Raw genomic sequence first — 72089 nt, 5'->3', positions numbered from 1 at the left:
TGAGAACATAAAATGGTACTATTACTTTGGAAAGCAGAATGGAAAACTACAGTAAAAGGGAAGAGGTATACACCTGAAAACCACACATTTCCACTTTTGGATATCATTCCTATTCTACATAGAGTCAGAGAGGCGAATACAAAAAGAATCCTTGCAATATTATTTATATTAATAGTAGACACACATAGTATTTATTTTGCCTAAGAACAATTGTTATATTTATTGGCCATATTATTCTCTACAACAATCCCTATAAGGGAGTTTCTATTAATATCTCCACTTTAAAAATGAAGAGGCACAAAGATTTATGTTTATAATAGCAAGATAGTTGAAACTACCTCAATGCTCATTAATAAGAAAGCAGAGTTTTAAAGCCTAATATATATATGTAAGGAAAGCTTTAATCCGCCATACAATGAATAGTCTATACCTAAATGTAAAAATCTAAAAATATAAACTTTCTAAAGCTTATTGATTCTAATATATTTTAAAAGCATGAAAACTTAAGATAAATATTTTACATGTACTTAGAAGATTCCCTTTAAGTTGAGAGGGAAAAAAATGGAGTGGAAATTGTTCACTAATGACTGCCAGTATCTATATTGATTCAAGTTTTAAACAATATAAGCTCTAAAGTTAATATGGACAAATATTAAATTTTTTTAAAGCTGAGTGGTGAGTATACTACTGTTTGTTATATAATTTTCTATATTTTACATATGATTATTATATTTTATACTAAAATGTGTGACAGTAAATTGAAATTGTTTTCGTCATGTATTAATCAACCTGACATTAACTTTATTAATTTCATTAATACTGACTTGCACAATTAGACAAGTTATCATGAAAAAATAGCTAATAATATTTATCATTTATTGGAAGTGTATTTTCTGAAGCCCTACAAGTTTTTATATTCTTTATTCATTTAACTATTTTTAAAATTGCTTTAAATAGATGTAAATGTTGCTGAAATTGCTTGCTAAAGACAAAACTATTAATGGATTGAGCTGGGACTAATACAAAAGTTAGTCTGTTACCTACTTCCATGGAGCTGTGCTACATCTGTAAGGACGTAGTTACCAGTACTAACTACAGAGCTCCCAGAGTCATTAAAAGGAGATGTGTCTGGCCTCAGTAACCTTCTTGTCTGGACATAAGCCCAATGCAACTAACTGAATCATCTGGATATGGGTCCAATGCCAAAAACTCTTTAATCACATAGTCCCCACGATTATTGTATCTTCACCTCTCTTTGTGAGATCTGGATTATGCCTAGAGGTTTAGAGTTGGCAGAAAGACAATGTGCACTGGAAATAGAAAAAGTTCAGGGTAGTTAATGAGAAGAAAGGAGTTCATATGAGTCAGTTTCAGCAGAACAAATTTCTGAAACAGTCCTTAAAAGTATGTAGAATTGTTGTAACAAACGACATCACCTATGAATAATATGTTACTTTTAATTATATTAAAGTTTATTTCAGCTTAGATAGTTGTTTTTTTATTCTGAATAGAATTACTCCTAATATTAATAAATTCAAAATCTCAATATTTTTCTTTTAATTCATTTTTACCAATACGAAGCTATAGCTTTTAAAACTGTTGCTAATAAATGATGTTTTACATATTATGTTCATAATTCTGATGACATTGAGAATGAAAAATCTAGTCCTACAATTCAACATCCAGTGTTCCACAAAACACAAGGAATGTGATAGGACTTTCACAGTGGCTTCATATTGCCGATTACATCTACATATTGACTTCAACAAACTGAGACCTTTAATTCTTACCTTCCTCTATGTTGAACATTTTCAAAAAATTATAAAGCCACCATTGTGATTAAATTTAACTTTGTGTCATGTTTAGTTTCTTTAACTCATCTGTCATCAATTTTCTCATAGACAAAATATAGTGTAGAATATCTTCAAAGCTAATTTAATATATAAATTTGTACCTTTTTAAAATTATATGTGATAATATAATATATATTTGCAATCCTTACATATACAACATTCCCATAAATTTTTTCTCATAATTTTCACTCCAAATCAATATCCTGATAACTATATTACTGTCCTTTGTTCTTGTGGTCTATTGATGTGTAACAAAAAGGGGTTTATAAGGAAAAAGGAACTTATATTTTGCATGTACAGATTAGTCAAATGAAGGATCAGAGAACATCTTTAGAAAAAAAAGATATGAAAGTTGTAGAAATTATCAAGGCAGGTTAGAAAATGGAAAGGCTGGAGCAACTAGAGATAAACATTGCTCATTTCATAAGTTTGCCTATATGCCTACATATCACTCATGGAAATTGAGCTCCTATAAATGAATCTACCAGTTATTTCTGAATTAACATATTAGAACCCAACACTAATTTCACTTTGAATCAGCTATACCCTAGAGTTGAAACCTGCTAGATCTAAAGTCCTTTCAAATGCTAAGAGAAATGCATCATTAAAAGGCTGTGGGAAAAAGAGATCAGCTTAGCTGTCATTTCCTGTGGCATTAACTTGGAAAACAGCTCATTTCCATATACCTTTTCAGGCCCTGTAGATATTTTAGATACTTAATTTTAATGCATGCTAAATCATTGCACCCTGCAATAAAATTTTCTCATTTTACATCGGCAAAGACTTTAAAAGAAAAAAAAAAACAGAGCATCAAACTGGCATTTTTCCCCCAGGAAAATATTTAAATTCAGTTTTCAATTAGGCAGATAATTGTACATTTGAATGAGGGAACGCTTTATCAGTAAACTTCTTTTAGACTGAGGCTGGATGGGCTCTGTGTATACCTATCCCACTACATCTCATTTTGTCTCTCTGGCACTGATGATAATGTAGTAAAGAACATGAACTGTTTACCTTCAGCTCAAATAATGAGTCAATGGGTCTGCCAGATGAATACCAATAGCATTATTCATTATCTTGTGACAGTTACATTTTTGAAATATCTCATAGCTTTGTTGGTCTATATCTACTAATTCTTCAAGGGCAATTTCCCAACCTTCAAGAAAGAGTGCACAGAGCAACACTGATTCTGGAAAAATAAGACAGATGTTATTTGCATAATTTAGCCATGAATTTCTGAGTACCTACTGGTTACTCAGATTTTTCCTAAGGGATATGTAAATTATATTTATCATACTCAAGAGTAGTCCTTTCTCTTTTGATTTGATAAGGGGAAGCAGACTCTGCCTCCCATAGGGAAGAGTAGCTTCTTTTAAGGAGCACTGCCATTTTCTCCCATATGGGTTCTCTTATTTTATCAGGTAGATTTGGTGAAGCAATGGTGGAGTATACATTCTATGATGGTACTTTTCAATTATCCCTATGGAAGATGGCTAGTCCAATAGTTGGATCTCTGAATTTAAAATATGAGGTACTTAGGAATTTCTATTCTTAGCTTTGGGTCTTAGCATCAATTGTAAAACAACAGAAAAATCTCACTCAGGACACAATATCTATTTACATGAGAATGAGTAAAGATATAGGTATGGAGAAGGAAGGAAGAGAAATCAAAAGAATTGGTATTTGATAGTTCTCGTGTCTGTGGGAAATAAAGATAAAGTTACACTGGGGAGAAGATAGCTGGTTTGACCTCCGAAATCATTGTTTGTATAACTATTGGGAAATGGAAAATGAATGACATGAAAAATTAATACTATGCACTTTAAAGATTTATCTGAGTTGGGAACTTATACTCAAGTGAATCAAATCAGTATATTTATATAATTTTCTTAAACAGCATTTGTTTATTGTACAGGCTTGATTCTTAATTGAAGAGCTGCATAAAAGCTATAGCTGAAGTCCATGGGGACCACGGGAATTGAAGAAACTTGGAGAGTATGTTTTAAATAATTTATCTCTTAGTTAATCTCCTTGAAGCAGGGTATTAGAAAACAAAATTTTGAAAACTAGTTGTTTTGAGAAACTGAACAGATCTCACAGTCAAGGAAAGATTTGTGTGTTAATCCAATGCCATTCAAATTGAAAGAGAAGAGCCGTAGTTGTGAGATAAGCATATGCAGAATTATGAAAAGGGAGTCAAAACCAAGACAAATAGGCTAGCAAATAATAGGGACTAAACGTAGGAAAGTTAGCTTTACTTCTCAGAAGCTACACAATGGTTTCATGAACTGTGTTCAGAAATAGGGAAGGATAAAAAAAAAAAACTGGCTAAAAAAATGGTGTATTGTTCACTATTAGAAATGTTGCCTTTGAGTCATCATGGATCTCCAGGTAGATATGTTCAATGGATATAGGAGTTGTAAGGTTAGGGAAAGATCAGGGTAAAATGTGATAATCTAAGTATTATAAACCAAACGTTTGTGTCCACCCAAAATTCATTTGTTGAAATTCTAATTCCCAAATATAATTATATCAGAAGGCGAGGTATTGGGAAATAATTAGGTAATGAGGGTGGAGCACTCATGAATGAAATTAGGGCCCTTACAAAAGAGACCCTAAGAACTCTTTTACTCTTTTTCTACCATGTGAGGATAAAAGTAGAAGTTGGCGGTCTACAATCCAGAAGAGAGTCCTCATCAGAACTTAACCATGCTGGCACCCGGATTTCAGACTTCCAGTCTCTAGAATTAGGAGAAATAAATTTCTGTTGTGTCTAAGCCACTCAAACCAAGGTACTTTGTTTTAGCAGCCCAAACTGACCAAGACACTGTGCATGTAGACAACAGTTAAACACGTGTGAATAGAGAGATTTTTCAAAGAGAACAAATAAGATGATCAGTGGGTGTGTGAAAGGTGGAATGGCGACTCATAAGGAGGTATAAAGGGGTGGAGGAGGAATAGGAGACCTGGTGGAGACTTGGAAAGGAAGAGTCGAAGAGAAAACAGGAGAATTAAGAGAATGAAGGTACAGATTGGTAATCACATCTAGAACCATTGTGGCATTTTTGAGAATAATTGTATGAGCAGTTTGATTCTAATTCAAATATTTAGCTTAATGTCTCCAGTAAAATTTTCAATTTTACAAATTAACTTTTTCTCTTGTTATATAAATCTTACAAGTAATCATAATTAATGACCAAATATTTAAAATTTTAAAGAAGTATGAACTATACTAGTTTTGTCAATCTAGAATGATCTTATTCAAAGTATTTTAAAAATTAATCATTTTGAATCTAAAATTAGAGATCTAGAGAAAGAGTGAGATAAACATAAAACAGAGAAATTATTCATGGTATAAACAATTTTTTTGACTACTATTGTGGGAACTAATTCCTTTTTCCAAATGAATGTTTGCCTCCAGGCAAGGTAAATAATTTGGAAAGGCAAAAATTCTTTTGTGACTCCATTTATAACCCACATAAAACACATTCTTCTAAAGGTTATATTTTATCTCAGTGACCTACTATCACTTTATAATATATTAAAATATTCTGGTCCTGCCTTTCCTGGTATCACTGTGCTCACTGTTTCCTGGTTCTGCACCTCACACTGATTCCCATGTGATTCCCATCCCTCTGAGACCTGGTGACTTCCTGTATTGGAGTGAATACAAAAACAAAGCAGTTTTGGTCTCTCTGCAGTTTTTCAGGTTCAGACTTTAAAGTGCTCTCTTCATGAGCTATATTTCTATCATTCTAGCTATTTGTTTGGATTTTCTTCTGGCCACGCAGATGTCTGTGATAACAGTACTTACCAATATTAACTCTCCTTCAGTATGTCCTCTGCCCAAATCCCTGCCACAGTTGTGTGAAACTGGCTTGTCCCTCTCCTCTGAGATAGCAGAATTGGGGTTATTTAGACTGTTCTGACCCTTGGAATAGGGAGGAGTAAAGAGATTTACTCTAAGATTAAGTATGGCCTTTAAAAAAATCTTTCTTCAAAGCATTAAGAAAATCCTCTCTGGCTATATTTTGTGTTGAGCTAAAAATTGCCTTAGTAATAAAATCAGCTCACTTAATTCTCCAGATCTTCATGAAGTAGTGCTTTCACTCTTATTATTCCCATTTTAGATGTAGGGACTGAGGCACAAAGACACCCAAGGTCATGGAGTTAGTGAGTAGGAGTCAGGGCACATGACCCGTTTGTTTCCCAGTATGTATGCTGTCTCCTGTACAGCAAGTCTCAACAAGGATTGGAAAGTAGAAAGACTGAGGTGAAGGACAGAGCTTTATGCCAACTTACATGTGGCTGCATAGTACTACACAATGTGCTCACCAGGTTTCTGACAACCTAGCAGAAAGCTAAACCCTTTCCCAGGTCTCTGAGTTCACTGGGCAGACAGAGAGGAATGGACTGTCTTCCTACCTTCTTTCAGATGGCCAACATTTGCTGATACATTTCTTAGAGTAAAGCATGGCAGGCCACCAATGTTTTTTTCCACCCCAAGTGCATTATCTTTAGAATAACTACAAATTTCTTTTAAAATACGACAATCTTTTGACCTTTAGTCTTGATCCTTTATATTGCAACTATTCTATTTTTCTGAGCCATTTTAGATATTTTAGTGCAAGGTTGAAAGAAGGCTGCTTCAAGGTCTCCCAGAGACAGGTTTTCTTTTAGCTGGGAATCTGCCATTAAATGCTCTTGGTGGGATGAGTGACAACATCAGAGCTGTGTTTCTGAGAGATTTATCTGGCAGCAGTTTGTAAGATACATTGCAATGGGGCAACGTGGATTTTACAACTATTATGTTCATTTATGCATGAAAAACACTGACATCGAATTTCCTCCTTCTGAGCTAATACTGGTTATAGGAACTTCCTGAAGTTTGCTCCAGTCGCTCCAAATAATATAGGGTTGTATGAGAAAAATCTGGCTGGTTAAATGTTGACTTATTTAACTAACATTAAGCAATCAGGAAGCTCACCAATAATGCCATGCTGCATTTTTTAAATGTTTGATAATTTTAGCATTACCTTTTTTTCTAGGCATAAAATCACTTTGGGATAATATTATTCAGAAAATTAATCTAGTCTTAAACCTCGATATCCCTTTAGATCCATGCATTTTCACTCTGACAGGTGAAATAAAAGATGTTATAAAGACTAGTAAAAGACTACGATAACTGAAGTCACTTCTTGGCAAAAGGAGACTGCCCTAGGTAGACATCAGAGCTGTAAATCAATAGTTAAATAAGATATATCATATTGGTTCTATATGATTAATAGTAATAATTTTTTTAGATATATAAACTAACTTAATAATACTAGGTCAACCTGGTAGTTTTTGGAGCTGACAATATTAAGCCTTTTATGTTTTAAAATTCATCTAATATGTCTCTCATAACTATAAAGTTGTAACATTTCTCTGAATTGTGGGTCTCTGAAAATAATAGGAGAGATATTTAACAAACATGCTTCTTTATGATTTATTTTGAAAATAACTTTTTATGATTGCAGTAGAAAAAAGCCTTTGTAAACCCTTTTTTCCCTCTTTTTCATAGGCTGCTGCCAAGAGGAAATGAATGGTGTCTTTGAGATATTCACAAACATCCGGTGCGGATGGGGAAGCTCACTTTGAGAGCCAGCGTTTATTCTATTTTCTGTATTTGATCCATTCTCAACAAAGGCCGTTCCCAACCCTATCTTTCACAGTGTCTTTCTGCTGCACCAGATGTTGGAATAAATCTGTATTTCTTTATCAAATACTCATTCTCCCTGTGTTGCTCTCACTTGTTCTCTTACTCTAGGACCTGGGGATATTGAGATCTGAAATGTGCCCTGAAACCTCAGTCACTCCTCCCAGACCCAGTACAAGGGGAGGTTCTGGGACAAATAAGCAGGTCAGGAATAAAGTATTTGTATGGCATGTGCTTCCTATGAAAGCCTTGTGTACTAGTATGTATGCAACCTCCCCAAGGGTGACCGCATTGGGTGAAACCAAGAGTGAGCTTCAGGAATATCCTCCTGCTAAGTGGAAACTTTCTCCTCCTTCAGGAAAAAAATCTATTACTTGAGGAAGTGTAAACATATTGTGTAACACCACTTCCCCCTCCAGTCATTCTTTTGCACATACAGAACAAAGAAGAGTGAATCTTTCTGCCTTTTCCCTACACCTCATGGATATGACATGTAGCCTATAGGAGTTTTCTACGCTATTTTAATGGCCCCAGTATAATTTTCAAGGAATACAGACATACAAATATTATTATAGTAATACTTTCCTTGTAACTTCTAATTAGTAGTAGCAATAACATATTCAGAATTAACCATGCCCATCAAGTTTCTATAATGTCAGCCATTCTATTTATCTCAAGGCCTGCCTGCAGCCCCTCATAAGAGAAATAATTATGTTTCCCATGCTTGCTCTGCAGTTCCAGTGGCATTCTCCTCTTACTCTTAGCCAACCTAACTCTTAAGATTTAGGTGAATTCCTTTTCTGGTCTTCCTTCCCCAGTGGGCTACTGGCCTAGTCCTTCATTGAGTTCTACCTCCTTTTCTCAAGTGGAAGCTCTCTCTTTAGTTAGTTCCGTCCTGCTCCAAAGAACCTAGTTCTTTTTTTTTTTTTTTTTTTTTTTTTTTTTTGAGACGGAGTCTCGCTCTGTCGCCCAGGCTGGAGTGCAGTGGCGGGATCTCGGCTCACTGCAAGCTCCGCCTCCCGGGTTCACGCCATTCTCCTGCCTCAGCCTCCCAAGTAGCTGGGACTACAGGCACCCGCCACTACGCCCGGCTAATTTTTTGTATTTTTAGTAGAGACGGGGTTTCACCATTTTAGCCGGGATGGTCTCGATCTCCTGACCTCGTGATCCGCCCGCCTCGGCCTCCCAAAGTGCTGGGATTACAGGCGTGAGCCACCGCGCCCGGCCAAGAACCTAGTTCTTACCTTGTTCTTCCACTCTGTAAAATTTTCAGTTCCCTGAGGAATACCCTTTTCAATATTTTTCAGCCTTTAGCCAGTTTTCAATGTCATAAAATATTATGTGAGCTGGCAGCTATGGCATGAATGGAGATTTCACAAGACTGGCTTGTGTATGATGGTCTAACTGGGGGTTAAGACAGGGAACACAACTAGAAGATAATGAGGATGGAAGAAAATAAGAAGGGCCAAGATTTGTCTTTTGGTCACATTTTTCTGATATGGGAAGCGGGCAGCGAAGTGCTGGTAGAGAAGTGTGGGGTCTTTGGTGAGGACTCCACCCTTGAGCCTATGCCCATAGAGCTAAGTGAGGACAGACATTTCTGTTTTCGTACCCAGAAGGTTGCCTTTTGGCCTACTACACCCCCGATCCTGTGCCCATTTAAACCAGAGACTTTAAGCAGGCACAGACACAAGCAGCTGAGCAATGAGAGGAGCAGAGGAACAGAGCAGTGGAGAGCAGTGAAGAGTGTGGCAGGGTGGCATGGCAGAGAAAGAGAAGAGAGGTATATACCCAGTAATGGGATTGCTAGGTCAAATGGTTATTTCTGGTTCTAGGTCCTTGAGGAATTGCCACACTGTCTTCCACAATGGTTGAACTAATTTACACTCCCACCAACAGTGTAAAAGAGTTCCTATTTCTCCAAATCCTCTCCAGCATCTGTTGTTTCTTGACTTTTTAATGATTGCCTTTCTATCTGGTGTGAGATGGTATCTCATTGTGGTTTTGATTTGCATTTCTCTAATGACCAGTGATGATGAGCTTTTTTCCTATGTTTGTTGGATGCATAAATGTCTTCTTTTGAGAAGTGTCTGTTCATATCCTTCACTCACTTTTTGATGGGGTTGCTTGTTTTTATCTTGTAAATTTAAGTTTCTCATAGATTCTGGATATTAGCCCTTTGTCAGACGGATAGATTGCAAAAATTTTCTACCATTCTGTATGTTGCTTGTTCACTCTGATGATAGTTTCTTTTGCTGTGCAGAAGTTCTTTAGTTTAATTAGACCCCATTTGTCAATTTTGGCTTTTGTTGCCATTGCTTTTGGTGTTTTAGTCATGAAGTCTTTGCCCATGCCTATGTCTTGAATGGTATTGCCTAGGTTTTCTTCTAGAGCTTTTATAGTTTTAGGTCTTAGGTTTAAGTCTTTAAAGTCTTTAATCCATCTTGAGTTAATTTTTGTATAAGGTGTGAGGAAGGGGTCCAGTTTCAGTTTTCTGCATATGGCTAGCCAGTTTAAGGATTATAAATCATGCTACTGTGAAGACACATGCACATGTATGTTTATTGCAGTACTATTCACAATAGCAAAGACTTGGAACCAACCCAAATGCCCATGAATGATAGACTGGATAAAGAAAATGTGGCACATATACACCATGGAATATTATGCAGCCATAAAAATGGATGAGTTCATGTCCTTTTCAGGGACATGGATGAAGCTAGAAACCATCATTCTTAGCAAACTAACACAGGAACAGAAAACCAAACACCACATGTTCTCACTCATAAATGGGAGTTAAACAGTGATAACATATGAACACAGGGAGGGGAACATCACACAATGGGGCCTGTTGGGGGGTGGGGGGCTAGAGGAGGGATAGCATTAGGAGAAATATCTAATGTAGATGATGGGTTGATAGGTGCAGCAAACCACCACGGCATATGTATACCTATGTAACAAATCTTCACATTGTGCCAATGTATCCCAGAACTTAAAGTGTAATTAAAACACACACAGAAAGAAAGAAAGAAAGAAAGAAAGAAAGAAAGAAAGAAAGAAAGAAAGAAAGAAAGAAAGAAAAGAAAAGAAAAGAAAAGAAAAGAAAAGAAAAGAAAAGAAAAGAAAAGAAAAGAAAAGAAAGAGGAGGAAGGACTTATGGACGCTGAGGAGAGTTCAGCCAAGGGTGGTCGGAGAAGACTTCGGTCGCTGGGCAGCCCTACTTCAGGGGAAGATCACCTTGTCACTCCATCCTCATCTTCAGCTCCCCATCCATCTCACTGAGAGCCACCTGCACCACTCAATAAACCTTGCACTCATCCTTGCAGCCCACATGTGCTCTGATTCTTCCAGTACACTGGGCAAGAACCCAGGTTGTCACACTTGGCCCCCTTTCTTCAGATAAGGCAGAGGGTCTAATTAAGTTGATTAACACAAGCCATCTGCAGACGGCAAAGCCGAAAGCACACTGTAACATATGCCCACTTGGGCTTTAAGAGTTGTAAACACTCACCCCTATAAGCTGCTGTGGGGCCAGAGCCCCAAAATGCTCCTCATGATCTATGCACCTGCCCGTCTGCATGCTCACCCTAGGGGTTTGAGCATCTGGGCATGGAAGAAGCCAGCCACACCCAGGTCACACGCCCTGCCAGGGGGATAAGGGAACTTCTCTCATTTCAATTTCACATTTCTCAAAATTTAGCCTATGCTACGCTTCCACCCTGTATTTGCCTTCCTTCTCAACACTTAATTTCTTTTTTCCCTGCCCCTTTGACTCCAATACTAATTTGCAGTGCACTTCAACCTGGAGCAATGACACAAGATTTTACATTTGGAGTAATATACTAATAGAGCAGCAGTGAAGATGTGGCAGAAGCCAAGGAGGCTTATCTTCATGTTAGGGACACAATATGTGGAGCCGTTATATCCAGATAAGTAAATTCACCCATTCCACATGAGTAGAGTCACTATCTTAGAAGAGTGGCTAATCTGGCTTCCTGCAACCCTCTAATATCTACTTTTTCTTCTATCAAAACAACTAGAAATGCAATGATATAGAAGTTTCCAAATTTACTATAGAAACAACCTCCTTGCCAGTTCCTAATGCTTTGGCTCTCCCTTCCATTTCCATTGTGCTAAACTAGAATCATGTTAAACAAACAAGAAAGCTTCTTTATCAGAGTACAAAGATTAAAAAAGTCAACAACTTAATAAGTGTAAATAAATTTTACCATGTTTTTCAGAAAGAAATGCTCAGGCATTAAAAAGTTTGAATCTTACAAAATTAGTTGTGAATCAGGTACTAATTAATATATGATTAGACATTTTGAGACCCAAAATCAAATGAGAGCTTGGCTATCTTACCCTGAGAGAGAAGAAATCACTGAAAGGCAAATCTAGATAAAAGTCTTTGAGCAAGAACAAATGTCTCTGAGTGAGAGGTCACTCTGAGGATCCCCTAAAAGCACAAGGAATACCTTATGGGAGTTCCTAAAGGGCCAGATATTGGTATAACTGCTTCACAAAGCTGTCATTGAACCTAGTTCAGATATGGCCTGACTGCAGATATTGTACAAATGCAGTCATGCAAAAGACTCACAAAACCTTTGGTTTTCTTCTCAAACAGTCATTTTTGAAATAAATCCCAAGAAGTCAACTCCAACATGATTTCTAGGGAAGAAACTAAGCAGCTTCAGTTTTCACACTTTGTTTTCAGTTTCCAGTTGCATATTCTAACCTGTTGAGGAGTTTCATTTCTACTAAACACTATGTATTATAGATATATGTATACAGATATAATACACATACTCTATATACCCATAGTGTGTAATATATGAGTGTGTCTATATATTATATATATGTGTGTGTGTATATATATATATATAAAATATATATTTTTTTCTTTCTCGGATACTTTGCAAAATACTGACTCTCTATATATAGTATATAAGGTATATATATATATATATGGGGTCAATATTTTGCAAAGTATCTGAGAAAGAAAAATTATTTCACAAATTTTCTTATTAGTATATTCCTGGAAATTTTAATGGACCCTCATTCTGTTTTTTATACTTGAAGTAATAGATCAACTCTCCTGAGTGACATCACAATGTGAACATGAGTACTTAACAGCTACACAAAAAGAAGAAACATAAATCTGTAATAACAAGCTACAAATGCCCTTTCTATATTAGTTGAGTATTTTAAGCTCCCTTTATAGATAAGATGAGCTTCCAGTTTCACATCTGATTCTTCATTCAGGTGAGTTTTTCACCTTTCTTACTGGTGTCAGAGTGAAAGCTTTTATTCATTGTGCATTTTTCCCCCTCCTTACACAGTTTCAAAAGAGTTAAAATTTTAGGAGCTATAGAAAATGTATGGGCACTTAAACAAGACAGTGCATAAGCTAAATCCAAGTTACACCAATTTCTGACATGCAGTATATGTTAATTTATTGAGCCGTAGGCTTATATCTATGTAAAGGAAAGAATAACATCTACCAAACAAGTTTAATGTAAGAACGTAATGAATAACATATGCAAAGAATATCATTGATACCTAATAAGTATTCAATACAAGCTGTTATTGTCACAGATTTACATGTATTAAATCATCTGAGTTTTTTCTACATAAAATTGTTGAGATTTTACTTGATGAATGGGTAAAGAAAGAAAAATGTTAAATTATATATTTATTTTTTAACCAAATATTAGTTGAGCATTATACCCAGTTGTGCCATATCCTAGATAAAATGAATAAACCATGTCATCTAACAGCTCAAAGCTAAGTAGGGAAGACAGAAACACAAACATAATTACAACAGACTCTGAAAAGTGTACAAATTAGTATATGCATGAAGTATACTTGTGACTGATATAAGGGGTTTCAGTTAAGTATTCACAGAAAGAATACTTGGCCAACTCTTAAAGAATGAGTAGAAGTTCTTTACATATAACTTAAATATAAAACTACCTCAACCTTAAGTACTACAGAATACATAAACGAGTGCTCTAACAGTGAACAGACTCAAAAAACTTGATATGACCTTGTTTATAAGACTAGATCACTTTATTGATGAACTTAATAGCTCCTTACATATATCCCTTTTTGCTGAACCTGCATTAGGAATATTGAAATGCATTCTCTCTCTTTGTTCAGCCTCCTTGAACTTATCCACTCTATATATGTATAGAATCAAGAAAACAGCTGGGAATTTTTCCCTGGAGTTGCTTTCTTTTCAGCATTTATTATTTTCCTTCCTTTAAATAATATCCCATCTGCTTTTGGGAAACTACTAGTTTCGCATTATTGGTTATGCAATTTTGATGGTACTGCCTAGGGTTTATTCGCACAGCTCACACTCTTGGCCACAGTGATTGGGGTCAAAGAAAGGTTCTAACACGTTGATTATTTATTGGATGAGTTCACTAATCAATGGATGTATGCAGGCTTCAGCCAATAGGCACATTATATTTTCCTGGCCATCAGGATTGCTACAGATATTGACCAGTAATTTAGTCCAGCCCCAGAGGTGTGATCCTTAGAACAATTGTTAGGCCTGTGAGACAACAGCCTCCCTGAAGTGGGTGGTAGAAGAATGTAAAGGTTGCTGCTTGCTGCTGCTCTTGTACATCCGTTGAGAGGCACTATTCAAAGGGCTGAGCTAGCCCAGAGGGCAAGGGGCAGTGTAAAGAGAAATTCTAATCATTAGAATTTTAGTTTCTAATTAAACTGAACTACTTGTTTACATTATAGCCAATAATACCTCAGTTTTATTAATCCAATTTAAGTTGAATTGTCAATCACTTAGAGCAGAAAGATCCCTGACTGATAGATACCATCACCTTTCTGGCCAACTTGTTGCAATTCTTCATTTGCATAAGTTGGGAAACTTTTCACTTCTTAACAGTTGGGATCTTATCAGTCTACAGAGAGGCAGTCTTTTTTTTATCCATTTTCCACTTGTTTCACAAAATCAGGATGATTCAGGAACCGCCATCTATGTAACTGAGAGCACTCAAGTGTAATACTTTATGATACCTTTTGTCATCTTGTTTCTTTCCTTTATGTTATCGCTTTACTTTTCTGGTTCAGAAAGTCAATTACCATTTTCATGGGTCTTCCAATGGCCTTCTTTTCCTAAAGCACCTTATTTTTATATAGATATTTTAGCTTTTAAGAAATTGATGTATACAGTTAACACGCCGAGCACATTCTTATATTCCATGCTGTTAGGTAGCTACTAAACCGATTTACAGCCTGTCAGAGCAACTATCTCTGCAAACCACTTTACCAAAGTTTAAAATTATTTGAAAATAGTAAATTAAAAATAATTACCTGGAAAGAACTATTCTAACTTACCAATGATCGGATTCACAGGATTGCCACAAATTGGGTATGAATAATATCTAAAAATATAAAATGTAATAAAATATACATAATATTATGTGTAAAACCATATTATGTATACGATAACTTCCAAATTTGTTTTTTTTTCTGAATCACAAAGTGCTTCAACGTTATCAACAAAGATCAATTACCATGTTTCCGTGAATTTGTACATGGGCTTCTTGTTTCTTAGAGATTTATGGTTGACTGCTTGATTGATACGTTTTATCTTATTTAAATTGACTATGGTGCCATCAGTTTTTTTCTCACTTAAGTTCTACACATATATATGCATAAAATGTTGGTTATTAGTTATTCCCCTTGCTTTTCCTGCGTCATTTATTTTCTTCAATAAGCGGCTTCAGGGAAAAAAATAAAACACTGGCTAAGGATTAAAAACAGTTACTGTTCTCATCCAAGTTACAAATTAGTGTTTATAATTAAACTCCAAACTTAACAATTTCTTTGTTTTGAATCCATCCTGTTGAGTGGTTACAGAATTGTCTATTTCTTCTAACCTAATGCTAATAATGTGCTGGCTTCTACATCTTTATAATTGTTCATTAGCTTCAAGCAGTATGCTTTGACTTCTATGTCCTTGAAACTATGAAATTATGTTTCTATAATTCAGTTTTTCTTAATGTTTCTACTTTACATAGAATGTATTATGAAACTGAGATCTGAGGCATTTTTAGAAATTCTGAACGGGGGATATCAGTTTAGTCAGAACAGTGTCAAATGTGGAACCCAAACAACATAATTGGTACTTTGAGGTTGAGGTTGATGTGACATTCTCTTGAACATATTTTAATACTAATGCATATTTAAATTAAGATTTTAACCTCCTGACGTTCAAACCAACAAGCCAATCACTATCCAACTAGAGAGACATGTCTTACAAATAAGATGACACGACAAAAATCACTTGTCTTGAATCTATGTTTATTGCACAAGAGATTTGAAAAAAGACTAGTTGTTTATTAATATTTTGACAGTGAATTTTTATATTAAAATAGCTTTTCCAATGGATTATACACCCAGAAACCATCCCAAATATATTTGTCTATATCCTGAAAGGCTGCTACCTAAAAATGATGGTATGGCATGTGTTCAAACATGACATCCATTTCATTTTACAATTTTATCTTTTTATATAGCAGGTAGATTTCTGGCTATCCTACACAATATAATTTTTTGTTTCCAAGAAGACCAGATGAGGTAGGCATCTGTATTAGAAATACGCTAGACCTCCCTATCAGAATCTACCTGTCCAGAAATAGTATTATTTATTGTATCCCTTTTTGATCCTTGTTACCAGCCTCAAAGTAGCAAGGCTTCTTCAAAGAAGCTTAGCTTTGATCGTGACCAGAGCCAGGTTGACAGGTGAGATGTTAAAGTTTGTTTTGCCCCAACATGATCTTGTCATGACCCATTTTGGTGCCATGCAGCTGAAGGTATGTTTTGGTTGAGGATTCTAACTATTCTAACTTCCAGTGAATTCATGCACAGCTGGATCTTGTTGGGAAAAAGAATCATCTTTCAACCCTTCAATGGTATTTCCTACTTACCATTTCATTTAACATTTATCAGAGTGCCACCTTTGTAGTAAAATGCTGAAGTGAAAATTCTTATGTTTAATAGCAGGGAAAAGTGAAAATGATTGTATCTGATTGAATCTGTACTTGCAGTGAACAGTTTAAATTTAAATTGGGAAGGTGCCAGAGGCCTATTGGCTTCCTTCCGTAATTGTCAAGTTCCATGGAATGGAGGAAGTTATTTTAATTCCAAGTAACAAGAATAATTTTGCATCCTGAGATCCAGTGCTGCTACTTAAAACCAAAATACACCAACATTTTATGGCACAGAAATACAGAAGATCCTTCTTGCCAAATGCCTCTGTGTTTATTTACTTCAAGTCCCAGAAGAACAACCCAGATCAATTTTGCCACTGACATTATAAATAGCATAGCAAATTCATAAGGAGTCTTTTCTTCAAAGAACGGAAACTAATCTGAAGTCTGATTAAACTCACAGGGTCCTTGTGAGGGAGATGGGAAGAGGCAGAGTATTTTGTCTAATTTCAAGTTCAAGAAAGCAAAGAACACAAAAGTTAAGTGGCTGGTGTCCATTTACTCAAGTAAATGTATTCAGGAGTTGAGCCAGAAATAAAGATCAAGTCTTCTGGCCCATGCACTAGGCCCCATGCTGCCTCACAGCTTTCAAAACCTTCATTTTCTTGGGAAATGCTAAAAAGCTTTCCCCTACCATACATACTAGATTCAGACACACTGCCATCTACTGACCCACCAAAGGATGTGCCAGCACAAGACATCCTGACCTTCAAGGGAGGGAGGAACACCTTGAGAGGAGTTGAGATCCTGCTTTCTCTTCAGAATGCCATCTCTAGGATGCCAATGGGCTGTGTCTACAGTACTATGTAGGAAAGTGCTGCAAGAGGTAAGTGAATTTAGAATATTTCCTCCCCGATGAAGGGATTAGTATTCTGGCACTATTAATATTTATATAACGATGTCACAATGCACCATGTTGTCTATATGTGGGATATCCTTGAAATAACCCCTTCCTCTCGTACTCTTATTTTGACATATTCGTCTAGGGATTTGAATAGTATAAGACAGCCTTTCTTTTTCACATAAAACAGTTTGAGGAATGCCATACGATTTTTGTGTTGTCTATTTTGTCTTTCACTGGTGTCCTATAAGATGTGCTAGTTATCCTACATGATGCCAAGAAAGGCATAATAGAAACCAAGCTAAATAGCCACAGTCCTGTGCTTGTAGAAAATATCATAAAATGTCCTAAAAGAGCTCTAACAATAGGAGAACTAGGCTCCTAACTATAATTTCAGCAATATTCTTTTTCGTTCAGAGCCAAGGTATTTTTTTCCCAGAAAAAATATCAGTGTCTTTCTTGCCACATCAACCCTTTAGAGGTTGCCTACATTCTTCCTAGAATAAAAGTAACATTTTAAAGACTTCATCAAGCGATGATGAATACAATTACTGTTTTTATTCCATTTTTACAGCCAAAAATTAAAGTTATGATGTTTGTCTATTGCTTGTGATTGTACTTAGTCCATTGCCTCTAAGAAAGAAGTTGAATTTAAGTATGTGGACCATATATTTCTTTTTTGATGAGTGTAAATGGATAAAATTAATATCTTAATATATAATCAGTGTCTATAAAAGAATCCACGTAGTAGCAGAGAAGCATTTGTGCCATGCTGGTTACTTGTCTTCATTTGCTTTGAGATCTCAAGAAAAGTTTATTTCCCAGGATGGTGGTTCACAGGCATTGTGGTTGAGGACTATACATAGAAAACTAATTGTGAAAATAGAACTTATTCCTATTCTTTCAGGATATGAAATCTTATGTTCATGACAATTTAATTGTTTTTATAAAATAATTGGTTTGGCATTACAGTTAGTAAAGCAGAACTTATCCTTTGAAGTTTACAGCTTGGAACTCAATCTGAAGAAGACCACTGATTTAATTTGGAATAAATGTCTATATGTGTCCAACCAAATCTTTACAGAAATATCTTAAGTCTTCTTAGGCAGAAATAAGAAACTGTTGTTTCCAAATTTTTTAAATGTCAAGAGGGTCTCTAAAATTATGACAGAGATGAGGGATACAAGGAGAGATACATAAAGAATGGAAACATCTGGGAGTTTTACTGACTCAGTGAAACTAGGGCATTGTGAAAACCTAATTGAAAAATCTACAGAGAGAAAAGTCCAGTTCACAAATCTGGCCCTCACATGTTCAGTCCTTAGTAAAGGCTTATTAGATATTGCAAGATGAGAGTGAGGTCCAGGAATGGTTAAATGAAAAATGAGAAAATAAAAGGTTATGAGGAGAGCAGGAAGGAATAATAATAGGAGGGTGCCAAGGCATTTGAACATCTTTGTTATGAGCTTGGACAAGATGCTAGACATTTAGAAAGCTTACCTGAGTTAAACTGAACTACCAAACTTATTGAGAAGCAGTAACAAGAACAAAATGTTCTTTAGCCTTGTTCTATTTAAAGCAGATGCATGCATATTAATCTTTTACAACATGATATTTATATTTGATTCTTCTTGTAAAACCATCACAAGACATCAACTCGTCAGAATACATAGATTTTTTAAATGTTTGCAGAAACTATCTTCCTGACACTGGAATGGTGAATTAATTCAAGTGTTATCCATATGTTTCCTCTGTTATTCTTTCTTTTAATTTTTCTGTCATTATATTTTTGATGATTTAAGACAGAGATACAACATCACATTTTCTTAAATAAAGAATATAAAAATAATTTCACACAGAATTAAAGGTATTTGTACAAATTAGTATGGTTTGTTTTAGATAAAAGATTAAGTAATCAGTTAAATCTCCTAGACCTAGGTGAGCCATAAGAAACACAGGCAGCGTCTGGCATTCTTGTAGAGTTGAGGAGACAGCTGAGAGTTCCCAGACAAAAGCAGCTAGGGTTCACAGAGCATGAGCGAGGGGAGAGCTGCATGGGGAGAAAACTCTGGCAATTTCTATCAGGTCTTTCTCAAGTGTTTCAGGAGAGAACTCATCTGCACACGTGTGGGTGAAATCTACTCGAAACTGAAGAATGAACCTCTGGAAGGACTAAGGGGAACAATTCTTGGAGCTCAGGTTAGGCCAAGAATATTTTATTTTTCTTCACCATCCAGAAGGGTCAGTTCATCAAGAGGATATAGCATTGTGAAGTATTTATGCAAGTAGTAACAGAGCTTCAAAATACATGAAACGAAAATAGATAAAGCTGCAAGGAGACACATATTCAAAAAATAGTTTAAGGTTTCAATATCCCACTCTCAATAATTGATAGAAAAAGTTATGCTAATTCTATACAAACTCTTCCAAAAATTGAAAAGTATGGAATACTTTCCTAATCAGTTAATGATGCTAGCATTACTCTGACACTAAAACAAACAAACAAAAAAAGCATTTTAAGAAAAGAAAACCGGCTGGACACGGTGGCTCACGCCTATAATCCCAGCACTTTGGGAGGCCGAGGCAGGTGGATCACAAGGTCAGGAGATCAAGAATATCTTGGCCAGCATGGTGAAATCCCATCTCTACTAAAAATACAAAAATTAGCCAGGTATGGTGGCACGCGCTTTTAATCCCTGCTACTCCGGAGGCTGAGGCAGAAGAATCACTTGAACCCAGGAGGCGGAGATTGAAGTGAGCTGAGATCGCACTATTGCACTCCAGCCTGGGTAACAAGAGTGAAATTCGTCTCAAAAATAAATAAAATAAAATAAAATCAGAGACCGATATTTTGCATGAACATAAGATATAATAATTCTTAACTAAATGTAAAAAAAAAAACAGAATCCAACAATATGGAAAAAGCATAACGCATCATTACCAAATATGTATTATCCCATAAAATGCAAAAGTGGTTTAACATTTGAAATTTATCAATATAATTTACCATGTTAACAGATTAAAAAGAAAAAATATACAGTAATCTAAATAGATGCAGAAAAAAACTAAGACAATCGGATTTAACATCTATTTCTGATAAAAACTCTCAGCACATTAGAAAAAGACAGGAACTTATAAAAACCTACATACAATATCATATTTGTGTTATGGGTTAAATGCTTTTCTCCTAAGGTAAGGAACAAGAAAACTTCATTTGCTCTTTTCAACATTGTACAGGAGGATCTAGTTAGTGCACTAAGGCAAGAAAAATAAATAAAATACATTCAAATTGGAAAACAAGTAATTTATTATTATTATAATTTAAGTTCTGGGATAGATGTGCAGAACGTGAAGGTTTGTTACGCAGGCATACCGTGCTATGGTGATTTGCAGCACCCATCAACCATCATCTACATTGGGTATTTCTCCTAATGCTATCCCTCCCCTAGCCCCCTACCCACTGACGGAACCTGGTGTGTGATGTTCCCTTCCCTGTGTCCATGTGTTCTCATTGTTCAACTCTCACTTATGAGTGAGAACATGCAGTGTTTGGTTTTCTGTTCCTGTGATAGTTTGCTGAGAATGATGGCTTCCAGCTTCATCCATGTCCCTGCAGAGGACATGAACTCACCCTTTTTTATGGCTGCATAGTATTCCATGGTGTATGTCTCACATTTTTTTGATACAGTCTATTATTGATGGGCATTTGGGTTGGTTGCGAGTCTTTGCTATTGTGAATAGTCCTGCAATAAACATATGTGTGCATGTGTCTTTATAATAGAATGATTTATAATCCTTTGGGTACATACCCAGTAATAGGATTGCTGGGTCAAATGATATTTCTGGTTCTAGATCCTTGAGGAATTGCCACACTGTCTTCCACAATGGTTGAACTAATTTACACTCCCACCAACAGTGTAAAAGTGTTCCTATTTATCCACATCCTCTCCAGCATCTGTTGTTTCCTGACTTTTTAATGATTGCCTTTCTAACTGGTGTGAGGTAGTATCTCATTGTGGTTTTGATTTTTTTTTTGAGACAGAGTCTAACTCTGTCACCCAGGCCGGAGTGCAGTGGTGCAATCTGGGCTCACTGCAACCCCCGCCCCCGAGTTCAAGCAATTCTCCTGCCTCAGCCTCCTGAGTAGCTGGGATTACAGGCATGTACTATCATGCGCTGCAAATTTTTGTATTTTTAGTAGAGACGGGGTTTCACCATGTTGAACAGGCTGGTCTTGAACTCTCGACCTCCAATGATCTGCCCACCTTGGGCTCCCAAAGTGCTGGGATGACAGGCTTGAGTCACTGCACCCAGCTGGGAAACAATCAAACATTTTATTTCCAGACATGATCATCTATGTAGAAAATTAACTGACATCTACAAAAAAACTATTAGAAATAATAAGTGAGCTTTGCAAGTTTGCAAGGCGCAAACTTTATATACAATAAATAAATTGTATTTCTATATACTAACAATAAACAATGTGAAATAAAAATAGTATTTGTAATAATATACATAAAAAACTGATAAATATAATGAAAAATGTAAACAATATAAAGCATTAATGAGAGAAATTAAATGAAATATAAATAAATAGAGAGACAGTCTGTATTTGAAGATGAGAAGACTCAATATTGTTAAAATAGCAATTCACAAATTGATCCATATTCAATCCAATTTCAGTCAAATCCCAGTAGTTTGTTTCATAGAGGCTGACAATCTAATTCTAATATTCATATGGAAATTCAAAGAACTTAGAATAGCTCAAATAACTTTGAAAAAGAACATAGCTGAATGACTTACACAAGCTGACTTCAATGCATACTATAAAAGCTGCATTAATCAAGAAAGTATGATATTGGCATCAAGATAGGCAAATGGATAAATGGAACACATTGAAGAATCCAGAAATTGATTTTCAACAAAAGTACAAAGACAATTCAGTGAAGACAGAATAGTCTTTTACGAAAACGATGTTGGATCAATTGTATATTCACATGCGAAAAAATAAAAGAACTTTAATCTATACCTTGCATCATGTACAAAAAACTTAAAACTATTAAAATTCCTAGAAGATAACAGTTATCTTGAGTTAGGCAAAGATTTCCTATATAAAACCACTAAAGCCACAAATATATATGAGAAAAAGATTAATAAATTATGTGCCATCAAAATTAAGCATGTTTGTTGATCAAAAGATACTGCTAAGAGAATGAAAAGGAAAGCCACAGACCAGAAGGAAATATTTGCAATTCACATAGTTAGTAAATGATTTGTATGTTGACTATATAAAGACTTTCAAAATAAGAAACAAACAAAAAATGTATTAAATTAAGGGCAAAATTTTGAAATGACTCTTTAAAAACAACATGGATGCCAAATAAGCACATACAAATATGCTGAAATTATTAACCATTAGGGAAACGGAATCTAAATTTAGAATGAGATATCTCTACACATCTAGTAGAATGTGTACAATTTTAAAAAACTGACCCCACCAAGTGTTGTGAAAGATGTGAAGCAATCTATTTCATTCATAGGTATTTACACAAGATAAGTGAAAACCTGTCCACAGACAAGGTTGTTCATAGTGACATTATATGTAATCCACAATACTTGGAAACAACCCAAATTTCCATCAATAGATGAATGTGTAAACAAATTTCAGCATAATGAATTACTGCTCAGAAAGAAAAAGGAATGAACTAATGATATGCAAAACAACGTATAATGAGATTCAGGAAACACTATCTCAAATATTGCACCTTGGCATATTGAAGAAAAGAGTAGACGCAGACTTGTTACTCTGAACTTACCCCCAACCCTCACCCTTCTTCTCTTAAGCAGGTCGTAAGATTCTCATGTGAGAGTTGCCCTCCCTGTACCTCAAGGAAAGAAACCTCCTTCTCTCTGAAGATGAAGGGTCACAGAGAAGTACCTGAATTAACAAGTCTTACTCAGCTTCCCCCAGTTTATTATTATTAGATCACATCCCCTTTGTCCAGTATATCCACTTTTCATCAAACCTACTATAAAATACAGTTGACCCGTGAACAACATGGGGTTGCTAGAAGCACTAACTCACTACACAATAGAAAAACAGCATATAACCTTTGACTCCCCCCAACTTAATTACTAATAGCCTACTGTTGACCAGAAGAAGCCTTGCCGATAATATAGAGTTGATTAACATGTAATTTGTATGTTAATGTATAATATACTGTATTCTAACAATCAAGTAAACTAGAAAAAACAAAATATTGTTAAGAAAATCATAAGAAAGAAAAAATACATTTACAGTACTGTATGTTTTGCTTATGCCGTAAGTTTACCTCATGTGTTTACAAGATGAATCGTCTGTCTGAAATGATGAGCAAAGGCAGCTGCAGATCTCTATCTACAGTACATGTCAAGCAATTCAACTTTTGCTTAAAATTCCATGACTTTTCTCCACTTCTTAGGGGCACCTCCAGCAGATCTAGTGGGACTAGTGGCACTTTGTGCGGGTCCCTGTTATTAAAGGTTTAAGGCATTGCACTAAACAAGATGAAAAATACATGAGAACTGCAAAACATCGCTTTTTACTGCAATACACAATTTACTGGATAGATCAACTGCTTATTGAAAGATGATTCACCTCTCCCAGCATTTTAAGCAGATACTTGCAGCACTAGAGCTCAACATTATTAATAACAAGAGGAGATGACTGTAAAGATATTACAGTAGTACATATTGTACTACACACAATTTATGCAGTTAAGATTTAATATCGCATTTTTATGTTTGCTTACATTTCTCTCAACTGCATATAGCTGTGCTACATATGGTCTGTAAGTGTGAGCGTAAGTTTTGATAAATTTTATTTTTTGCAATAGATTTGTGTACATCTTGTGGGAATTGATGAAATGGACTAGTATCTACGTATGATTTTTTTCGTTTTTGACATAGCTTTTCTCTTTTTTTTTTTGATATTTCTAGGCTATGCAGTTCATCTGGGAGTCTTTCAAATTCTTGCAAATCTCTAAAAAGTTTTCTAATATATTTGTTGAAAAAATTTCCATGTCTAAGTGGACCTGTACAATTCAAACCTGTATTGTTCGAATCAATTTCATACCCAAGTTAAACAGTTTTAGTTTTCACATCCTTACGAGGATTCCTGTGTCATGTAAAATATATTACACGGTTGTAGGTATGTGCTCTACCATGAGAAGAACATAGGCCATTTATTTCCACCCAGGAGTCTTAGTTTTTAGATATGCATATGCCAACCTGAGAGGTACTGAACTAATGCAGCCACGCTTTGTGTGTTCTAGCCATATTTGAAAGTTCTTTTTTGTCTAAGGAAAGGAGAACAATTCTCAGAGAACTCATCTAGAATAACATCCCTTTACTTTCTTATAAGGAAGAGAAAGTTGCTTCTTTGAGCCTTTGGAGACATAAGTTTTAAGGTGCTAAGAAAGAAAAGCAGATCACTCTATTTTTTTCTCTCACAAAGCTGTGTCTAATTTCCACACAACATGAAAGCCATATCTCTTATGTCATTACTAATCTGCATGTCATGTTCTACCTTGTGTTTTTATTAAATTTTTTTATTTTTTTATTTCAATAGGTTTTTGGGGAACAGGTAGTGTTTGGTTACATGAATAAGTACCTTAGTCGTGATTTCTGAGATTTTGGTGCACCCATCACCCAAATGGTGTACACCGTACCCAATGTATAGTCTTTTATTCCTGGCCACGCCCCACCCTTTAACCTGAGTCCCCAAAGTCCAATGTGTCATTCTTATGCCTTTGCTTCCTCATAGCTTAGCTCTCACATATGAGTGAGAACTTGTGATGTTTGGTTTTCCATTCCTGAGTTACTTCATTTAGAATAATAGCCTACAATTCCAACCACGTTGCTGTGAGTGCCATTATTTTGTTCCTTTTTATGGTTCAGTAGTATTCCACAGTACATATATATATATACACACACACACACACACACACACACACATATACAACATTTTCTTTATCTACTCTTTGACTGATGGACATTTGGACTGGCTCCCTATTTTTGCAATTGCAAATCGTGCTGCTATAAACGTGCATGTGTAAGTATCTTTTTTTGTAAAATGACCTTTTTGTTTTCTGGGTAGATACCTAGTCGTGGGATTGCTGGATCAATGGTAGATCTACTTTTAGTTCTTTAAGGAATCTCCACACTCTTTTCTATAGTGGTTGTACTAGTTTACATTTCCACCAACAGTGTAAAAGTGATCCTTTCTCACCGCATCCATGACAACATTGATTATTTTTGATGTTTTGATTATGGCCATTCTTGAAGGGGTGAGGTGGTATCACATTGTGGTTTTGAATTTGCATTTCCTGATACTGATGTTGAGTACTTTTCCATATGCATTTTGATGGGATTGTTTGTTTTCTTCTTACCTATTTGTTTGAGTTCTTTGTAGATTCTCGATATTAGTTGTACATTCCATGTGTTTTGACAAATGTATAATAATGTGCATCCATCATTATAGCATTGTACAGAGAATTTTCACCACCCTAAAAAAATCCTCTGTGCTTTGATTATTCATCCCTTCCTTCTTCCTAATCCCTGGAAAACACTAATCATTTTACTGTCTCCAAAGTTTGGCATTTTCTAGCATGTTATATAGTTGGAATCATAGAATATGTAACCTTTTAAGCCTAGCTTTTTTCACTTAGTAATATTCATTTAAGTTTTCTCCATGTCTTTTTATGGATTGATAGCTCATTCCTTTTTCGCACTGAATAATATTCCATTGTCTAGATGTAACGCAGTTTATTCACCTACTTAACGTCTTGATTTATTCCAGTTTCAGGAAATTATGGATAAAGCTGCCATACAAATCCATGTGCAGGTTTTTCAATGGATGTATGTTTTCATTTTCTTCTGGTAAATATCAAGGAGCACAAGTACTGGTTCATATGGTAACGATATGTCTAGATTTGTAAGAGACTGCCAAACTGTCTCCCAAAGAGGCATTCCCACCAGCAATGAATGAAGAGTTCCTGTTTCTCTGCATCCTCATCTGTAGAGATGCTCCTTGACTTATGATAGGGTTATGTCTGGATAAACCTGTGATAAGTTGAAAATATAAGTCGAATGTGTGTTTTTGACTGAGAGTATATTCAACTCACCATGGATTTGTCCAGACATGACCCCATCAGAAATTGAGGAGTGTACTGAATGTATATCACTTTCACACCATAATAAAGTAAAAAAAAAATCTTAAGTCAAACCATTGTAAGTAAGAAATGATCTGTATTTGGTATTCTCAGTGTTCCAAATTTTGGCCACTTTAACAGGTAAGTAATGGTATCTCCCTAACATTTTAATTTGCATTTCCCTGATGGCATATGATGTGGGTGTGGAGTATCTTTCCTTTTCTTTCTCTCTTCTTTTCTTTTTCTTTTCTTTTTTTTTTTTTTTTTTTTTTTTTTTTTTTTTGGATACAGGGTCTCACCCTGTCACCCAGGCTGGAGTGCAGTGATAGCTCACTGAAACATCTAATTCCTGGTTTCAAGCCATCCTCCTACCTCAACCTCTCAAGTAGCTGGGACTACAAGCACATGCCATCTGATGTCTGGCTATTTTTTTTTTTCTAGAGACAGGGTCTTCCTTTGTGTCCAGTCCAGTCTTGAACTCGTAGCCTTCAGTAGTCCACCTGCCCCAGCTTCCCAAAATGCTGTGATTGATAGGTATAAGCCACATGCCAGGACTCCTGGAGTATCTTTTCATATGCTTATTTGCCATTTGTATATCTTCTTTGGTGAAGTTTCTGTTAATATCTTTGGTCTATTTTTTAATTATATTTTTTATTGTACAGTTTTAAGAGTTATTTGTGTATTTGGGATAAAAGTATTATCAGGTGCGTCTTTTGCAACTATTCTGTCCCAGTCTTGTCTTTTTATTCTCTTGACAGTGTCTTTCATGGACTAGAAAATTTTAGTTGTAGTCTAGTTTATCAATACATTCTTTTATTTGTCATGCCTTTGGTGTTATATCTAAAGAAATTATAGCCAAACCCAAGGTAATCTAGATTTCCTCTCTGTTATCTTCTGGTGGTTTTATAGCTTTGTGTTTTACCTTTAGGTTTGTGTCCATTTTAAGTTAGTTTTTGTGAAGAGTAAGGTCTATGTCCAGATTCATTTTTTGCATGTGAATGCAAAAATTTTTTTTTTGCATTTTTGCATTTTTGCATGTGAATGTCCAGTTGTTCTAGTGCCATTTGTTGAAAAGACTATGGTTTCTCCTTTGTATTGACTTTGCTCTTTTGTCGAAGATCAGTTGACTATGCTTATGTGGGTCTATTTATGGGCTCTCTGTTATGTTCCATTGATCTATTTGTCTGTCCCTTCATCAGTACCACACAGTCTTGATTAATATAGCTTTATAGTAAGTCCTGAAGTTGGGTAGTATCAGGCTTCCAACTTTGTTCTTCTCCTTCAATACTGTGCTGGCTATTGTGGGTCTTTTGCTTTTTTATATAAATGTTAGAATAAGTTTGTTGATATCAACAAAACAACTATCTAAGATTTTAATTGGGAGTGCATTCAATCAATAAATCAAATCAAGAACTGACATCTTGATAATATTATCTTGCTATTCATGAATATGGAGTATCTCTCCATTTGTTTTGTTATACTGTTTTCTATACCTCAACACAGGTTTTCTGATATAGATATCGTACATATTTTGTCAGATTTAAGCATAAGTATTTTCTTTTGTGGGTGCTATTCATGAATATGGAATATCTCTCCATTTGTTTTGTTATACTGTTTTCTATACCTCAACACAGTTTTTCTGATATAGATATTACACATACTTTGTTGGATTTATGCATAAGTATTTCCTTTTGTGGGTGCCAATGGAAATGGCATTGTGTTCTTAATTTCAAATTCTACTTGTTCGTTGCTGGCATAAAGGAATGTTAATTGGCTTTTGTGTATTGATCTTGCACCTTATATCCTACAACCTTGCTATCATTTCTTATTAGTTTTAGAAGGTGTTTCTTTATTCTTGTTGAGGCTTTCAAGAATTGACTTTCAAGAATCTCAAGATGTTCTACATAAACAATCATACCATCTGTGAACAAAAACAGTTTTATTTCTTCCTTACCAATCAGTATAGCTTTTTTTTTTTCTTTTTTTGAGACAGGGTCTTGCTCATTCACTCAGGTGAGAGTATAGTGATGCGATTGCAGCTCACTGCAACCTTGATCTCCCAGGCTCAAGTGATCCTCCTGCCTCAGCTTCCCAAGTAGCTGGAACTGGAGGCATACACCACCATGCCTGGATAGTTTTTGTATTATTTCGTAGAGATGGGATTTCATCATGCTGCCCAGGCTAGTCTCAAACTCCTGGGCTGAAGCAATCTGCCTCCCTTGGCCTCCCAAAGTGCTAGGATTACAGGCATGAGCTACTGTGCCCTGCACTGCTCCCTCCCTCCACAAACATTTTATTTTATTTTATTTTTTGTCTTATTGCATTAGCTACAACTTCCAGTATGATTTTGAAAAGTAGTCATGACAGGAGATATCCTGCCTTGTTCCTCATCTTGTGGAAAATCTAGCTTTGCACTATTAAGTATGTTAGCTATAGATTTTTTGCAGCTATTCTTACCAATTTGAGGAACTTTCCCTCTAAGTTTACTGAGGTTTTTTTTTTTTATCATGAGTGAGTATTGAATTTCATCAAATGCTTTTTCAGCATATATTAATATGATCATGTGATTTTAATTCTTTATCTTATTGTAATGGATAACATTAATTGATTTTTGACTGTTGAATCAGCCTTGCACACTTGGGGTAAATTCCTCTTGATCATGTATATTATCCTTTTTGTACTTTTAAAAATTCAATTTACTAAAATTTTGTTGAGGATTTTTCCATCTATGATTATGAGCGACATTGATCTGTAGTTAGTTTCCTTGTCTTATAATGTCATTGTCTAATTTTGGTTTTAGGGAGATGCTGTCCTCATAGAATGAAAGTAGGAAGTATTCCTTATGCTTCTATCTTCTCAAAAAGTTTGCAGAGAATTGGTATTGTTTCTTCCTTCAGTGTTTGGTAGAATTCACCCGTGAATATATATGGGGTGGTATCTTGGAAGGTTATTAATTGTTGATTCAATTTCTTTAATAAACATAGGCCCATTCAGGTAGTCTATTTCTTCTCGTGTGTGTGGCTGACAGATTCTTTCACTAGTGTGTTGACTATCTGGTAATCAAAGGGTATAGGTTACAGGTGTTCTTATTTGTTCATTTTTCTTTTTAAAGAAAATATCCACTTGACATTATCTCTGTCCCTTCTATCAATCTGATTTATAAAGATAACAGTCATTTACTTACCTGCATAGGGTACTATAAGCCTGGTGGAGAGTGTTTCTGGGAGTTCAAAAAAGAAAGAAAATAGTAGACTAAGCATCAAAGACATTTAGTGATTTTGGTTGTACAAGAAATCTGAAAGTTGGGACTTCAGAGCTAGTGCAGTGGCTCATTGATGAGATGACTGACCTTAATCATTTCTGCTTTTTTTCTTTCATTCTTGCCTGTAAATTTGTTTAGTCTACCCGTTTTGTTTTCTCTATTGCATTCCACTGTACTTGATTTACTCAAACTCTCCTGGCGGTAAGTCTGCCGCCTTCTGTTAGAATGGGAAGGGGTAGTGAGCCAGAAGTTTTGAAGGTACAGCTATTTCATAGATGTATTTGCAACTCTTCCTCCTGGTCTGTTGTTGTTGTTGTTGTTGTTGGTGGTGGTGGTGGTGGTGGTGGTGGTATTGGTGGTGATGGTTTGTTGTTTGTTTGTTTACGGTTCCACACTTCTATCCCAAATGCAGTACATGGAAGATCTGTACTTGAGCCTCCAATTAATGAGACTCACTGGGAATCTGTGGACCCAGTTAGCTTGATTCTTGTGGTTTTCTCCTGCAAGCCCTTAGCAAGGGTGTGAATGCTGAAACCCAAATCATTCTTGCTATTCGTGTACTTTTTAAGTTGTGATTTCTGGATTCAGCTGGCATGTTTTCCCTTGTTCTTCTTACCCTTGTGAGTTTTAAAATCAATTTTATAATATTTTAATTGGGCTTAAGGATAAAGATTGAGATAATGCATGTATTCAACTTATCATATTCATGCAAAACATATTTTTCCTTATTTCAAAGATTTAACTTTGTTCTACTCTTAAAAAAAGCTACATCTAAGCTCACAAAACAGAAGTTACATACAGTTAAGTAATAGATAGTTAAGTCTCTCACATTTAATCAACAGAATCACATGGTGTTTGTTAAACATCCAGATTCCCAATTTCTCTATACATTCTAATTTAGAAGTCCTGGGGTATGGCTAGGTATTTTTTTCTTTTAATTGAATTAGCAGATAAATCTTATGTTTAGACAAATTTGTAAAGCATGTCTATATCAGTGTTTTCCAGTTCCACTGATAATACCAATTACCTGGGATGCTTGTTAAAAAATCCCTGGGTCTAATCTCAAGCTCACTGAATCAGAATCTCTAGGGGAGGATCCTGGGAATATGTTTTTTCTAATAAGCCCTGAAGGTGACTATTATCAGGAAGGAATTTTAAGAAATGGTGTTCTAGATAAGTAGAAAGGTCAAGAACGACAAATAAGTTTTAATATGTCTGACCATTTTAATTGGCAGTGACTCTGGAAGGTTGTGCTGAGAACTCTGAAGGCTTGCTGTGACTTTTTGGGTAAGAGTTTTGTTATCAATTAGCAGGAGCTCATATAAGAAAATAATTTATTTTTAAATATAGTTATTCTACAAACGCCTATTATTTTCTGTGTGCCAAGCACTGTAGGTGCTAAGGATAGCCACGATGCTCACGAAAACTAATAATTGCTATACTGCAATTTAGAGTCTAATATAGAAGACAGGCATTCATCAAGCAATCACACCATTATGTAATTATAAAATATGATAATTGCTAAGAAGGAAAATTATAGGATATGATATTAGCATATGATAGGAAGATCTGATTTAGTTTAGATATTTAATGAAATCTTTTCTAAAGAAGATGGGCAATATATGTGAAACGTTTTATAAATGTGGTAAGTGAATATAAAAATTTTTCATTAATGAAAGTACATTTGAATTAAAAAAAACAAATTGCAGGTACCATGGCATTTATCCCATGCTTCTCTCTACTGGCCACATATTCATTAATACGTAAGAACACATTGAGTGATAAGGAATGCATTAAAGACTGAATCAGGTGCCTTACTTTCAGAATTGTGGCAATCTCCATTTATACTTATATTTAACTTGATGTTAAAGATGGTAGAATGTTCTATTTATGACACCGCTGTGCAGACTCAACCTTGCATCACTATGAAAACATGACACCACTGTGAAATAATCACATTATAATGAGGAAGAGAACTGCATGGTGTGGGTTAAATAGTAAACAAGCGCAAAACTTCAACAGTGAGAGTCTTAGCAGCAGTGGTTCACTGGGGAGAAAAGGGGTGGTTTACTCACATTGGTGTCCAACTGAAGGAACCATTTGAAAATAAATGAAGTCTACTAAAGTACTCACAAGTTCTGGTTCTTTTTTTTAAAAAAGGCATAATACCTGGCAGTTCAGTGAATTCTGAAAAGCCAATGAATCCAACATTTGTGAACTTGTTTTTATATATTTTAACATAAAATGTCATGAATTCTAGCTGTCTGGGTGGCTTCCTAGAAAATCTATTTGAGGGCTTCCTAGAAAATCTATTTGAGGATGAGTCATAGGAGGTTTTGAAGACAAGATCATGTAGTTCCTCAATGCTAGCAAAGATTGTATTTTTTATTTATTAAAGACAAACCTTGAGACCAGTCACAGTGACTCACACCTGTAATCCTAGCACTTTGGGAGGCCAAGGCAGGAGGATCAGTTGAGCTCAGGAGTTCAACACCACCCTGGGGAACATAGTGAGACTTTGTCTCTACAAAAAATAAAAACAAAAATTATCCACACGTGGTGACACACACAAGCGGTCTCAGCTACTAGGGAGGCTGAGGTGGGAGAATTTCTTGTGCTCTGGGGCTCGAGGCTGCAGTGAGTCAATATTGCACCACTGCACTCGATGCTGGGTGACAGAGCGGGACCCTGTCTCAAAAAAAAAAACAAAAGACAAACTTTGAGAAATAAAACAATTGGAAATTATTAGATTAGATCACCTCTAAAATAGTCTCTAGCTCTCATAATCTCAGTTTCCCTAGGAATTGTTAAAAGAGAAAATTACAACAAATTTAGATTAAATGTCAAGTTGGATTTTATTGCAATTCTAGAATTGGGCAAAATTTCATTGTATAAAGCAGAATGAATGTTCTGATGAGTTAAGCAAAAGAGGTTGGCTTTATGGGCAGGAAAGAACCAAAGAAAGAAAACATAGAAAACAAAAATAAAAAAGATTGGTCATTTCAAAACTATTTTATAGGGCTAAAACAGAGAAGTCTTAGGCTGGGCGTGATGGCTCACGCCTGTAATCCCAGCACTTTGGGAGGCCAAGGCGGGTGGATCACCTGAGGTTGGGAGTTTGAGACCAGCCTGACTAACATGGTGAAACCCTGTCTTTACTAAAAGTACAAAAAATTAGCCAGGTGTGGTGGCATGCACCTGTAATCCCAGCTAATCGGGAGGCTGAGGTAGGAGCATCGCTTGAACCCAGGAGGTGGAGGTTGCGGTGAGCCGAGATGGTGCCACTGCACGCCAGCCTGGGCAACAAGAGCCAAACTCTGTCTCAAAAAAAAAAAAAAAAAAAAGAGAAGTCTTCCTTATTAAGCTTCCCCAATTTCCCAGTTTGACTAGAATTTCTTGTTTGTTTTTATGTTTTTGCTTTTTTTTTTTTTTTTCCCAAAAACTGGCTCTTTTGAAAGTTTAGTTTGACTCATGTGGCCCTTAGCACAAATGACTCCCTCCTGGTCTACTGGAGCCTCATGTAGGAGGCTAGTCCAAAACAATGGCCCCCAATAAACGTTGATTAACAAAGTGAATCTGGAATTTTGTTTTTTTGTGAGACGAAGTCTCACTCTGTCACCCAGGCTGGAGTGCAGTGGCACAATCTTGGCTCACTGCAACCTCTGCCTCCTGGGTTCCAGTGATTCTCCTGCCTCAGCCTCCCGAGTAGCTGGGATTACAGGCGTGCGTGACCATACCTGGCTAATATCTTTATTTTTAGTAGAGACAGGGTTTCACCATGTTGGCTGGGTTGGTCTTGAACTCCTGAGCTCAAGTGATCCACCCACCTCGGCCTCCCAAGGTGTCAATCTAGAATTTTAACACAGTGATTTGACTACAGTTTCAAGTAGAAGAGAGAGAGAGGGAATTGATTTCTTAGTGAATCAGAACAGTCTTAGGATTTTGTTCAATGAAATTGTGGGGAGAGGATAGTTACCATATCTGAAAGCAAGATCAGTACTGCTTAGAGAATGCTAGAAGGTAATACAAGCTAGCAGAGGTAAATTTTGAGGTTTTCAGTTTGAGATTAAAATTGTCTAATTGCTTACTCATAGGTATAATGATTATTTTACAAGTACTTTAATAAAATATACTTTGATATTTAAATTAATTTTTGAGCAAGTCTAATATTATTATAACTAACATATCCCTTTGGGTTAATTTATAAATAAAAATATTTCAAGAAATATTATGGTCTTGAAATATTCATTGACAAGAAACTATTTTTCAGTGCTCCAATTGTATTATTTTTATAATTTTAATTGAACTTTTCTTCCCCAGATCAAAACACATTATTGTATAAAATTTTCAGCATACTTTGAGAATGAAATTATTTTCATTGCTCTCCAAAATCTGCCCACAGAAGCATATTAAAAGAATGAATTCACTTTCCCTGAAACCTCAAAAGATCACGTATGTATAGCAAAGTTCTTTAAATGAGCATCTGATCTGACTTTCAGGAACAAAAGAAAAACATTTCAGAAGTAAAAGGGAAAATGTCCCAAAGAACCATTTATAATGTCCAACTTTACACAAAATCTGGCTCAGTTATTGAGACCTACTTGAACCAGGCTACTTCCTGGATTTTCCCTCTGTGTTCAGCCTTTAGAGCACTGTGGCTATCAGTATTATGCTAAATCACACCCTATGGCGACCCTTTCTGGCAACAGCAGTTAGAGTAGGATTGTGCAGTAAAATTAAAAATGCCTGAAGGCTTTGGATGCTACCTGATTCTGGACTTTTGTTTATAATTCCAGAGCATCTCTAGACCAACTGTACTGGATTATATCATGACAGGGTCACATAAGAAGAATATTAAAATTCTTCATTTCTAACATATGACTATTTGAGAAATTTATAAATCAATCTAAATATTGTGGCAGTATATAGATTTCGACAAATTTACCTGTCCTGAAAAATTCCACTGCATTGCAGAGGGGCAGGTGGTCACTTTTCCAATCTCTGGGCTTAGAAATTATACTGGGGCTGTATCCATGTTCTATGAGTGCTGATTTGGCAACAGCTTATGGGCAGCTGTCATCTGCACAGAACGAAATAACTCAACATTTCTTTTTATTATTGATCACCATTGTCTGGTAGCTAACTCTCTAGTATCTGCATATGAATAATCAACTGCAGTATTACTTTATTTTCTGCTCTGAGAAAATTGTCCTTGACATTGTTTACTGGCATTCATTATGCCCTTGGGAATAATAACTAATTTTAATGTTAGCCTAGGTTAAAAAGTAATTATGAAAGCAAATAATTGCAAAAGTCAAGCCAATCCTATATTCCTAAAACAAATATTGCTCTGATATCTTGCTCATCTATGCTTCTTGGTGGCATTCAGCTAACAGATTTAACTAGCCTTTGTTGATTCTTATTTTTAATGTAGGCCAGGTACTTTTACAAATATTTATCCACCCATACATGTATTGAACACCTTAGTGGCCCCATATGACCCAGCTCTCATCTATGGTACTATGATTATTATGCTTTGGATCTCCAGGCATCAATGTCAATTAAGACCTGTGTCCAGTAGTCCTACAAGTATTTGAATAATGCCTTTTTCCAAGTTTATTGTTTAACTCGAATAACTGGCTATGGATCCCTTCGGCGAAGGAATGAGAGTCATTGTGGAATAGACTCACTGTGTTGTTGCAGCTTCCTTTCTCTTGGGAGGATCTAATTTTATTTTTGGTCAAATGATTTGAGAACAGGAAACAGACTCAGGTTAGAGAATTGAGGAAGGTATGTTTTTTTATTGAGGTAACTACCCTCAGCCTCCTGGTCATCCATCCTTGATTTCTTCTGCTGGTACAAGCTGAGTAATATCCTTGTTGCCCACCTATCTGTCTTGCTATAGAGATGCCATGTGCCATAACTATATAAATATCTACCAATTCATAATCCTCTGTGGGTCAGATCTCTTGACTTCAACTATAACTTGCTGGATAATAAGATAATTGTAACCTATTAAATTTAGTGGTTAACTCCACCACCTATCGTCTATTTTTTTTTTTGAAGTGTAGGTGGGTCCTATTAACCCCACTGCTATCAGAAAGCCACATTTTAGTTTATCCAACTAACAGTCATAGTTCACAAAGTAAAGGCAATACTACAAGTTTTAGTGTTGCTGGTGCCTGTCTCACCAGGTTATTCCTCATAGCCCTTATAAATAATACATCCTCTGGGCCTTTCCATGAAGCATACCATACCCATTGGCTAGACCTGCTGACTATATATGCTGTATCTACTTCCCGCCTGCCCACTTCCAAGAGCATTTTTATTCCTTTCCCTTTTCTACTTCTCCAGTTTTTAGCCCTTTGACTTCATTCAGCATAGTCCATTGCTTTTTACGTGCCTTTAGTTGACATTCTAGTTTGCCCCATATCCTGGGATCATTGCCTGGATGTTAAATTCTACATCATAGGAGAGTATTTACAAGTCAAGAAACTCTTACCTATCCTATTTTATACTCATTCCCCTTGATTAAGCACCCTCAGAATCCAACCCCATTTATGCTCCCCCTGGACTTGCTGGTGTATGATGTCTATTTTACGTGGCTCCTTTTGACTATAAAACCAGCTAAGTTATGCTACAACGTAACACAGTTATAGCAGCAGTGGGCATGATGGGACGTGGGAGCAGATCCTGAGGGGCACACATGATGACTTACAGGAAAGAGCCTCTGAATTATTAACCAACACAAGAAGTGAGTATTAGAGCATTCTAGCTCTTCATGGGAGTGTCATTTTTATAGACTCAGTAGGGCTTTGAGAAGTCAGAAAGATTCATGGCATACACCCAGGCCTCTCCATCTAATGTGCCAGCATTCTAGGATTTTCCTACTGGAGCCCTTACCTTAACATGAGAGAAGAGCCTTGATGAGCATTTAATTGTCTTTGAAGTTGATCTCTCTGTCTGTTAAGTCTACAGCTTTGTCCCTGGATTTATCTACCTGTCACTGAAGAAGAAGCTTTCACACCTGACTTTAAATTGTCTAGTACTCTCCTCAGCTCCTCATAACTTCTCTGTGGAACATCAATGACATTTAACTATAGTCAAGCAAGCATGTTATCCATATAGCATTTCTTCCATTCATCTCAAACACCTAATGCATAGGATTAATCAGCACATTTCTTTTCATTAATACACCTTCTTAATTCACTACCAGTGATAGGGTTAATGACTGAACCACCATCTTACACTAGGCCCATTTGTACTCCACCTCTCTTCAGTGTGGGGATCCTTATTACCAGACAGGTGGAGAATGATTCAACTTCAAAACCCAACTTCAAAAACAATCCACATTCTTACCTGCTTGCTTGAACCATTCCCAGTTCCAATTTGAATTATAGTTTATTAGAAATCCACATTATGATGCTTGCCTGCCAAGACCTTTGCTAACATGGCAGGGAGTGCTGTAGCAATAGTTTCCCAAGAGTTAACCCATATCAGCTTGAAATTTGACAGATTTTATATGTCTGCTTCTATCAGATATGAGATTCCCTTGGAAAGCCATGCTCTAAAGCAAACAGCTCTCTATACCGCTGAGGCTGACTTTGAAGGAGCTGACAGCTGGATGCTTTCTATTCACCACACTTCTGACAGCTGAAAAGAAAGACCTTTGAAGGGAATTCACACTAAACATTTTCATATCTACCAAGTTAGTCTTTTCCAAAAAAATAACTTTTGGCTTTATTCATTTTTCCTCATTGTCCATTTGTTGTCTGTTTCACTGACTTCTGCTCTAAATTATTCTTTATTGGTTTGTTTACATTTAATTTGCTGGATTTTTTTCTAGCTTCATGAAATGAACACATAGGTTACCAATTTAAGAATGTTTCCTTTTGTCGATTAGAAGCATTTAAGCCTATACATTTCTCACTAAGCACAGATTTAACTGCATCCTATAGGTACATAATTTAGTATCTTTGACTCATTTGGTTATTTTGAAGATTATTGCTTAATTTATAAATATTTGAACCTTTTCAAGTATTATTTTTCTGTTGCTTTCTTGCATAAATGCACAAAGAAAACACACTCTTAATAGTTTCAGTCCTATGACATATGTTGAGATTTTCTTTCTGGCCCAGGATACAGTCTGTTGTGGAAACAGTTTCACGTACACTTAAAAATATAGTCTTCGGCTTTTTTGTTACAGTCTTCTACCACTATGTCAGGCTTTGTGAGGGTTGTTATTCTCTCTTATCCTTAATGACTTATTTTCTCCTTGTTCTAATATTTACTTAGGTTGTAATATGATTCAATCTTTTTTAAAGTTTTATTTTATTTTTATTTTATGTACTTTGAGTACATGTTATTAGCAGCATACAAATCTAGAATTATTACAAATTTTAGTGAACTGAAAATTTTTGGTGAATTGAGTATTTTGATGAAATGTCAATATTTTTAATAGTCCTTGGCCTTTAAATTCAAGTTGTATGATATTAATATAACTACACTAGATTTCTTTAATGATTTTATTACATGTCATCTATCAAGATGAGTTTTTTTCAAGTTGAAAAACTTTAACTAGAGCTTTCTGTTTGTATACACATAATACAATTACTGATTTGTTCAGTTTCAAATCTATTATCCTACTACTGTTTCCTCTTTATCCCATCTGTTCACTGTTACTTTTTTCTCATTCTTGTATTGTTTAAGATTTTGATATTATTTAATTTATTTTCTTCTATGATCTTATAGTTAATTTTTTAGTGGTCAACCTAGATTTTTATATGCTTTTTTTGATTTCTCAGACTTTACCTTAAATCAATACTTATACCACTACCTGGACAATGCAAGGACCTTACAACTTCAGCTCCATTTACTGAATTTTGTGCTACCATTTTTGTGTACATGATTTCTATACATATTTTCAACTCCACAACATATTGTTTAAGCAGTGAATATTCTTATCTTTTTACCTGCTTAATAATATCTTTTCATGTCTTTTAATGCGTCCTTCCCTGGATTAATCTCTCTGATTTTTGTTTATTTATAAGTGCCTTTTTTTATTTTTGAAGAAAATTTCATCATGAATAAGATTCTAAAATGAGTTCCTTTATTGCGATTTTCATTTTTGTTGTTGTTTTTTGAGATGGAGTCTCGCACTGTCCCCCGGGCTGGAGTGCAGTGGCGTGATCTCGGCTCACTGCAACCTCCGCCTCCCAGGTTCAAGCAATTCTCCTGCCTCAGTCTGCCGAGTAGCTGGGATTACAGGCGCCAGCCACTGCGCCCAGTTAATTTTTTGTATTTTTAGTAGAGATGGGGTTTCACTATGATGGCCAGGCTGGTCTCAAACTCCTGAGCTCATCAGCCGCCCGCCTCAGCCTCCCGAAGTGCTGGGATTACAGGCATGAGCCATCAAGCCCAGCCTGGCATTTTCAATTTTTTTTATATTCTACTTTCCACTGTTTCTGAAAGTTCGTTGGCAGTCTATCTCACTCTTGAAGGAAACATGAGTTTTATACAGTTGCTTTTCAAATTTTCCCTTGTTTTCAAATTCTTAACTACACCAATAATATGTGTGTGTGTTCTTTTATTTCTATTGGGGTATTTTGAAAGCTGTTTGAAGGAGAGGCTTTCTGGGTTTTTAAAAATTATTTTTAATTTTTTAAAGCTGTCTCAAAATGATTGCCCTTCATTCTCTTTTAATATTACTGTTTTTCTCTTTTGTCTTTCCTCTCGAGTTCTAATCACACAAAGTTCAGAACTTTTCATCATGTTGTATTTGACATCTCATGATATTTTCTGTATTTTAAAATTTTCTGTATTCTTTGTGTTTCAACCTCGGTATTTCTTGCTGAACTGTCTTTTAGCTCACTAACATTTGGTTCTGTGATACCTAAACCACTACTAAAACTTATATTACTTTCTTAATATATATTTTTCTTCTAACATTTGCATTTATTTAACAGATTGTGGTTCATCTTTTTCTCTACTTTGCATTCACCTTTTTCGCTACTTTGTAAACGCATTAATTATACTGATATTCAAGTTTTATGTCTGACAACAGAATCTCCTCTGGGTGTTTTACTATTGCTTTTCCTTTTCCTTTATTTTTTCTTCTTTTTGGGAGCTTTTTTGTCCTATTTCCTGCCATGACCAATTATTTTTTAAGCTGGATTTTGTAAATTAAATATATATATATATATTCAATTTATATATATAAGTTAAATTATATATATATATTCAATTTATATATATAAATTAAATTTTATTTTATCTATATCTATATCTATATCTAATCTTTATATATATATATACACACACACACACACACACACACACACACACGTGATATTATCTTCTTCCAAAGAGAATTTAATGTAATTCCAGAAAGCTGCTAGAGTCTGGCCAGATCATCTTCATATAGCCTATTGTGCAGTTCAGGTTTAGTGATTCCTGCTCTAATTCTACTCTGCCTTTACTTTTAAACGTGACCCTTATTTTTTATGATATTGCTCTTATTGTTAAGATTAGCTCTTTAAGATCCTCAACTGAGGTTTTTTTCCTGAGGCCCTTCTTTTTTTGTGGGATGGGGCCTCTAAAATTGCTTTCCCAGCACTGTGAACTGGACAAATCCTTTGCCTGTACTTCACAGTGCCTCACGCCAAGCGTGTGCATTTTACAAGTTGGCAAATGCTCCAAGGAAAATTGCATGTAATATTTGATGCTACTCCTCTGAATGTCCTCTCCCCCGTACCTTTTTCCCTTAAATCGTGGTTGCCCCAGTTCCTGAAGTCTGATTTTGTTCTCTCTATCTAATGATATTGGTCACAACTCAAGGCTATTACTTTCTCTTCAGGCTCCATCATTATCACTGAGAAACTGTAAATAAATAGGGAGAAATTATAGAGGCAAATTTGGGGTTGAGCTCAATGCAATTTCCTCTTCTATAGGTCTAGTCCCCACAATTCTTGGCTGTCGTGATTGTTTTCTGTGGGATCCAAATAGCTGCTTTGCTTTGTTTCTGTTTTCTATCCAGGTTTTACACTTACTTTCTCCAAGGATTTCTTTGATACATCTACTCCCTCATAGATGGAAACAAAACTTCCAACTCAGATTTTAAAGACATAAACTGTAATAGCATTTGCTTCCAATTTAATATCTTACTACTCTTGATCTATTTGCTCATTGTGTGTCTTGTTATCAAAATGCCAAAATGCAGAGATATTGTGAGAAATATTAAAATGCTCACATTTTGTCCTCTTGTTCTAATGACATACTAGAGCAATTTTTTCTTATTGGATGACCTCTGAAGAGAGTGGCTGAGCTATTATTGCCCAATGAAGAAAGGTTAGAAGGAAAAGCCACAAGCAAAACTGTAGTAACTGGAGGAAAATTGCTAGTGTAATTCCTAGTTTGACTGTGATATGAAAAGGGGAGCCTTTATATCCACCTGTGCAGGCATAAGATTCATTCTAGAGCCCATTCTCACAGCATGACATTTAGCATAAACTATTTTTAATGACTTGAAATAAAAGATGAATACAATTATTGTACCAGAAAGTTTAGCAATTAGATATGTTATTTTATTTTTTTCATAGTTCCCACAGACCCACTGCCTTATAAATTAATATACTATTCTTTACTGCAAGAGGAACAGAAGTGGTTTTTTTTCAATGTTTAATTGCTTAATGATGGATTTTCTTCATCTTCGTTGCCCCATGAAAGTTTTGGGGGCATCTGGTATATATCTCCATCAGAATTGAATGACCCTAGGCAGAGATCAGCAAATTTATCTAAGCCTGTGAAAAACAGAAATGGTTTATATTTTGGAGAGTAATAAGGATGGATCAGTAGACCATGTATTGCTCACGAATAGGGTTGAAAGGGACAAATCAAATAAGGAGGGGGTGCAAGTTAGAGAACACTCTCCAGATAATGCCAAAATAGAGAAATAGAATTGCCCTGAAAAGAAAGTCAGAATCAGGAGGAAATCATGACTGCATTAAAAAAAGTAAAAGACAAAAGAAAACAGGAGGATGAGAGACAATGTTAAAAGCTTGGAGAGTTAAGCAGGGTAGGTGAGGAAGAAGCCACAGACTCTGTACAAAAGCCTTCAGCTGCATTCATAAACAATCCATATTTATGGGGGCATGGCTGCTCCACAGTGCTCTGTTGAGGGCCATGGAGGCAGGAATAAATGTGTAAGGGGCCAGGCTGAATGTCAGTGCTCACCCTGGCATTGTTACCAGAGGAAGAGATCCGAGTTACCCTGAGTTACCTGTGGTGTATCTATAGCAAATTCAGTCCTTGCCTCCCCAGAAGAAATAATTCGACTGGAGGGCATAAAGCAGAATAAGAGACCAAGGCAAGTTTCAGAGCAAGAGTGGAAGTTTATTTAAAAAGGCTTTAGAAAAGGAAAGAAAGGAAAATTTGCTTGGAAGAGACCAAGCAGGAACCTGAAGTTCCAAGGGAGAAAAGACAGCAACAAGAAAGGGCTTGATCCTATGACTTTATGAGCTCCCCTCTTTCCTATGATTCTTCCCGTAGGGTGTGCCGCCGCATGCGCAGACCCCTCCTTACCCTTGGGAAGTGAGCACGCTCAGTGTGTTTAGGAAGTTGTACACATGCCCATCTGAGGCTTTTTTCCTTTTTCTGTTGGAGTGTACCCGTAAGATTGTACTTCGCCATTTTTGTTTCTTAATGTGCATACCCAGGGAGTTGCTTTCTCCCTGGGATCTGCATTTAGTTAACACTTTAATGTTAAACAGATGTGGAACATCAGGAAATCGCCTCTGCCTGGAGCCGGCTGCCAATTTATCACTTTTAGAGGGGCAATGCAGTAATTGCCGAATCATTGCCAGACATTTCTAGTGGGTGGGGGACAGCCCTCTCCTGCCCTGCTCATGCCTAACTACCTGTAACAGCATCATGGAAGACCTATCTTATACCCTAACTTCATGGAAATCTGTCTGGCCTGGATGTTTGTATGCTGTTTACACACATCTATGACCCATTTAGCGGATGTTAGTCTTGTGTACTGGCACATTTCTCCTATAGAAAAGCTAGACTTCCTAGACTACCTACTATGTATCCCCTTTCCTAATTTTCTGTCTCTCCTCATACAACCTTCCTACTTTCTTCCTCAACTGCTCTCTTTCCTTCTTCCTTCTCCCTCTATCTTTTTCTTTCTTTTTATCTTTCTTTTGCGTGCTCCATATGCCCACTTCTCAAAATCACCAGTTTATTTAAGGAAGGGGAAAGAGCCAAGAGTCAAACTAGGAATCGTGTTAGAAAAGTGGGATGGAAGGAAAATTCAAGATCATCTATTTCAATATCCTACCATACATATGGACCCTCTCTGAAACTAAAACATTTTCACATAGCTTTTATTGGAACATCTAGACATGAGAACCTCACTACTTCAGAGTCAGCTTGTTCTATTCATGGTGGGTTACAGTTGGTAGAAAAATTTCTTCTTGTGAGCTGAAATCTGTCACTCTCTAAATTTAGGCTAGTTAGCCCTATTGACTCAAGTTTATTTCTAATATATATTTTGTGGTATAGTATGGAAAGTTTGTCTTCTTCGAATTAGTTTTACTTGTCTATCAGTCATAAGTTTCCAAAACAAGCATTTTCTTTAACATTCTTACTGGAACCATTAGTTATTGCCCTTGAAAAATCAATGGGAATTTTGGTGCTGGAAGATTGAGTGGACTTAGACCTATTAAAATAAACTGAAATCTGTACCTACCAGAAAGTTTGGTTAACACTTAGGCATAGCCATTTCAGATAACAAAAGATAATATACATTCATTAGTAATATCTCCCAGGTACCTGTCTGATTTTGGGCTCCCTTTTGTAATTGATTCTGGGCTTGCACCTAGTGCCTTGCAGTTTTACAGAGTTTTTAGAGGAGCACCACATTGATTCTTTTTTCCAACCTGAAAAGCTAAGAAACATGCAATCGATCAAATTGAAAAGATAAAGAGAACCCTTGAAAACAGTAATTGCTTATCAAATATAAAGATGTCATTGTTGCTGTAATAGTTTCCAAACTCAAGAATCAGAGAGGATAGACTTTAATTTCCTTAGGGCTTTCACTACCCGTTAATGGAAGGTCAAATCTGTAATAGGTAGTCCCTCTGACTCATAGTCATAAGACTTCAGTATAAAGATAGGTTTTGCCATTGCATTAATCTATAACTTTGGACTAGTAACTTGACTCTTAAAACTCAATTTTCTTATCTAAAAAATAGTACTACTAACAAATAAGTAATATATGTAGAATATATATATATATAAAATCAGTAAAGGATTATATTGACTTTAGATAATATTTTTCTCCACTAGACTGTAAGCTTTTGAGGATAGACCTTTATATAACTTTTCTTTGTATCTCAGAGGACAACAGTCCTAAAACATAGAAGTAATTATTATTAAAATATTTATTATAAGTAATTATAAGTATTTAGCAAGTACTCACTAAAAGCTCATTGAAAAAAATGATAACTGCAATATTTTCTTTCACTCCTTATTTTGTGGGTAAGCAAGTTTCAGTAGGAGATAAAATAAACTATTTTGGGTCAAGTATTAGCACAAGGCTTGGAGAATTTTATTTGTGTTAACAAGATTATAAATCACCTTACATGAGGTAATGTCAGATACCTATTTAAAAATATATCATCTTAAATGGATATTTCTTCAAGTAAAGTAGATTCTCCCTGAGTTTCCACAATATTAAGGAAAAGAGAAAATGTTCAACCAGTATTTGTTGAATAAATGAATATATGCCTAGGATCCTCAAACCAAGAAAACATCAAATATTTCCTTTAATTTTAATGAAGTTATGTTTTAAAGTTTATTGTTAGTCTATGGATTTCAAAAAAAAAACAATTAGAATGGATGTCTCATATAGCTGAACAATATGTTCTGTGGATCATCAGATTTTTGAGATGTTGAAATCTGATACAGGTCTTTGACATGGCAACCACAAGACACTTAAATATTTTACAGAAAAAAAAAAACTAAGGATTTAGTCATCATTAACAAAACAAATATATCTAATACAAATGTAATGTCAACCTGCATCTCTCTAAAATGAACTGCTGTACATATAAATGTAGAAACTGTCTCTTTAAACTTTTACCTCGGAGCTACTTGAGATGTAAAAAATTACCAGTAAACAGAATCACTTTCAGAATAGTTGTTTTCAGCCTGATAAAATATGTTCATTCAACAACAAAATGTCTTCCTTTGTAAGTCACCAATTCCTAGAGTCATTGCCTATTCTGTTTCACAGTAAGACACGGAAATATGTTCACAGAAGGCTATTGTTACTGCAGCCTCCTGCAGATGTCTGTAATTAGGGTTAAATGGGTGACCCATGCTTACTTGGAAGTAGAAAATAATTTAAGAAGGAGGTAGCATTTGAATTGAGAATTAAAGGAAGGATCAAGTGTAGGCACCCAGAATAGGGACAAGGCATTTAGGCAGTGGGGAAAGCATGAATAAAAACTTGGAAAAGAAAAATTCATTATGAATAGAAAACAGGGAATATGAGATGGAAACTTAGGGGAAATTAGATAAGAAGATAGGTTGGGGTAAAGTTATGGAAGACCATGAATATCCAGCCAAGAAACATGAACACACAGTTACTTGGGCAGTGAAATGTCGTTGAAGTACAACATTTAAAATGTCCGAAGTAGAATTTAAAATTTCTACAACGTGATTACAAGAATTTTTCTAGTGCTGAATATAGTCATTTTCTAAGCCAGATGTTTCTTTTTTAAAATTAGTATTGTTTTTAAAAATTCAGATAACCAGTATGACTATTAACAGCATTTTATCTCTTTAATTTTAAATATGTGGATAAATGTTCATGCATATGTAAAATATTTCAGATAAAAAAGGGTATAAAGTCAGATACCTGCCTATGATTATTATTAGGAAACACTTGCCTAGTTATACAATGTGTCACATTCATTGAGCTTTCAGAGTTTTAGAGATGATCACACATCCAAGCCAATTGTCTTGTTTTAAGTAATATTTTGCTTATGATCTAACACACAATTGACACTTATATAACATGCAATTCAACAAGCATCCCTTTTTAGTATCCAAATTTAATTTGAAGATGTCATTTGTCTCTGAACATTCTTTGGAAACACAATGTCTATTCATTTTCATTAGCATGTTGTTACATATAATTTGAGCTCTCCTTTACAGCTTATAATTTCCTTCTTTTCTTATGAAATCTCTTCCTTTAAGGATACAAAATTGTTTTGTTTCCCATATTATCTGTCTCATAGAAAAGTGACTGAAATCACTTCTTGTCAACTCATACATGCAATTTACTCAGTAACAGTTAAACTATTCTTGAGCGCAGACATAGCCAGTGTCAGCATTTTTCCCAACTTGCATATTTTTGCTTCAAGGTACGTGTTCTGTCTCCTGGTCCTAAATTGGGATAACTGTTATGACGGCATTTTCCACGATACTAATTAGAACATTCCAATGGTGATACAGGGTAAGAGTTAAATCTTAGTAGTGGCACAAAACAGCACTCAGTCCCTTAAAGTACCAGTTTCTCTTTTCTGAACATTTATCTCCTGGAAAGCATTTATTTTGTTTATTACCTTAGAATTAGAATTTGGGTTTTTATCGTAAGAAATTTTCATTGCTTGATGGTGCAATGTCCAATGAAGAATGGAGGAAAGCCTTCTAAAAGTATGCAGACAGTATGTGCTTTCTGAAACAGAACTGAAGAAAATGCTGTTGTTGCCATGCTGCTATCACAATATGCCACCTGTCAGGAGCATTATGATGGTCTTTACTGGCAGCATTGGGGCAGAGTGAGACAGTAGAATAGAAGAAATGCAGACCAGACTGTCATGAAAACAGTCCTAACCTCAAATCTGTTTGCTCAGGATGTTTGTGTACTTGGGCTATTTCCTTCCTTAATTCCAGTTTTTAATCTCTAAAATTAGATTTATAAAATCTGGTCCCCCAACTTGACAGACTTCTATCAGATCAAACTACTTAAAACTTGTAAAATGCAATTCAACTGCATAGCATTGTTATTCCATATTCCTGTATGTACTCTTAAAATGACTGAGAAAGAGGCTGAAATTGGCTTCCACACATAAGAAGGCAATTTAAGAAAAGGCTGCAAGTAAATAGTAGTAAGGGGTCTATTTTCATCTCAGAGACTTCAATTAAATTGGATTCTTGACTTATAATACAACAAACATGCTTCCATCTTGCCCTTATCATTCTTCAAATATCTAGAAAGCAACTTTTTTTATATTTCACAATCAAACTTAAATCCATATTACCTGGTGGCCTAGTGTAATGAAAATGACCATGGATTTTATGTGAGTTTTATCATAGGTATAAAATAAAGGGATTTGGCTCAATAAATGATTTTTATAAGCATCATAACTAATAGTGAGATGATAGCATGTACTAGAAAGATCACTCATCTTGGGGTCAGAGGTTATGGAGCTAGCTTTTTCATTGCAGAGTAATGTAATGAGCCATTATGTGTTACTTAAAATTCTTTGGTTCTTCTTGTTCTTATCCATAAAATGAAGATAGGCCAGGTGTGGTGGATCATGCCTGTAATCCCAACACTTTGGGAGGCCGAGGTGAATGAATCACATGAGGCCAAGAGTTTGAGACCAGATTGGCCAACATGGTAAATGGTAAAACTCCATCTCTACTAAAAAAATCCAAAAAATTAGCCAGGCATGGTGGTACATGCCTGTAATCCCAGCTACAAGGGAGGCTGAGGCATGACAATTGCTTGAACCCAGGAATATATGTATATATATGTATATACACACACACACACATACATATATGTTTTATATATATATGTTTTATATATAAATATATTATATATAATTTATATATAATATATTATATATTATTTATATATAAAACAAAATGAAGATAAAAACTAATACATAGTAAGACTATTAAATATACAAAGTGATAAACTATGTGTAGGTATTTTCAATTCGTAATAATGCATGCAAATATCAAATTATAGCAGTGGTAGTGTCTATAATAGAAAAGGAAGGAAAGGTAATAATTATTAAGACTTCAGGGTGTCACTAGCTCCACCTATTGTGGAAGGGAATGTAACTAAACCTCTTCCAATGGCACCTGAAAACAAGAGCCTTTCATTCATTTATAGATCTTATAAGAAAGAATGAAAAACCTAATCAAAGGAAAGCTGTCTTAGTCTGTTTGCACTGCTTTAACAAACTACTACAAGGGTAGCTTGTAAACAACAGAAATTTATTTCTCACTTTTCTGGAGTCTGGGAAGTCTAAGATCAAAGCACTGGGAGATTCAGTGTCTGGTAAGTGCCCATTTCCTGGTTCATAGAGGGCCATCTTCTCTCTGTAACCTCACATAGCAGAGGAAGCCAGGGATACTCTGACACCTCTTTTATAAGGGCACTAATCCCATGCATGAGGGCTCCATCCTCGTGACCTAATCACCTCCCAAAGGCTACACCTCTAAAGACCCTCACATTTGGGATTAGGTTTTAATATACAAATTTGGGTGGACACAAGCATTCAGGCACTAGCAAAGGTCAAAGTGAGAACACTATCCGTATTGGCCAGAGGTTGAAGTTACCTGGAACTCTTTTGTTCTCACTCCCTAATCCTGGATTGAAAAGATTTCACCAATTCTTTTGTATAACATTAAAACAAATTTAGTACAAATAGCTTTTATCTTATAAAAAAATTTAACTGAGACACAGAAAGTTACCCAGAATTAAGGTTCAATATAATGTAACATATTTTGATATACTAGTCTAGGTTAAAAATGTAACTACATCAAAAGAAATAAATACAGAAACTGAAATTGAGCTGCTTTGTAATAAGTAATTAGAGTATCTAAATAAATTAGGCAAAAATGAATTGACATAAAACATCTATTGGTAATTCAACTTGTAGAAAATTGGCATATGGTTTTACATAGGTATTTAATTATATTCTATATTTAGCACTTTGATGTACATCTTTATTTCTTTATGCTGTATTTGTATTTGATATTGATATGAAAATTATTTTGCTTCTCAATAAAACTTGATGAGCATTAAAGACATCCATTTATAGTAATATAGGCTTCAAAGACAAACATCTGTTTGGAATTTTTTTAAATTGCTCGATATACATTTACCAAAGAGCAAAGATCCAGATATTTTTAAATGTCCAGATATACTAGATGATAAATCTCTGGGTGATTAATAGGTTACCACTGATTAACATTAATTCATATGCCTAAATGTCCTGAAGCCAAGCTCTTTAGTAACCTTGAAATAATTGCAAGGGGGACAGAATAAAAAATGTAGACAGCTGAATCATTTTCCTTTTCTGAATGGTTAATGTATTCCTGTGATTAAATATACCAATTAACACACCCTTAAATAATATCTATCATGGATAAATATCACAGAAAATATATATTTAGCCAAATATACATCCATTTAACATAACTTCTGTTGGAGAAAACATAAAACTCTTAGAAACTTCAACAACAACAAAGATTTGAGTAAATTTGTATTAGTGAAAGCTCAGAAAATCAGAAATTATTTATGAATTACATGGAAGACATACATTAGTTTACTAACTGGTCATCAAAAACAACTGCAGTGGTGGTAAGACAACTTCCCTAGTTAAAATTACAGAAAACTTCCCTGGTTAAAATTACAGAAAACTTCCCTGGTTAAAATTACTGATTTGGGGATCAACACATTTCTTGACTGACAGTTTCTTTGGATTGGTATGTATACAATACCAGAGTAATTTTTTGAAAAATGAACACATTGCAAACATTTGCTTACGTGGTGATCATAAAGTTAAAGATTTTGACATACTTCTACTCACTTAATATTTTGACTGATACATTCACTCAGAAATCTAAAATCATATAGATTAAAAATTGAAAATAAAGGCTAATAACAGGAGTAGAATAAAAAGAAAGTATAATATCTCAGTTGTGTTGCTGAATTCAGTTTTTTCATTTTTTTTAAGATGCTACCAATTAGAGTCTAGATATTTGTAGATATTCATTTTGGCTGAATCAATTCATATCTCTCAATAAGCTAAATTTGACTAAAAAAATTCTATGTGAATTATCTTTGCCATATCACCAATAATGGGCCCCAAGGCATTGTCAGTATTCTAATTATTGCTAGTTTACCTTTCTCTACAACGAAGGAGATGAAGAAGGAAGTTCTGCAGAACTACGCAAAATCACATGGCAACTTCATTCCATTATCATCCAATCAAGCTATTGATTAATAAAGGTCAATGTGTGGGGTGAAATAATCTAAACAACCAACTGGGGCTTTTGGTTGCAAGCAATAGAAAATAAATCTCGATGATTTAAGCAGTCAACAGGAAGGTAAGAGAATTATACTCAGAAAATAGTATGAAAATGGGAGTTAAAGTCACAGCACACATTCAGCCCACTGAGACCATCACTGCTGCCATGGTTGAATTTTACAAGCCAGAGATGCAGTGCCATGGCCGCAAGCTCTGAATCCCAGGTGTGTTCTCTGCCACTCCTTTGAAAAGACATTCCTTCCTTTGAGACATATAAACCTAGTTAGAATGCAGGGTAAGCCTACTGGATTGGTGAAGCCATTTGCCCAATCCATTTATTTCTTTCTTTTTTGGGTGGAAGAGGAGGGGGTTATGAACAACGCAGATTTATTTCCCACAGCTCTGGAGGCTGGGAAGTCCAAGATCAAGGCAATAACAGATTGGATATGTGGTGAGAACCTGCTTCCTGGTTCATAGATAGCTGTCTTCTCTCTGTGTTCTCAGAGGGGAGAAGGGGTGAGGGAGCTCCCTGGGGTCTCTTTCATAAAGACACTGATCCCATTCAGAAGCACTTCACTCTCACGATTGATCACTTCCTAAAGGCCCCACCTTCAAATACCATCACCTTGGGGAATAGGTTTCAACCCATGAATTTTGGGGGACACAAATATTCAGTCCATAGCAGTGAGTGAAGTCCATTTTTCTGATATTTCGAAATTGTATTGCTTTACTGAACATATCCAGTGAGAAAAGTGAAGGATTTAATAATAATAATAGAATCAAAATAATACATTCTGGAACCTAATGTGTTCTTATTTTTCAGTGGACTCTAATATTTTATTTTCTTCTTTTGTTAACTTTTATTTTAGGTTTGGGAGTACATGTGCAGGTTTGTTACATAAGTAAACTTGTGTCAGAGGGGTTTGTTGTATAGATTATTTCATCAACCAAGTATTAAGCCTCATATCCAATGGTTATTTTTTATACTCCTCTCCCTCCTCCCACCCTCTACCCTCAAGTAGACCCCAGTGTGTGTTGTTCCCTTCTTTGTGTTCAGGAGTTCTTATCATTTATCTTCCACCTATAACTGTGAATATGCAGTATTTGGTTTTCTCTTCCTGTGTTAGTTCATCAAGGATAATGGCCTCCAGCTCCATCCATGTTCCTGGATGGAAGACATGATCTCATTCTTTTTTATGGCTGCATAGTGTTCCATAGTGTATATTTACCACATTTTCTTTATGGAATCTGTCACTGGTGAGTATTTAGGTGGATTTAATGTCTTTTATGTTGTGGATAGTTCTGCAATGAACATTTCTGTGTATTTGTCTTTATGGTAGAATGATTTATATTCCTCTGGATATATACTGACTAATGGGATTGCTTGATTGAATGGTAGCTCTGCTTTTAGCTTTTTGAGGAATCACCATAATGCTCTCCACAATGGTTGAACTAATTTACACTCCCACCAACAGTATATAAGCATTCCTTTTTCTTGGCATCAGTTATTTCTTGACTTTCTATAGCCATTCTGACCCGTGTGAGATGGTATCTCTTTGTAGTTTGATTTGCGTTTCCCTAATGATCAGTGATATTGAGCTTTCTTTCATATGCTTGTTGGCTCCATGTATGTCTTCTTTTGAAAAGTGTCTTTTCATGGCCTTTGCACACTTTTTAATGAGGTTGTTTGTTTTTTCCCTTGTAAATTTGTTTAAGTTCCATATAGATGCTGAATTTTAGAACTTTGTCAGATGCATAGTTTGCAAATATGTTCTCTCAGGTTTTAGTTTGTCTGTTTACTCTGTTGAGAGTTTCTTTTGTTGTGCAGAAGCTCTTTAGTTTAATTAGATCCCATTTGTCAATTTTTGCTTTGTTGCAATTGCCTTTGTTATCTATGTCATGAAATCTCTGCTCGTTTCTATGTCCAGGATGGTAGTGCCTAGGTTGTCTTCCAGGGTTTTTACACTTAGGGGTTTTACATTCAAGTCTTTAATCCATCTTGAGTTGATTTTTGTATATGGTATAAGGAAGTAGTCCAACTTCAATCCTCTGCATATGGCCAGGCAGTTATCCCCTCACCATTTTTTGAATAGGTAGTCTTTTTCCCACTGCTTGTTTTTGTCAGCTTAGTTGAAGATCAGATGGTCATAGGTGTGTGGCCTTATTTCTGGGCTCTCTATTATGTTCCATTGGTTTATATGTCTGTTTTTGTACCAGTGTCATGCTGTTTGGGTTACTGTAGCTGTGTAGTATAGTTTCAATTTGGGTAACGTGATGCCTCCAGCTTTGTTTTTTATTTATTTATTTTGCTTATTAATTATTAACTGTGCCCAACCCATTTCTTCATGGTTGATTCAGAAAAGGAGTATCTAGCTTTTCAGTGTCCACGGTGAGAGGCAGCCCCTGCCTAGCATTAAGACTCACATAAAATGTGGGGAATGTTCCAATATGAGAAGGATATTCATTTGTTGGTCAGATAAACAGACAAAAGACAAATACTCACTAAACTGCATTTAGATAAAATTGGGAAGACAGAATAGATGACAGTGGTTAATGACATAGGTTTTGGCACTGGATTGATCTAAGTGTGAATTTTGGATCTCCTACTTTCTAAATATATAACCTCCAACATATTTCCTATCCTTTCTGAGCATCTGCTAGTTAAAATTTCCATAAGAGTAAAACTGTGTCTGCCTTATTCACTATGGTATTTCAAGCAGCTAGAACAATGTCTGGCAAGGAACAAAAGCTCTAAAATAGTTATTGAATGAATGACAAGGCCAAATCCCACTATTACACATGATGACAGCAGCATGTAACATGACTCCTAAACACTTAAATATTTTATTTGTTTTTATGATTATCCAACTGAAGTATTTCCCCATCAATAGACTAAGCTCTATGGAGTCAGGGATGATGAGGTTTTTAAACTATTTTTTTCTGTGACTGTTTAATTATTTGAGAAGATGTACACATTTACATTATTTAGTCATTGTTGAGAATTGAGAAATATCAATTCAATGGCAATACTCAAATATAAAAGATTTTTCTTTATGTATTTATTATTAAAATTAATATCTCCAATAAAATATAATAAATATTTTAAATTTATGTTCATAAAACTATCAGTAATCCACCTATTTTAAAATAAATCAGTGGCCATTTTTGAAATTTTTTCTAAGTACAATAATTCTACTTACTTAATAACATCATCTTTCTAACTAAAGAGAGTGCATGTAATTAAAAACAGTGTGGAGCTAATCACTTCTGAGACTGTCTTCCCTAGGCCTGTCAGGTTTGTCCCACACTTCCTGTTTAGGCAGGTCTCAGTGTGTCAACCTTTTGTGTAGCCATCCATTCTGACAGACCATTAAATATGCGGCCCCCCAACTAGATAAATGTGTCTATACAGATGTTGCTCCAGTGTCTCCTGGCACATAATTTATTTCCTGAGAGTAGATGAGGAACTCTTACAAGGAGGTATTATTATTACTATTATTAGGGCTAACATTTATCGAACCCTTGTTAAATGTCAGGCTCTATGCTAAGTGACTCATGTACAATTACTCTTATAATCTACTCTAAAACTAGATTAAATAGGGTCTATTATTATCCCCACATTACGGGTAAAGAATGGATCTTAGATAGGTCACATAGCTGGTAAGTCATAGAGCTGGGATTCAAACTGAACCCAGAACTCTATGTGAAACTTCTTCCCCATGTTTTCAGATTCTGACTACTAGTTTCTCTCTCCTCTGTTTTAGCAAAGGATTTTTTTTTAATCTTTGCATTTGTATTTTAACTTTTATTTTTTTCTCTTATAAAGAGAGCCCATTTTGCCTAAACAAGAACCACGATTATGTAAAGGTAAGTACTGAATGAGAAATTTTATATTGTATTACTAAATGTGCTTTCAGTCCAGAGTCATGACCTTATGACTCATGCAGCCAGACACAGCGATATGATAAAGATTTGGCTTGTTAGGGTGATATAATTGTGACATCTCTGTTACCCTAGAAATAAGTTGAGATTAGAAAGCACAGAGAATAGCAAAAAGGAGTTGCCCCTTGAACATAAATGTTTGGATTTTTAGCTCTTCTCAAAAATGATATGAAGGCAAAATAATTTTCCATTGTAGAGAAAAATAGCAGGACAGTGATGAAACATAATCTGACCTATTTATTTTTCAATTTTTCCAAAGAAATCATAAACACCTCTAAAACACATGTATACTGGTGGTGTTAGTCAACTTATATCACTGTCTGTGAAGACGATGCAGCAAATTCAATGAAAGTTGTATACATCATGGAAAAGTTTGAATTGCATGAAGAAAAGAAGCTGACGGAAGGTGGAAAATATTTTCAATACTTAGCAATTTTGAAATACACATTATTATTAACTATAGTTAACTCATTGCTCAGTAGATCTAAGAGAAACTTTGTACCCTTTGACCAACATCTTCCCGTTTCCCCCATCCCCAGCCTCTGGTAACCACCATTCTACTTTCTGCTTCCATGAATTCCATTGTTTTAGATTCCACATATGAGTGTTTGGCTTATTTCACTTAGCATGGTCCACCATGTTATCAAAAAGAACAGAATTTTCTTCTTTTTTTCAGGCTGAATAGTATATCTCTAATACTATTGTGTATAGACTATAATTTATTTACCTATTCATCCATTGATGGACACTAGGGTAGATTTCATATATTGGTCATTGGGATTAGTGCTTCAAAGAACATAAAAATGCAGATATCTCTTTGACATACTAAAGAGAATTGTCATATGATCCAGCAATTCCACTTCTGGGTATATATCCAAAGGAGCGAAATTTTTAAAAAGAGAGAGTATTTCATCATTTCAATCTTATATTCATGTAATGAGAATGTTAGTTATCATCAGGATCTCCTATTATCAAATTGTAGTTTACAACAGAGTTCAGCAAATCTTTTCTACAAAGGATGAGCTAGTAAATATTTTAGGCTTTTCAGGCTAATTGGTTTCTGTAAAAACTGTTCAATTCTGCCATTAATAGCATTAAAACAGCCATAAATAATACACAAAAAATGAGCATGGTTGTATTCCAATGAAACATTAAAAAGAAAAAAAACCAAATAGCCTATAGGCCATAGTTTGCCAATCCCTGGTCTGGAAGAGAGATACTCAGAAACACAAATCCTCCAGGTAAAAATAACTGAGACTGCTTAATGTCAGAGCCTTACAAGATCATACTGGGTAGCTTATGAAAACTGTTGCTAAGAAAGTTTGTGCTAACATTCTTCATATTATTTATGGGTATAAATACTGAGGGGAAAAAAACAAATGTATTGTATTAGCTTAAGATAATGAGATCCAGTTAAAAATGAGAAATATTTAACAAAGTCAAGATGATCTCATTATACTGCTGGTAAACCTAAGTGATTATTACAGATTCTGTGACAGCATGAGCAGGAGAACATCATGAGTAAATATATCCACTAGAAATATATAAATCAGGTCTGAGACCATTTCAGAATCTCAGATGTCTGATCATGGGCAATTTCTAAGCTCTTCATTGAGGTCCTTATAGACACATTTCCCATGTCCACCCTTGCTACTCTTTGCTTCAACATTTGCAGAAGATTTTAAAAGTCATGTGCAGTTATTTAGCAGGCACGCACACCTATGCATATACACACATATGGGCAAAGAAAAATGCATGTATTATTTGAAGAACTAGCATCTCTATGACAAAGGAATCATGGAGGATACAGATTTGAGATTCAATGACTGGAGAGAAAGAGGCTGTCTGTCCATCAAAGCACTATCCTTATTGATACTCTAGTCACAGACACTTTTGAAAGGTCTGCAGTTACTCTTTGACCACACTTTATCTGCTGAATGATCTCAATTACTCTGAAGACAAAGGAAAATATGACTAATACATTCTTTCTCTGGGCACAGGAAAGCTTATAATCCTACCCAGTCATCCAGAGGTTAAAATTGGGAAGATTTTATTTTTTAAAAAACTTGTTGCCAAATCCGCTTTTCCTCATGTTTTCCATGCATTGTGAACTATGCTGTCATCCATGCGATCACACAAGTTAGAAATATGAGAGTTGTTTCTTTCTCTTATCCTCCTACTCTTCATTTTCAAGCCCTGACATCTTGTAGATTCTATCTTCAAACCACTCCTCTGTACAAACACTGCTAAAGGCTTTCTTATCATCACCATTGCAGTTTTTTTTTTTTTTTTTTGAGACAGACTCTCACTCTGTCACTCAGGCTGGAGTGCAGTGGCATGATCACGGCTCATTGCAGCCTTGACCTCCTGGGCTCAAGTGATCCTCTCACCTCAGCCTCCCGAGTAGCTGGGACCACAGGTGCATGCCACCATGTTGGGCTAATTGTTGTATTTTTTGAAGAGACAAGGTTTCACCACATTGCCCAGGCTAGCCTCAAAGTCCTGGGCTCAAGCCATCCACCCACCTCAGCCTCTCAAAGTGCTGAAAGTGCTGGAATTACAGGCATGAGCCACCCCACCTGGCCATCATTACATCTAATCTACACTTGCGGAATAGTATCCTAAGATACCTATCTCTTGTCTTTAAAAATCTCGATTTCATCCTTTACATTGCTGCCAGAATTGTATTTTTAAAAGGTAAAGCTGATTATGTTCCCACTTTAAATGTTCCAATAAATAAACCATGCATGTAGGATAAATTTCAAGCCCTTGGCATAGCATACTTAGTTTTCTGTAGTCTATACTTGGTCCAAAAGGCAATAAATGTACCAGCCCTCTTTCCTGTGGAAATCAGCCCTACCTCCCTGGCTACAAATTGGTCTAACACAAAACTCATCATACCTTTTCATGTTGATGGGTCCAAGGAGTTGGTGTATGACCCAACATGGATCTATCAGAGTCCTCTCCTAAAAGTTTCAAACTCTAGTTGGGAAAAGAGTATTCCTTTCATCTCTGTTCATACAGTTAAGAAACTTGAGTCCAAAACTGAGGTCTGTTTAAAAAAATCTCTCTTCTACATTCCTCTTGTGCAATATTAGAAAAAAGAGTAGAGTAAGATACTCTACAGATAAGAGTAAAAATGAGAAGTGGATACCATCCTGCCATTTAAGTCCCTGGCCACAGCTGTCCCTAAGCCAGTTTCCATTTACCCTAACCCACTCTGGTTTTCCATCTTGTGATATGATCCAGTGAATTTCCTGTTTTAGCTTAGACTACTGTATTACGGTATTGCCACTGTAACTAAAAAAATTTCAATTAATGCAAATTTACATTTCTCTCTCTCCCTTTAGTTCTTTCTGTCACCTCTCTGAAGACCTGGTTCATATCTGCAGCTGCAACTCTATCCCTGAACTCATCTTTGAAACTACCCAGAGGTCAGAGGCAAAGGCCCACCATACTCTTTTTTCTTCTTTAATTTTATTCTTTTTTTTTTTTTTTGAGGGGAATTTTATTCTTATCTTACCTAATGTTGACTTCTTTATTTTTTCGAATCCCAACAGATAGACTGTCAAGAGCTTCAGAGCTTTACAACAGGATCTTCCAAGTGCCCTGAGAGGTCATGATGGAGCCAATAGAAATAAATCATACAAAACAAAGCCAGAACCTGGTGGGAGGGATGCTTACAAAACAACATAAACGAGAAGTTGTCTGAAAAAAAATTGTATGGAAGGAAGAAGAGATGAGATAAGGGAAATGAACTCATAATAGCCCCAGTTAAAATACTTACAGTAAAATATCATTAGTACTACTTGATGTTGGTGAAAGGCTCTAGACTCAAGTCAGAAGGCCCAATTTGTTGCTGTGATTTCTTGAACAAATTATGTAATTGTGTTGAGATTCAGTTTTCTTTTCTATCATTGGGTATTAATAACTTCTATGTGATGTCAGAGTTATGATGTGAAGTTAAAATAACTAATAAATGGGTAAACCCTGAAAATTTGATAGAATTTTGTGAATGAGAGAATCTTACAAATACAGTACCTGAAACCAAAAGAATTAAGTCTCAGCTTGAGGAATATCAGATACTAGGGCAGGCTAATGGGATAAAGGTCTCATTGATCTGCCACCTTCAGTCACACTGAAATGGGGCTATATTTTTTTTATTTACTTACCTACCAGTACTGCCAATAGTCAAAATAGTACTACTTTCCAAGTTATTTAACTTTTTTAGTATAACAGAAAAAAAAATCATTTCTAGTTTTCAAGGCATGGATTCAATGAGTAATATAGATTTATATCACTTGGTGAAGACATGGCAATTTCCCTGATACCACTGAAAAATAAATTTAAAAATGCTATTTGATACCTTCTTTAAAAGCTTTTTTTGTTTGTTTCTTTGCTGAAATGGCAAGGATTGAAGATAATTGGATTTACAAAACAACATAGCAAGAGCTCCCAATTTCAGTATTGTGACAGGTCCATTGATAAAACCTGCTCAGGCAGAGACCAAGTTGGAAGGAAGGATAGGTTATTATTTTAGTTCTCCTGAGGTAAAATAAATATTCTTAAAAACGTGCATCCATCCATCCTCTTTTAAGTAGAGAGGTCATCAGTCTCTTTCCTTATTAAAATGAGCACAAACTGAACATGCATAGATTGATTCTCTCTATTCAGTTGCAGTTTGAAACTTAGCCTGCTACACATTTTAACAGAATTTTCTACACATTTTAACAGACACACACTTTCTACACATTTTTAACAGAAGCATTTTAACAGACATTTCTCAATGTGGCTCTCTGACTTTATGACATCAGAGGAAGCAGTCTTCAACCTGGTAAAAAACGTAAAGAAAATGCAATGTCTACTTATAAACTTAACAAGAATATCAATGACAACTATTTTACCAATGAATTTAAAGATTTGGAGATTTCACATAATAGCCAGTAGCTCTTTGACATAAATATAAAGCTATATAATCCACAATTCCATTCTTTGCTTATTTTATGTTTTTCTGAAGTAGTTATTGAGCACCTATTGTGTGTAAAGAGCTGGAATGGACATAAGAATACAGAATGGCAATAGGTTCAAAGAATGCCAAGTACAGGAAGAGGAAAGATGCTGAGTTCTTGTCTGGATTTGACTTTAATTAGTTTTATGACCTTGGTTAAGTCACTTCTCCCATGTAAATCATTGAACACTTTTTTATTGAGGGCTTCCCATAGGTAGAAACAAGAATGACTGAGGAACAAATAAACCCGGCCTCAGCCTTTGTGGAACTGACATGGTAGTGGGTAAGATAAATATTAAAGAATTAAACACATAAACAAATATAAGTAAAGATTATATAAAGTGTAACCAAAAGTAAATAATGTTAAAGAATTTTTAAACATTGAGCTTCTGATTCAATCGGCCAGTCATGGAATACTTATCCGAGGAAGCAAAATTTAGACTGATACTTGAAGGAAGAAAGATTGCTGGGTGTAAATAACAAACGTGGAAGCGTAACAGATCTGAGGAAGTTCAGGCCAGTGTGGTTGAAACGCAGAGACCAAACGGAAGAAGGCAAAGGATGAGACTTACTAACCAGACACTGCCCAAATCCTGCAAGGCCTTACAGACATGGTAAGAAGTTTTGAATACATCCTAAGTCAAATGAAAAATCACCAACAGATATTAAACAGCTGCATGACATGATCAGATTTGCATTTTTAAAGATTACTCCGGCTGTGGTGTAAATAGTGGATTGAGAGTAAGATGCAGCCATTCGAAGTGGCAGACTAGTTACACACACTGAAATGTAATAATGCTGCAAAAAACATAATACTGAATGAAAAAGGAAAAGACAGAATGTGTTCCAAAGCACAATACCTTTATATAATGATAGCTTGATGAAAACACATACAAATAAAAGATTATATATTAAACCTCTTAAAATGGTTGCTCTTGAAAGGCTAAATAGGGATAGCAATGGGGGTAAAAAAAAATAACTCAATAAAACAAGAGAGGGCTAATAAATGGACCAGCAACAATAGTAGGTTATACGCTAATGAGCATGATAAATTCTTAAGGGCCCTAGTATTTTTAGAATGGTAAATGAGCATGGCTTCAACTTAATGTCACCAGGTGCTTAGCCTGTAAAAAGAGAGTCAGGCTATCTTTAGAAGTTTTGAAGCCAGACATTGGCTTCTCCTCTCTAGCTATGAAATTCCTAGACTGCATCTGCTTCCAAGAGAAGGCTGTTTCATCTACATTGAAAATCTGTTCTTGGATGTAGTCACCTTCATCAATTATCTTAGATAATCTTCTGGATAATTTGCTGCAGCTTCTACATCAGCACTGGTCACTTTACCTTGTCCTTTAAGGTTATGGAAATGGATTTTTTTTTTTCCTAAAACCTCATAAACCAACCTCAGCTAGATTCACACATTTCTTCTGCAGTTTTCCCACCACTCTTAGCCTTCACGGAATTGAAGAGAGTTAGGGCCTTGCTCTGGATTAGGTTTTGGTTTAAGGGAATGTGTTGGCTGTTTTAATCTTCTATCCAAACCACTAAAAGTGTTTCTGTATCAACAATAAGGCTGTTTCCCCCTTTTAATCATCATGTGTTCACTGGAGTACCACTTTTAATTTCATTCAAGAGCTTTTCCTTTGCATTTACAACTTGACTAACTGGCACAAAATTCTAGCTTTCAGGCTGTCTCAGGTTTCAACATAACTTCCTTGTTAAGCTTAATCATTTCTAGCTTTTGATTAAAGTGGGAGACGTGCAACTTTTCCTTTCACTTGAACACTTAGTGGCCATTATAGGGTTGTTACTTAAACTAATTTCAATACTGTTGTGTCTTGGACAATAGGAAGGCCTGAGAAGAGGGAGTGGGATGTGGGAATAGCCAGTCAGTGGAGAAGTCAGAACAGATACAACATTTATCAATTAAGCTTATCATCTTATAAGGGCACAATCTGTGGTGCCCCAAAACAATTATAATAGTAATGAGAGGTGACAACGTGCTAGCAGCCCTTGCTCACTCTCAGCACCTCTTGGACCTCGGCATCCACTCGGGCCACACTTGAGGAGCCCTTCAGCCCACTGCTGCACTGTGGGAGCCCCTGTCTGGGCTGGGTGAGGCCGGACCCGGCTCCCTCTGCTTGCGGGGAGGTGTGGAGGGAGAGGTGCGGGCGGGAACCCAGGCTGCACGCGGTGCTCGCGGGCCAGTGCGAGCTCCGGGTGGGTGTGGGCTCGGCAGGCCCCGTACTTGCGCAGCTGGCCCCAGGCAGTGAGGGGCTTAGCACCCGGTCTAGCAGCTGCAGAGGGTGCGCCAGGCTACCCCAGCACTGCTGGCCCGCCGGCGCCGCACTTGAATTCTCGCTGGGCCCCAGCCACCTCCCCATGGGGAAGGGCTCGGGACCTGCAGCCCACCATGCCCAAGCCCCCCTGTGGTAGGATCCCACATGGCCTGAGCCTCCCCGGCGGGCGCTGCCCCCTGCTCCACAGCGCCCAGTCCCATCAACCACCCAAGGGCTGAGGATCGCGGGCGCGCAGCACGGGACTGGCGGGCAGCTCTGCCCGCGGCCCTAGAACGGGATCCACTAGGCGAAGCCAGCTGGACTCCTGAGTCGGGTGGGGTCTTGGAGAACTTTTATGTCTAGCTGGAGGATTGTATATGCATCAATCAGCACTCTGTGTCTAGCTTGGGGTTTGTGGATGCACCAATCAGCACTCTGTATCTAGCTAATCTGGTGGGGACTTGGAGAACTTTTATGTCTAGCTAGAGGATTGTAAATGCACCAATCAGCACTCTGTGTCTAGCTAAAGGTTTGTAAACGCACCAATCAGTACTCTGTGTCTACCTAATCTAGTATGGACTTGGAGAACTTTTAAGTCTAGCTAGAGGATTATAAATGCACCAATCAGCACTCTGTGTCTAGCTAAAGGTTTCTAAATGCACCAATCAGTGCTCTGTGTCTAGCTAATCTAGTGAGGACTTGGAGAACTTTAATGTCTAGCTAGAGGATTATAAATGCACCAATCAGCACTCTGTGTCTAGCTAAAGGTTTGTAAATGCACCAATCAGTGCTCTATGTCTAGCTAATCTAGTGGGGACTTGGAGAACTTTTTTTTTTTTTTTTTTTTGAGACGGAGTCTCACTCTGTCACCCAGGCCGGACTGCGGACTGCAGTGGCGCAATCTCGGCTCACTGCAAGCTCCGCTTCCCGGGTTCACGCCATTCTCCTGCCTCAGCCTCCCGAGTAGCTGGGACTACAGGCGCCCGCCACCGCGCCCGGCTAATTTTTTGTATTTTTAGTAGAGACGGGGTTTCACCTTGTTAGCCAGGATGGTCTCGATCTCCTGACCTCATGATCCACCCGCCTCGGCCTCCCAAAGTGCTGGGATTACAGGCGTGAGCCACCGCGCCCGGCCGGAGAACTTTTATGTCTAGCTAAAGGATTGTAAATGCACTAATCAGCACTCTGTGTCTAACTAATCTAGTGGGGACTTGGAGAACTTTTATGTCTAGCTAGAGGATTGTAAATACACCAATCAGCACTCTGTGTCTAGCTCAGGGATTGTAAACGCACCAATCAGCACCTTGTCAAAACAGACCAATCAGCTCTCTGTAAAATGGACCAATCAGCAGGATGTGGGTGGGGCCAGATAAGGGAATAAAAGCAGGCTGCCAGAGCCAGCAGCGGCAACCCGCTTGGGTCCTCTTCTACTCTGTAGAAGCTTTGTTCTTTTGCTCTTCGCAATAAATCTTGCTGCTGCTCACTCTAGGTCCGCGTCACCTTTAGGAGCTGTAACACTCACCGCGAAGGTCTGCAGCTTCACTCCTGAAGCCAGCGAGACCACGAACGCACCGGGAGGGATGAACAACTCCGGACGGGAGGAACGAACAACTCCAGACGCGCCATCTTAAGAGCTGTAACGCTCACTGCGAAGGTCTGCAGCTTCACTCCTGAAGCCAGCAAGACCACGAACCCACCAGAAGGAAGAAACTCTGAACACATCTGAACATCAGAAGGAACAAACTCCAGACACGCCACCTTTAAGAACTGTAACACTCACCGCGAGGGTCCGCAGCTTCGTTCTTGAAATCAGTGAGATGAAGAACCCACCAATTCCAGACACAGTAACACCAGTTATCACTGATTGCAGTTCATCATAACAGATATAATAATAATTTAAAAGTTTGAAATATTATGAAAATTACCAAAATGTAACACAGACACATGAAGCATTGGAAAAATGGCACCAATAGTGTTGTTTGATGTAGCATTACCATAAATCTTAGATTTGTAAATAACAAAGTATTTGTGAAGCACAGTAAAGCAAAGCACAATAAAAATGACGTGTGCTTGTATTTTAAAAGAACAGATTGAATTGGGAAGGGTAGTTGAGGAACTGGAAGCAGAGAGAACAGGTACAAGATTCACGTAGTAGTCCAAGAAAATTAAAGCAAGTAGAAAAACTAACAGAAGTTCAGGATAAAAGATTTTGAGGCCTTAACTACACATTTCCAGAAGGAATGGAAAAAGGTCAGAAATGAGAATGTGGAAATATCCTCAGCTGATTTGACTGTAAGTAGAAAGTGTTGGCATAAAAAAAATGGACGAAGCCAAAAAACTCATGGAATGATGAATAATTAAATAAATTGAGGTCTCCTTATCAAAAACAAAAATGAAGACATGTAGATAGAAATTTATATGTCTTTACTCTGTAAAGCTGGGAGAATACCCAGAAGGTATTTAGGAAGTATGTGATAAAAATTTAAGATTGGAGTTAATGAACCAGAGATAGGCATGAGACACATAATAGGTAATAATACAGGTTAGCTGGTAAGATCTTTGGAGCACAGCAAGCTTGGATTTGAGTTAGTAATAATAATTATGCACTGCACATTTTAGCCTTTATAATTTTTCACTGGTTCTTCCACTTAATAGGCATCTTTTAACATCTATTAAGTGTAGGAAAATACTAAGAGCTGGAGATACAGCAGTAATAAATAAAGTTTATTTAAGTAAGTGTAAAGTTAATAAAACACAGTCCCTAATCTCATTACTCTTACACTGAGAGATTTTCACATTCAAAATTTACTGAGCACCTATTGGGTACAGAGGACTTGGATGGGCAAATGAATACAATATGTCTCTTGCTGTGTTGTTGGAACAAGTGGAATGCTGGGGACATCCAAAGAAAGGAGACCACATGGAGGAGGTGATATTGGATCTTGAGGGATGATTAAGAGTCATCAAACAAACGACATTTATATATATATTATAATATCATCTCCTGTAATCTCGCTCACACCCTGTGAGGACCAAGTAAATATATTAAAGATGTATTTCTTATAGAATATTCTGAGCAAGATGAGAGAAAGGATAGTATGATAGCCCTGTCAGTCCTTGTATTCCTCTCCCTAATTTCACTGTTTTGTTGAAAGTGTTTGTTTGGTTTTTTTAATAGTTTTTATTTTGTATTTAGCTCTAGACAAAAGAACAGTACTATTCCTTGAAAACATTTATTCTTTAGGGATATGAAGTGGTATGTTTGCCCAACAAAATACACAATTTCTAAAATATTATGACTAATTCAAGCAAATGTATTCTCTAAAGAAAAATTTCCACTTCACTTTGTCTACATAGAGGTAGATTTAATAAACAAGTTATAACAAAAGTCTTCTGTCAGTATTTTTCCTCAGCACTATTATAAAGGGTGGTAAAAATTCCTTTCTTTGACAAAAGAGACTTTTTCCTCTTTTCCCCCAAGACACTAATGAATATAAATGTGCAAGTAAAATATTTTCACTTAGATTCACAGTGTCTGACACTAATATACTCTAGAGCATTTAAATTTTTCCTCAACTTAAAACTAACTGCCAATTTTTAAAATGTTAATTATTATTCCCCAAATTAAGTAAGAATAATAATATATTTTGCATAGCAAGCATTGTGCCTTCTAAGAAAAGAGGCATTTTATTTTCTGTTTAACTATCTTCTTTCTGTCGATCAGTGTCAGTAGCTTGTCAAAAACAAGTCAAGGACAACCTGCTTTGATATCTATGCAAATAGGATTCAATTATCCCCAATGAGTTTGCAAAACTTGCAGAAGTCATTAATTTGAAAAACATGAGGATTAATGCAGGGGATTTGGAACCTATGTCAAAGACGTTTTAAAATTACTACCATATAAACTTTGATTCTTAAACGCAGAAAATGCCTAATGCAGCTAATTTTAACTACTATGAACTATAACTTACATAATAAAAACACAACTGGCTAACATTATTATCCTCTTTCTTGCATAATTTGTCTAAAAATTAACATCTCATGCTTCTCTTAACTGAAGAACTTCTTCTAACATTTCCTTTATGCAAGTCTGCCAATAATTAATTCTTTCAAGTTTTTTTATTTTGCCTGAAAAAAGTATTTATTTCTTCTTCATTTTAATATAATTAATAGACTATTTTAGCACAGTTTTAGATTTTCTAAAAACTTGCAAAGAAACTGCAAAAAGTTTCTGTGAACCTCACCCCCAATTTCTCCTATGATTAGTATCTTACATTACTATAGTATAATTGTTACAATTAATGGATTAATATTGATATATAGTTACTAGCAAAAGTCCATGGTTTATTCCTTCTTTATTTATTTATTTTTAGTTTTTATGTAACATCCTTCAACTTTTTGTTTTTCTTCAGGACACTATTTTTCTTCAGTATTGTATTGGCAATTCTAGATCTTTTGCCTTTCCATATAAACTTTGAAATACATTTGTCAATATCTCCACTATACCTGGCTGAGATATTGATTGGGATTGTGTTGAATCTATAGACAAAGTTGAAAGAAAGTGACATCTTAGCAATACTGAACATTCTAATCTATGAAGATGAAATATATCTTCATGTTCTTTTATCTTTTTTGATTTATCAGGGTTTTGTAGTTTTCTCCATATGACACCCACACATTTTCATGATGTTTACACCTAAGTATTTATTTTTCTTTTTTGGTATTATTGTAAAAGTTATTTAAAAGGCTTACTTTTTTATTTCAAATTCTGAATGTTCCTTACTGGTATACAGGAAAGCATTTGACTTTCGTGTATTTACTTTGTGCCCTGTAACCTTGTTAAATTTGATCATTACTTCTGAGTATTTCTGTTGATTCTTTGAGAATTTTCTCATAATATCATTTTAAATAAAAAGACAATATTATTTCTTCCTTTCCAGTATGTATGTATTTTATTTTCTTGTCTTGTTGCAACAGATAGAACTTCCAATGTGATATTAAGTAGGAGTGGTAAGATAGACATCTTTGCCTTTTCCTGATACTTGTCAAGAAATATCCAATTTCTCACCACTAACTATGATGTTAATTGTTCATTTTTTTTTGTTTCTCACCACGAAGTATGATGATGATGCTAAAGTGTAGATTTTCTGTTAGCTGTAGGTTCTTTACCAAGATGATGACATTCCTCCCTCTTTTTTGTTTGTCCAGTATTATGATAGCCCCCCTCCAAATGGCACTCTTTATTTCCATCACTACATTTTCGATTTTTGGAATTTCCTTTTGATTATTTCTTAGAAGTTCCATTCCTCTGCTTACATTACCCATTCGTTCTTGCATATTGCCTACTTTTTCCATTAAAGTCCTAACACATTATTCATATATATTTTGAATTCCATGTCTAATAATGCCAACATTTGATTTATATCTGAGTATACTTCTGATGCTTGTATTTGTGCGTGCATTTTCTAGCCTTATGATAGTCCCTTTAATTTTTTTTTGGTTGAAAACTGGACGTTTGTATCAAGTCATAGGAACTGAAGTAAATAGACCTTGAGTGTGAAAGATTTATGTTCATCAGTTAGATGTTGAACTTCGTTTAGTGTTTTCTCCAGTAGTAAGTGCTGAAGTCATGAAGTTCTCCTAGTGTCCTTGTTTTGCCTCTCCTCCTGACTTTGAACTTCTTATTCAGCTGTATCCCACTGTTATTACACTGAATCCCTGTTGCTGTGGCAGTAGGTTGTAGGGCAAGAGAAGCCTCATGTAATCTGATGATTAAGTTAAACCTCTGTCTTTTAGTGGGCCTCAGTCTCTGGGATATAATCTTTATTTTCCTTAGACAGTACATCATTTTTTTAAAAAATGAAGAATGCTCTTAATGTATTCCACAATGATTACTCCTTACCACACTCTCACCAGAGTCAGGACTAGATCTCTATTAATAGACTTTTATCATGATAACGTTGTGCAATTATAAAGGTAAAACCTATGAAAATGTGGGAACTGAAATTTCTAAGACATTCTGGGCTCAAGTGATCTTCCCAACTCAGCCTCCTGAGTAGCCATTTTCAACACTTTGAATATGACATCCTCATGCCTCCTGTCCTCTATCGATTCTAATTAGAAGTTAGCTGTTAATATTATTGGCATTCCTTCATATATGATAAATCTTTTTTATTCTGCTTTCAAGATTTTTTTCTTGGGTTTTAAGTATTTCATTATTATTATTGTTATTTTTAATAGAGACAGAGTTTTATCATGATGCCCAGGCTGGTCTCAAACTCCTGAGCTCAAGCAGTACACCAATCCTGGCCCCACAAAGTGTTGGGATTACAGGCATGAGACACTGTGCCCAGCCTCAACATTTCACTCTATGTCAGAGTGTGGATCTCTAGGTTTATTTCACTTAGACTTCATTAACTTCTTGAATATATATATTGGTGCTTTTTATTAAATTTGAGAAGTTTTAAACCATAATTACTTCAAAATGCTTTTCTCTACTTTTATAACTCCAATGACATATATCTTGGTACACTTGTGTCCCACATTTCTCTGATAGTCTGTTCATTATTTTTTTAGATTATGTAATATTTATCAATCTAACTTCAAGTTTACTGATTCTTCTGCCTGCTTAAATTTACTGTTAAGCCTCTCTTGTAAAGTCTTCATTTAAGTTATTACACTTTTCAACTCCAGAATTTCCATTTGGTTCTTATTTTCCAATTTCTATTTTCTTATAGGTATTTTTCCGTTTTTGAGATATTGTCAATACATCTTCTTTTGACATAGCTGCCTTTAGTTATCTGAACATATTTATAATGTATATTTTAAGCCTCTTTTGCTATGTTCAACATGTGGACCCCTTCAAAAGCAATTTCTTTTGCCCCTCTCCTTCTTTTATCTTGTGTATGTGTCACACTTTCCTTTTTCTTTGAATGTCACATACACTTTTTGTTTAAACTAGACATTTTTAAATAAACGTATTGTAACAACTTTAGAGACAGAGTCCCTCTACCCCGGTGATTGATGTGTTTTTTTGTTTGTTTTTAGTTTGTTTAAAGTCTTGACTAAACTAACTTTGTGAAGTCTATTTTTCCCACAGTATTCAGCCTCTGATATCCCTTTACAGATTTTGTGTTGTGTGTGTTTTATCTTTTTGCCTGATTAACTAGAGGTTGGTTCTTAGCTGGCATATGCCACTTATTGATCAAAACTTTTGCTTAACCCTATTGATTAGTTAGGTGTTTATTCTTTAGTGTTAGATGTGTGTGAAGCATGGAGTTTATATCCCTATTTAAGAAATTTACATTTTTCCCCACATACAGGCAAGCACTGCTAGCTGAGATTTTCTCTTTCTGATTATTTCTGAGAGGGCGCAGCCTTTGACATGCTCACAGTCTTTCAGAATGTGAGATGCATATATTATTAAGACTGGCTTCCTAGGAGTAATTCCTGAGTTTACTTATTGTAGTCGTTGTTCAGTAAATGGTTGGAGATCGTGCTTAAGACCTTTATTTCAATAAAGGCTTCCTCTCTTTGCTGATGAATTACGTCTAGCTGCAGAAATGTTTTCAGTTCCATCCCTCCCTCCCCCAACCTCGGGTTCAGCTCTGATTGCTCCTGAGTGGAAGTAGCCTGGCATTTGTGCACAGTCTCATTTTCCCAACCCCAAGGTGGCCTGTGACTTCAGGAGGGCCTCTCTTGGCTGTCTCTTTCCCTGATTCTGTCTGTAAAACTTCTAGCTTCCTTGTCACTTTTCTTGTTGCCACTGATATAATGGAGCTATGAGCGCCATTTTAATTGCTCCCCACCTATATCTGCATTGACTTTTAGAACACCCCTAGGTATAGACTTCTTCATTCTCTATTTCATGTAAGACCAGCTTCTTCTGATTTTTCAAGTTCCTTCAGCATGTGTGGGCCTGCCTTTGCTCCTTGGCAGGTTCTCTATGCCCCTGCATAAGAGCTGATGGTGGGGATAGTGGCTCACCTCTCTCCTAGTGACACCCTTGTTGTAAGCAGGCACTGGGGACTGAGCTGAAACAGGGAAGAAGATGATAGCCTCCGGTCCTCTCAGCTTACTCCTGCCAATATAGGACTTCCTACACGAGGTGACTGAGCTATGGTAGAGACAAAAACGAGTATTCTCTATCTGCTGTGGTTTGTGTGGAGCATCTATCCTATGAATAGACACTGGAAGCAGGAAGGAAGACCCATCCTTTCTGTTACATTCCCGTAATAGAACTTCTACAACACAGGGCTGGGGGAGATAAGAAATGCTGGCCCTCTCCCCTTCCCAGGTTGAAATTATCACCCCAGACTAGAAGTTGAGGGGAAAATGAGCCCCTGCTTTCTTGACCCATCCACCCAGGGTAGCTTCTTTATAAAGGAGATGAGAGAAGAAGTAGGAAGTTGTGGCTTAAAAGCCACAGACCTCAACTATTCTGAGATTTAGATTTTGCTGAGTGAAGATTCTCCACTTACTATATACTCTTAGGACAATATAAAAAACTTTAAATGATTGTGTTTTCATTTTGTAATTTTCTCCAAAGAAATGCTGTTGGGAAGTGGGTCCAACACCTTCACATCACCACTCCAGAAGCAGAGCTCACTTCATAGTAAGACACAATTTATTTGTTTTTCTTTCAGGAATCACTCTTCTAATAATTTCTATTGTTCAATACTTTAAGACAGATTTTATATATATATAACATATATACCTATAAGATATATGAGATACCTATAAGCGAAATAGTTCTAACTTCTCTTAGTGAAATTTAAAAAAAATTATATATATATAATTTATATATATAATTAACAGTATCCATGAAATAAATCATGCTAAAATATTCACACAATTCACATAGAAATATATTCAAAACTATATAAAAACTAGAGTGAGAATTCAATTTGCTCTGTATAGCATATAAGGGGATTATTCTCTCAATTAGAAAATATTACAGTTTGCAGAAAAAAGTCAAAGATGTACTCCAGAAAAAGACTATTTCAGGGAATTTTAAGGAAAACATAGAATAATTATAAAAAATATTTTTAGAAAAAACCAAGGTATTACATTAGTGACATATTCAGCTAAAAATAAATATGGACCAAGAATAATCTTGTTGTTTATTTTATTTTTGGCATTTAGCTAGTTAATACAGATATTTTTAATTTGCCTTAATGTGCATAGAAATATGCAAATTTGATTTTTAGAATAAAATATATTTTAAAAATCACCCTCCTGAATAAAACTGGTTTATAGGTTTACCAATATTAAAAGCTAATTTGATCGTCAGTAAGTAAATATTTTAAAGGTATAGATGTTCCATCATATTAGTTCCTACTTTGCTAATGTTTGTAATATTTAATTCCCACCTTGCAAATGTTATTACAAGTATTTTTGTATCATTTGCTATTTATCATTACCTATTGTATAAACTTAATTGTAAATATTTAACAAGGAAAAATACATGCTTTTTGCTCTCATAAAACTTCCTGTCTATCGAAACGTATATTTTAAAATAATCACATCAATGATTAATAATTGTAAGATAGGCCTGCAAAGAAAATTATAGAGTACCATGAAAATGTATAACAAAGATTTAGAGATATGAGATATGAAGCTTTTTATGCCATGCTTGGCATTATCATAATATGCAGTCATTATTATTGCTCTTGTTATTATTTTATGCCAGTTGAGATACCTATAAGCAAAATAGCTCTAACTTCTCTTGGTGAGATTAAGAAGAAAACTGACAGAGACAGCTGAAATGAAAATACAGTCAATTTTATTTATTTGCAGTAGTTATCACATATAAAGTTGCTACAGACCCTGAATTAGCAAATACTAAATCATTTCACTTAGGTAAAACATAGGGTTATATTCCTACAAGCCTCTAGGAACAACATTTTCATCAACTCCCCTTGTTTCATGTGTGTTTCTATCTAAAAATAGATATTTTAACCTTTTACTTATGTTCAGACGTAGATGTGAAGTTTGTTACATAGGTTGAACTAATTTACACTCCCACCAACAGTGTATAAGATATTTTTTGTTTTTATTTTTATTCTTTTGCTTTGGATTGCCTTGGCTATTCGGGCTCTTTTTTTGGCTCCATATTAATTTTTAAAATACATTTTATATATCTGTGAGGAATCTCAATGGTAGTTTAATAGGAATAGCATTGAATATATAAATTGCTTTGGGCACTATGAACATTCTAATGATATTAATGCTTCCTATCCATGAGCATGGAGTGTTTTTCCATTTGTTTAGGTCATCTTTGATTTCTTTGGTCACTAGTTTGTAGTTCTCTTTGTAGACATCTTTCACCTCCCTAGTTAGCTGTATTCCTAGGTATAAAAATAGCTTATTCAATATATATCATTGATTCATTAATATTGAACTGATGGCCAACAACATTATATTGCATACCTGAATGAAACTTACCCAACACATATATTTTCTCTGCAAGGCACATCACAGTATTCCTGTGCTTAGGAACAGTGGACAACGCTTCAGCATGATGCTTAGGGGACATTTTAAACAGGGCAATCATCAACAAGCACTCAAAAATGTGGGACTATACAGATAGGGAAAGGAACACTTGTTTGCATCAGGAGAGCTGAAATAAGAACCCGGGACTTGCTGTGTTTG

General features: G+C 35.8%; 1 long non-coding RNA gene across 1 annotated transcript; it reads left to right on the top strand.

Annotated features, from left to right (window-relative positions):
• Positions 1 to 17331: 17331 nt before the first annotated feature.
• LINC02552 (long intergenic non-protein coding RNA 2552) lies at positions 17332 to 58145 on the top strand. The gene is made up of 4 exons (NR_120585.1): positions 17332 to 17397; positions 54037 to 54077; positions 57503 to 57586; positions 57713 to 58145. It is a non-coding gene; the product is annotated as a long intergenic non-protein coding RNA 2552 (long non-coding RNA).
• Positions 58146 to 72089: the final 13944 nt, after the last annotated feature.

This window comes from Homo sapiens, chromosome 11 (assembly GCF_000001405.40).
Source record: "Homo sapiens chromosome 11, GRCh38.p14 Primary Assembly".
NCBI classification, from domain to species: domain Eukaryota; kingdom Metazoa; phylum Chordata; class Mammalia; order Primates; family Hominidae; genus Homo; species Homo sapiens.
Note: the sequence above shows the minus strand (reverse complement) of the source record. Positions and strands in the feature narration are given on the sequence as shown.